Raw genomic sequence first — 72,089 nt, 5'->3', positions numbered from 1 at the left:
TCAGTTGACTTCCATCCCCTAAGAATTAGCCGTCTGCCAATCATCACGCTGTTTAGGACCCAGCTTTTCATGTATTTATCTCCTATATTCAGGACCCCTCCATCACCCAAAATACACAATCTGGGGCAAAATGAAAACTGAGTGTCCAGTATGTCACACACAAAACGCTGGATCCTCAACCAAAATTCCTGAATCTTAATACAACCCCTAAAAACATGGGTTGTGTCACCGTCTTTTGACTGGCATCGCCAGCAGGTGGGTGAGTCTTTAAGACCAAGCCTATACAATCTAGAGGGGGTCAAGTAGAACCGATGCAAAATCTTAAAATGCAGACCTGATGCTTTTCAGTATCCTAGCCCACTCTCCCTCCTCCAATACCAAGTTTAAATCTTTCTCCCATAATCTCTGGAGAGAAGAAGAAGCTCCATCCCCCAGACTCTGAATTAACAGGGAGTAATACACAGAAGCTTCATGACCTTTCCCATAAGCAGTAATCACCATTTCCAAAGTATCTGCCACTTTAGGGGGGTGTACACCACTCCCAAAATCAGTACAGAGCAGGTGGCACAGCTGTAAAAACCTAAAGAACTGGGATCTAGGAATCTTAAAATGTCGAACCAAATTATCAAAAGATCTCAGTACTCCACTCTCATATAGGTCACCGGGTGTAGTTATCCCCCTCCCAATCCACTCTGACCAACAGAAAGGGGACTTATTAATATGTAATTTAGGGTTCAGCCATATGCTTGAGGCAACATTTAAATAAATGTCAGAATTAAACACTCTGGACACTTTAGTCCAAACCATGTGCAAATGCGAAATAACGGGGTGTGACTTAACTTCTCCGGTTAGTTTGATCGAAAGGCTTTGCAATGGCGAAATAGGGGCAAGAACTTCTTGTTCAATAAGAAACCAGGGAGGGGCCCTCTCAGGTGGAAGCAACCAATGAGCCAAATGTCTAAGACTGAACGCATAATAATAAAACAAAATCTTGGGCCTAGCCCACCCTTGTCAATTGGCCTTTGTAACTTATTGAAATGTAACCTGGGATATTTTCCATTCCAAATGAAAGACTTCTCAAATTGCTTGAAATAAGAGAGGGGGACATATATAGGGAGTGACTGTAGCAGGTAGTTGAATTTTGGAATACAGTTCATTTTAATAACATTAACCTTCCCAATCATCGATAAATGTAATGAAGCCCACCTGTCCACATTGCTCGAAAACCTTTTTATTAAAGGGTCAAAATTAACTCTAACTAAATCAGACAAATTTGCTGGGAATAAAATACCGAAATACTTAATGCCCTGTTTGGGCTACTGGAAGGCGCCTGGCTGGAAGGCTGTTACTGGACAGTTCGCTGTCAGAGTCAAAGCTTCAGATTTAGACCATTTGACTTTGTATCCTGAGAACTTCGAAAAGGATTTAATAATTCTGTGGAGGCAAGGCATAGATCTAGTAGGGTCAGAGACAAATAATAAAATATCATCTATGTAAAGCAGAAGCTTATGCGCCACACCTCACACCACCAACCCTGGAAAATCATCCTCCTTTCTTATCGTGGCTGCTAATGGTTCCAGGGCAAGACAGAACAATAATGGTGAAAGAGGGCAACCCTGCTGGTTGCCTATATCCAGAGTAAACTAAACAGAAATTAGTGCATTTGTTTGTACCACTGCTACAGGGTGTCTATAAAGTAACTTAATCCATCCAATAAACGTACTCCCGAACCCATACATTTCCAAAATCTTAAAAAGATAATCCCATTCTACCATATCAAATGCCTTTTTGGCATCAAGTGAGATGGCAGTGACCGGAGTCTGATCATTTGCCACTGACCACATGATATTGATGAAATGCCTAATGTTATCAGAAGAGCTGTGGCCCCAAATAAACCCCACCTGATCTATATGTATAAGAGATGTCATAACTTTGCTTAATCGGTTATCCAGAATTTGTGACAAAATTTTTACATCTAGCTGGATCAGGGAAATTGGATGATAACTCTTATAATCGCTTGGATCTTTGTCCTTTTTAAGAATCAGACTGATCCGGGCTTGTGTCATGGTTGGCAGAAGTTTTCCATTCTTTAATGATTCCGTATAAACTTCTAACAAAAGTTGAGCCAGTTCCGTAAAATAAGATCTAAAAAATTCAGCAGAAAAACCATCTGGCCCCGGAGCCTTGCCTGTAGGTAGGGCCTTAATTATCTCGTTAAGTTCCTCCAAGGTTATCTCAGAATCAAGATAATTTTTTGCTCAGTTGCCAATTTAGGGAGTTCTAATGGTTCCACAAAGTTTCTAATATCTTCATTAGTAGACGAAGATGTGGAACTATAAAGATCAAGATAGAACTCTTTAAAGGCAGTATTAATATCAATAGTCGAGGTAAAAATATCACCACTAGCAGATTTAACTGAGGGAATGGTAGAAAAAGACTCTCTCTGCTTTATATATCTCCCTGCTTTGTCCCCTGACTCAAAGTATGACTGTCTTGCCCTGAATAACCAAAACGTCTTGTTTACTGATGTAACCTCTGTTCCCTGATGGAGGGAATGAGACGTTTTGTCGATGTTGTGACACTAGGGGTTCACTCTTGAGAGCCCCAATCACCTTTGCTTTATTCAGAAAAGGCCAGTGAAAATTGGTGAGTGGAATTTGCATGCCACTCTCCACCCTGGACATACAGGTATAAAAGTAGATGGTGTGCACCACTCATTCAGAGTTGTGCTGAGGAGCCGAGAGAGACACAAAGTCTCGTTCCCTCCATCAGGGAACAGAGGTTACATCAGTAACCAAGACGTTCCCTGTCTGTCACTCACTCGACGTTGTGTCGATGTAGTGACACTAGGGGTTACTATACGAAACGCTGCAGGTGCTGAACCGTGTCATGAGGTACGGAGAAGCAGACACGGGCAGGCTGCTGCGTGCCTCGCAGCGAGCGCTCGACCGCGTCTTGACCTTCCAGCGAGTTAGGTAAGGCTTCTCCCAGGTCCCAGTAAGGGTGAGAGGAGGACTTACCTGAGGCAGCTACAGGCGGTGGCCTTTCCTGATTTTTTTATTAAGCAATTTTCCACCGAGCACCTGTTAGAATAGCGCTGGGGAAGTGCTCTTCCCTCTCCAGGAGGGAGAGCACTATGGAGACCACATCCTACCGGAGGGAGGTTAACATGTACACATACACCTTCAGGGTAGAGGGAGACAGCCGTCTCTCCAGTCCCTCCTGTAGAAAGGACAACACAGACCCGACAGTGCATCTCTGTGGATCTAACCCACGGGAAGAACACAAATTTGCAAAGAGATGCCACTTCAGAGCGTACAGCCACCTCATGGAGGGGGCTCTGGCCTGAGTGATCATGTCTACCACCGCTGGCAGAAGGCCTGCTAGGTCCTCCGCGTCCCATCCAGGAGCCAGACATGGAGATTCCAGAGGTCTGGCCGCGGGTGCCGGAGCATGCCCTGCCCGAGTGAGAAGGTCCTGCCTCAGGGGACTTCGCCAGGGAGGGGCTACAGCCAGGAGCATCAGGTCTGAAAACCGAGTTCGGTTGGGCCAGTATGGCACAACCATCAGGAATGTTGCTTGTCCTCCCTGACTTTGCACATCATCTGTGCAATGAGGCTCACTGGGGAAACACGTACTTGCGCAGCCCCCGAGGCCAGCTGTGCACCAAGGCATCCATGCCATCGGAGAGGGAGTACCAAAGGGGGCAGTGAGAGGACTCTCGGGAGGTGAACAGGTCCACCTGCGCCTCTCTGAATCTCTCCCAAATCAGCTGGACTGCATGGGGGTGGAGCCTCCACTCTCCACGTAGCGTTACCTGCTGTGAGAGTGTGTCCACTGCACGGTTGAGGATGCCCGGGAGGTGAGTGGCTCGCAGAGACTTCAACATCTGCTGACTCCAAAGGAGGAGGCAGCGGGCGAGTTGTGACATGTGATGTGAGCGTACTCTGCCCTGGTGGTTTATTTATTCCACAGTGGCTGTGTTGTCCATCTGGACCAACACGTGCTTGCCCTGAATCAACGGCCAAAGCCTCTGAAGGGCCAGCGATACTGCCAGGAACTCTTGGCAGTTGATGTGCCATTGCAGGTGGGGCCCTGTCCAGAGCCCCGATACTGCCTGTCCATTGCACAAAGCACCCCAGCCCAAATTCGAGGCATCTGTCATGACCACGACATGCCTAGAGACCTGCTCTAAGGGAACTCCTGCCCGTAGAAATGCCAGGTCTGAAAGTTTGACGGCACCAAGGCGTGATAGTTGTGTGCTGGGTGCTGTGGTGCCATGCCCACCTCGGGACTCGAGTCTGTAGCCAGTGCTGGGTCTCATATGCTTCAACCCGTGGGGGAGTACCACCGCCAAGGATGTAATATGCCCCAGGAGCCTCTAAAATTGTTTCATCGGGACAACTACCTTTTACCTGAAGGTTTTCAGGCAGGCCAGCACTGACTGTACATGCTCGTTCATAAGGCGTGCCATCAGGGTGACCGAGTCCAACTCCATACAGAGAAAAGAGATGCTCTGCACTGGGGAGAGCTTGCTCTTTTCCCAGTTGACCTGAAGCCCCAGTCAGTCGAGGTGCCGAAGCACAAGGTCCTTGTGGGCACGCATACAATAGATCTCATGAGTGAGCTAGGATCAGCCAGTCAACGAGATAATTGAGAATGCGAATACCCTTCTCCCTCAGCGGGGCCAGGGCAGCCTCTGCGACCTTGGTAAAGACACGAGGAGACAGGGACAGACCGAAAGGGAGGACCTTGTACTGGTATGCTCATCCCACGAAGGCAAACCGAAGAAAGGGTCTGTGTCGAGGAAGGATCAATATGTGAAAGTATGCGTCCTTCAGGTCGATGGCCACGAACTAATCCTGATGTCGTACAGACGTCAGGATGCACTTCTGCATCAACATCTTACACAGGCTTCCGTTCAAGGCACGCAGATCCAGGATTGGGTGCAAAACCAATCATCTAACCGTGAACGCTTAAGGCAGGGTGGAGGTTTCCACTCAAGCCCGATGTTCACGGCCGCCCGGGCAAGCACAGCTGCCAACCCAGCGTCCACCTCATCCTGAGCTCTACCACCCGAGAGCGGAAGCTCAGAAGATTCGTCCACTTCCGAAAGCAGAAGCCCACCCTCCGATGCTGCAACCGATAATTCATCCTCGTCGTAAGCCTCGAACGAGATATTAAAACTGCCCTGAGGCGGACCACCTACCTTGCTCGTGAACTCTACCAGGCAGAACGAGCATGCTGGGGCTGGGAGATCCGCGGCAATTGAGCTGGCAGAAACACTCCCATATCCACATCCAGATCGCCTGCGGCGCTTGTCGACGCAGCCGCCTGAGTTTCAACCCAGGACGGACCGGGTTGGGAAGCAGCCGCAGTGGCAGGAGGAAGAGAGCCATGACTGCAACGTTCTCATGGGCATGTTCTCGCAGTGAGAACATGACCCCTCCGTGAAAGCTGCCTCGGCGTGCTGGCGACCCAAGCAATCAAGACAGATCTCATGGCCATCTGGTGGGGAGAGATAACGCCCAGTACCACAAAGGTGAAAGGACATCTTTAAAAAGACGGCAATCATTTGTGCGAGCTCTTTTAGAGAAAATATACTCTTTGGAATATACTCTTTTAACACCTGTGGACTCAGCCGCTGAAGCGCCCAGGGGAAGCACAACACTCGACACTCGAAATCAGGATTTTGCAAAAGGGATGCATTAAAGCACCAGCTGTATGATTTCTTTTTCTCCATATGTGGCAACACCTCTAAACTCACCAGGGTGTGATCTGAGACTGAGATGTTTCCAATTGAGCAATTCACAACAGATGAAATGAGGGAATTAGATATATATATAAAAAAAATCTATTCTACAATAAATCTTATGGACTGATGAAAAGAATGTATAGTTCCTACCAGTTGGGTTCAAAAGTCACCAAATATCTGCAAGACCAAGATTTTTACACATCCTGTGAAGCGTCAATGTTGCTCTGGGGGGCTTACACACATTTGCTTCGCTATGATCAAGGACTGAGTCCATCAAAAGATTAAAGTCTCCTCCCAATATTATATCATGAGGGGTGCCAGCGGCTTGCAACATCCCTTCAAGATCTATAAAAAAGCCCTGATCATCAGCGTTAGGTGCATAAATATTAGCTAAAATCAACCTTTAGATTGTTTACTTATCAATATAATGACTCCCCTGCTCTTACTTGAACCAGCACTAAAGAAAACATGTCCACCCCATATCTTCCCAAAATGTTCAACTTCCTGCAAGGAAAGATGAGTTTCTTGAAGAAACACTATTTCATATTTCTTACGCTTAAGAAAAGAAATAACCTTCCTTCTTTTTATGGGGTGCCCCAACCCATTCACATTCCACGTGGAGAGAGACAATCCACTCATATTGACATTTGACATTTTGACATATGAGAAAAAATAGATTGTGTCAAAAATAAAATTATAAAGACCACATTCCAACATTAATGCAACAGTCAAACCCCGAACTTACCCCCAAACCAAACAAACAGAAAAAAGAAAAATGTGTGAATTAACCCCATGCACGACAGCGCCAAAAGGCGTCTATCCCTCTAAACTCAAACAGTCCATGAACGCCTATGAGAGCCCCCGCGACAACTTTGCCATTGGATTGCAGAAGTTTGGTGTTTCTATACACATTTTGTGAAACAGAATTACATAACAGAAGAAAATCTATAAAACAAACTCCAGCCAATAAGCAGAATAAACACAATGTGCATAAATGTCCCAAAGGTGTGTTGCTCCACAAAACAAACTCCAGCCTCTAGCAGAACCAGCACACAAAAAAACCCTTTCAGTTTTCTCGGACAGTCAAACGAATGTTCAGTGTGCCGGCTGTTCATGAGTGCAGCAGATGACCTAATCCTTCCAATGTCCTGCAAAAAATACTCCACAAAGCAAACTACGGCCAATAGGAGGCATAAGCACAAAGAACGTGCAGATTCCTCATACAGTTCTGAAGGAGTGTTATTCCACAAAACAAACTCCAGCTGCTAGGCGGAACCAGCACAAAAAGAAACAAAACAGGCACCCAGTTTCCTCGGACGGTCGAGTGAATGTTCAGTGAGTCAGGTCTACTAGGCTGCAAAGCAAATGCCACACAATGACTAACTAATTCCATTGACTTCATGAAGGACAATGCTTTTTGGGGACAAGTAAATACTTTGCGGCCATCCTTGGCATCTATTCTCAACCTGGCCGGTAATTTCAGTACAAAAGCGACCCTCCGTTGATGCAAAAGCTTCTTGAAGGAGTGTTATTCCACAAAACAAACTAGGCTAGGCGGAACCAAAACAGCCGCTAGGCGGAACCAACACAAAAAGAAACAAAAAAGGCACCTAGCTTCCTCGGACGGTCAAGTGAATGTCCAGTGAGTCAGGCTTACTTGCTGCAAGGTGAAAATCACACAATAGCTTACTCATTCCTTTGACTTTATGAAGGACAATGCTTGCTGTGGGCATGTAAATATTTTGTTGCCATCCAAAAGCGACCTTCCGTTGATGTAAGAGTTTTTTGAATTCCTTGAATCGATCATGTTTTTCTCGTCGAATTTGCAAAGTCTGGGAACAAGAAAATGTTGTGGATCTTCCAAGAAAGCCTTCCTTTACTCCTCGCCTGACGTAATACGAGATCTTTATCGGATGATCTCAAAATTTGGCCAGAATTGATCAGGACCTGTCTCCCTCAGCGGATATCCGAGCCGGGACTCAGTGAGCTCGTTCGATTTCCAGCATATGGCCTGTTATGTCAAGCAGACTTGGGAAGAGCTCGTCTAGGAATTTCACCAAATCTCGGCCTTCTTTGTTCTCAGGAATTCCAACAATTCGGACGTTGTTTCGCCGATTACAATTGTCAAGGTTTTCCAACTTTTCCCAAACGTGTTCCAAATCTATCTTGGTCACTAGCGAGTTAGCAGCTAATTCCCTCTACGATGACTCCAGATAATCGATCCGTTTCTCGACGTCCCCCATTCTTGTAACCAACTCAAAGAATTTAGTCTCCATGGCCATGATTGATCAATGTATTACAGCAAGATCCTCCAAGTCAACTACGACCTTCGCCAGCATTGCCGACATGCTCGACAGTTGACATTAGATCTCTCCCGCCGCACCGTCCAAACCAAGTGCCTGGTCTGCAGCCTTGTCAGGAGTATCAGCTTGAGCACATTATTGTCTTTTAATGTCTCCAGAGCCCGAGGATTTTTAATTCTTTGACATATTGTCTTCATAGAACAGTTATGGAACAAGGTGTATCGAATCTCACCGGTTTATGACACAAAAAGTATTAAAAACTTGCAAAGTGCGCAGAGCTCGCCATTCACACGTCCGACTCTCGCATGGCGTCATGCGACCTCCATCTTAATGACGTTTTAATCTTTTCCTAAAACGTCCATGACCGTGTCCAACATGTCAGGGCGGTGCTCCATTGGCTGCTATAGAACTGACTCTTTGTTAAGTTGGAGAATTGCACTTTTCACGCACGGTCAGTCACATTCCTGGGGTTCATCCTTTCGGCTGATTGCATTCGGATTGACCCAGCCAAGGTCAAGGCTGTCACGGATTGGCCAAAGCCAGACTCTCGCAAATCTGTTTAGAGATTTCAGGGTTCGCCAGTTTTTACCGGCAGATCGCTGCTCCTCTGACTGATCTGACCTACACCAAAACTAAGTTCTGTTGGTCGTCGCAGGCCCAGACGAAGTTCACGAATCTTAAGAACTGCTTTGTTTCGGCCTTTATTCTGGTAACTCCTGATACGATTTGTAAGTTTGTGGTGGAGGTCGATGCATCAGAGGTAGAGGTGGGGGCAGTCCTTTCTCAGAGGTCTCTCTCAGATGGAAGGATGCACCCCTGTGCTTTTTTCTCATCATCTGTCTCCTATGGAACAAAACGACGATGTTGGGAATAGGGAGTTATTGGCTATTCAAGCTGGCACTGAGGGAGTGGCATCATTGGCTGGAAGGTTCAGGGGTGCCTTTTGTGGTTTGAACCAATCATAAGAACCTAGAATACATCCGTTCTGCTAAGCATCTAAATTCAAGACAGGCCCACTGGGCACTATTCTTCGCTCGGTTCGATTTTTCCATTTTGTTTCGTCCGGGGTTCAAGAATGTAAAACCTTTGCTGTGCTGTCTCGTGCTTTTGTGACAGAGGATCACTTGAGCTCCTCAGACACCAAAGTGCCGCCAGAAAGGATGATTGCTGCGGTGTCTTGGGAGTTCAAGTCTAGGGTCCGCTCGGCTCTGCGTTCGGTGAAGATTCCCGTGAGATGCCCAGTGAGCCTGTTATTCATTTCATGAATAACAAGACTTCCAGTTTCCCTCCAGTGGAGCTTCTTCAACCACTGCCAGTCCCTTCAAAACCTGGCTTCATATTGCCATGGATTTTATAACCGGTTTACCCCCAATACTGTCCTTTTGACAGTGGTAGACTGGTTCTTGAAGGTGGCTAATTTTATTCCCCTCCCCAAATTGCCTTCATCAAGGGAGACAGCGGTTGTTGTCGTTGAACATGTCTTCCTCATTCATGGCCTCACAGTGGATGTGGTATCAGACAGAGGGCCCCAATTCATGTCAATGTTTTGGACAGAATTCTGTCAACAGCTGGGGGCGACTGTAAGCCTGTCATCCAGTTACCATCCCCAGACTAACGGACAGGCTGAGCAAGTCAATCAAGATCTTGAGAGGGCCCTGCACAGTGTGGTGTCCCGAGACTCATCCAACTGGATTTCTAATTTAGCCTAGGTTGTGTACGCTCATAATTCTCTGCCTACATTATCTACGGGCCTGTCACCTTTCCAGTGCTGTGTGGGCTATCAGCCCCCTCTGTTCCCCTCCCAAGAGCCGGACATGGTCGTCCCCTCTGCCCACACTTTCATTTAAAGTTGCTAACGCACCTGGAATGTAGCCAGAGAAGCCCTTCTCTGGCCTGGCACTCCTGTCAAGAAATCGGCTGATTGACACCAGTCTTAGCCCCCAGCTTATGTGTGTGGTCAGAAGGTCTGGCTATCTACCCAAGATATCCTACTCAGATTACCCTCACGTAAGCCTGGGCCCAAGTTTATTGGTCCGATTTCCATCTCTAAAATGCTTAGTCCCCCCTTGCTCAATAAGATACATCCGGTTTTTCATATGTCTAAAATCAAACCTGTCATTCGTTCTCCCCTCCACCCTAAGACACCTACTCCTCCATCTCCCCATCTCCTTGATGGGGCTCCCACGTTTACAGTTAGACACCTCCTTGACGTAAGATGGAGGGGCAGGGGTTTTCAATATCTGGTAGACTGGGAGGGTTACGGTCCAGAGGAGAGATGCTGGGTTCCAGCATGGGACATTCTGGACCGAACCCTCATCGACGAATTCCATCAACATCATCAACTGTAACGGTTTCAGTGGCTCTTTTTCCTTTGTGTCGATGTGTTTTCCCCCACCCTCTTGTGTTTACAGGTGCTGCACGGTTGCAAGACCAGCATTTCCATGGAAACGATCCCGCGCTACTCACAAACTGATCACTGGCAACTGTGCCCTATTATCTCTCCCTATATAAGTTCCCTCTTGTGTGTTGTCCATCGCCAGATTGTTTTGTGTGTTTCTTGCTTGTTTTGTCTAGCCTTCCTGTTGGTTCTGTCTGTGTGTTCCCAGTGTTGCTCCAGTTTGTGTTTACCTCTGTTCCCTGTGTATTACACTCATCCTACCTGCCCTTCTGCTGGACTTTATTCCCTCGCCACCTTGGGTGCCCCTTGCCAGCCTGTCACTGACACTACTGCCTCCCGTAGCCATTTTATTTCCTTTGCCTCTTATTGGGTTTTGATTTTCGTTTTTGGGACTATCATAAAGACTTTTTAGATTGTCATCTTCTGCCTTTGGGTCCTCCTTAACAAAGCGTGACAATAATAAGACAAAAAGCCTGTTTACATTTTTTTTTATTTTTCATTTTCTCTGAACACTTAATGAAGTGAGCTAAGACAGTGAACAGCAGAACAAAATCTATAATACAACACTTTAAAAGACATTTACAATGGAGGGGAATCCTATGGCAGGCATTGAACCTGAGAAACAGATAAAAGCAATATTTCAGATAAATATTCTACCACTATTTTAGGCTCAAAACTTCAGGTTAACAAATACATTGGCCAGACCCAGTAACATATTTTATGTCTTTGTCTGAACATAGAAGCATTTGCATGTATAATGTTTGCCCACATCTTTAAGAAGAAATTTTTAGTTGTATTATTTAGTGTGTGCTACAAATTGTTGTTTGTAACATACCTTTGCGGTGACGCTAATGCGGTCGTCTTCTCGATTGTTCTTTTCCACCGGTAAATATTTAATGTCCAGTCATGTCTTAAGTTCCTGGCATGTGTAAGCATTTACAGTGTGCATCAAGTGAGGATATAGATGCACGTGGGTAATATGAGAAACAGAAGATTTTTTCTTACAAGTTATTTTTTACAATCGACCACTTAAGTTTATCTTCATATTTAAATTCTCATAGCACCTTCATGAAATATTATCCAACATTTCTATATAAACTTAAATGTTTTTTTTTTTTTTTGGTCACATTGTTTCAGATTTCTGTACGGTACACTTTTACCAGATTTGTAATGACTCAATAGGAGGTAGTCTAAAGTTATGTTTGTGCTGACTGTCAAACTCACTGAAGCGCTTGTATGTAACTTTACGACAGGCCAAATATTATTTATTTTCTTAACCCTAAAATGGCAAGAACATAAAAATACCTCAGATAATTAATTTAGTTTTATTTTGCAACACATTTTCTTCCTAGTATTGTTTTTTTTTTTTTTTTTTTTTTTTATGAATTAATTATTATCATTATTATTATTATTATTATTATTTATTTATTTTTAATTTTTTTTAAGGCTTGTAGGAAATCTTTAAAATAACACATTATGGAAACATTTGCCCAGGGGCTTTTAAAAAATGCTTAAGTGCAGAGGAACAGTAAGAATATAATGATATTACAAATATATTTTATTTGTAAATAGTGGCAAAAAGCACCAACAAATAAATGGCAACTTAATTATAATTTTTGATTGTTATAAATACTAATTTCTGAAGAAAAAAGCATTGTTTACCTTGTCTGTGTATTTTTTTTTTCAGTATGTAGGCCAATTGTTTAGAATCAAACTAAATTACAAAAACAACCAATGACTAAATCAAATGCACAACTTAACTGTTGCAGAGCAGTATCAAATTCTTTGTTGTTAGTTGTTGCTAATTCTTCGTTGTTTATGTTTTAGTTTAATATTATTTTAAAATAATATTTAGTCATTTTTTTATCAATTAATACTAATAACATTGTAATGCAAATTAATAACGTGATTTTTTTTTCTTCTTTTTTTTTTACAGGTATCACTTTCGCTTTCAGTCTTTATTGTTTTCGAAAGGCATTCAGTATAGACAGCACCCAATAACACAACAACAATTAACACTGAATAATACAAAAATGATGAGCTATTTTAAAAAGTAGGCATTATAACCTACTGCTGGAATAACATCTATAAAATTGGCTACCATGCAAATCTCTTACTGTTACACACCTTATATGGAAAAAAAAATGCAAAAAATAAGATAACAATTACTATGAATTTGACTGATGCCAAGACCCGCTACTCGCCATCTAAGCAGACGATGAAATTAACCCTAAGTTTAGTTGTACCGTACACGATTTATTTTTTTTTAAAAAGATAAAAGGCTTCTTGAGTGAGAAGACGCAGATTATCAGTAAACATTAGACGTCACTTCCTGAAGTAACTTTTGTCTTTATGGGATTTTTTCAGGTTGTGTTTGAATGTGAGCACAGATTAAGGGAAAACTGGAGCAGTGTGAATGAACAAAACCTTGTAGTGCCAGAACAGTCACCAGAATGGGATTCTTTCCGCAAAAGGGGCAAAAGTTTCTATGAGAGTTTTATGTATATTAGTTTGGATTAAAGTACTTACTAAATGAAGATGTCTGAAAAATATCTAAGTTGTGCAATTTGTTAAGCTCAAGCTTGATAAACTTTTCAAGACAGCATTGTGTTGTGACTGATATATAACATCATACACATTTCATTGTAGTATTTTGAATCATGACTCAATTTATTAGCATCATAAACATGTATTGTAGTTTACAATACTATCTTGACAAAGATCAGCAGTCTTATGCAGAAGGCCAGCAAGATCCTCACTTTGTAGGATTGGCGATCTTGCCCATGAAGAGGATGCTCTTGGTGCTGTCATCTACAATTAGCAGCATGAACGGCCGGTTGAGGTTCACAGTGTCTGGCAGGGACATGGGCATTATTTCAATCGTTGTTGTAGATGCTGCCTCAGTGCCTTTCTCATCAACACTAAGGACTGCCTTGTGGACAACCTGGAGATGGGAACAAAAGTGTGAGTATGGCTCTCTAAATATATCACCTCATTCGTGCATATACTGCATATGTGGTCACATCTATAGGTTTATCAACCTTCAATGGTCCCTCAAAAAAAGAAACCTTTTTCACATGTACCTGTGACACCTTGACTTTGATCTCCTCTGTGATTCCAGATAAATCTGCATTGTCACCGAACACATCGACCATTCCCATATCCTGCAGAGTTGTTTTCAACTTGGAAGTTGCAGAGATGGAGAACTTGGGCATAAACAGATCCACAGAGCTAAATGGTAGAAAAGTTAGATAAGGTATAAATGTGCAAATATCACCAAATGTCTATGAATGAATATGCCAACATAGACAGGTGGAGCAAAACAAACAGTGGACCATCCCAGTGCTGTTAAACTAAATATCAACACTCTTGGAGTGTCGCATATCCAATTAGATTAGAAGAACAACATTTGAAAGTTCAGTCAGTGTAAGTCTATGGGATTTTTGATTGTCCTCTGAGCAAAAACTGTAAGTCTGATCAGTTATAAAAGATATAACAAACAAGCCAAAACACTCTGAAGGTCTGTACCAAGTTTGGTGGATGTAGCTTGAAAGCTACAGGAGTTATATCTAATATTATTTTGGTCTTTTTCTTAGGGATTCTGGAAAAACCCTAATAAGCCAACATACAAATCAGTTTTGCACATTAATCATTTCCAAATTTCCCAAGTTTCAGAGCATTAAAAAAATATACTGTTTTAAATTAAATTCACAGAAAAGGTAAGATGTGACACATTATGATCTGAATGTATATCTGGTATTACCTTCTGAAGAGTTTATCGTGCCAGTTCTTAATATGGTGTCTGCAGATGAACTCTTCAACCTCCTTCATCTTGCCTTCATCAGGGAGAATGATCATCATGGAAGTGTTGCCTTTGTAGGGTATCATCATGACTGTAGTGTGGTTGTCGTGGTCTTGATAGATGTCGTAGCGACCAGTTCTCTTCATCATGTCTACTTGCACCTTGGTGTCCTTGTCCACATTGAAATCAGCTTTGTGTGTCAGAGCTACATCAAATGGCTTGTCCCATTTTCCTACCAAGACAAATGAATGATCTGTCACTGCAGCTCAAAGCCAACAACAATCAACCAACAATCTAAGACTTTACAAAGATTAGTACATATATGTGGAGAATATAAAGAGAAAGTACCTCTGAAGAACATATAATTGATCAGCATCATCACCATGCCTGGGTCCAGATCCTTTACCATATTGGTTATCTTGTCATGGGTTTTCTTGGCAATGAACTTGTTAATCTCCTGTGCAGCAATCTCAGGCTTGGAAAAGTCAACACTAAAGGCTTCACTGTTGTAAAAGTGATGAACGTCCTTCAAGAATTTGTCAACCACTTTGAAACCTTCTCTGACAGCCACACCAGCACCTGCCTCCAATTGCATGGCATCCTGACTGTGGCCCAGCATGTGAATCAAGTGCTCATAGCCTTCATTGACCTGCTGTGCCTGCAACCCACTGTAGCCCAGGCTGCTATATATCTGTGAATGAGTGTTACCCTTGGCACCAACAGCAAGCATGCTCAAAGCCATGGCAATACCGACCGGGGAGAAGAAAATGTTCTTGCCCTGAGCTTCGGGATTGAGAGCGAGTTTCTTGTAGAGAGCGAAGGCAAAGTCGGCATTGTGTGGAGCGAGCAGGTGGCATGCATCATCCCCCTCGTGTTTGGGGTGGGGTTCGTCTTTTCCATGGTGGAGATGATGATGGTGGTCAACTGAATGGTCGCCATGGTCGTGGCCGTCATGGCCGTTGTGGGGAGCAGTCCAGGCCGTTGCCACCAGCAGGGCAGAAATCACACAGCAATACATCTTTCCCCACATTTTCTCACCTGTATATTTTATAACAAAATAGCTCAACATTGTAAAAATAGATCTCACTGGAAAAAAAAAAAATAACAAAAAAATTCTTAAGGCCTATTCACAACAAGCCAGAATTTTTGGTGTGAATGTTCGTTGCGAATAAGCTTTTTAATAAGAACAACTGATTCCTTTGACACTATTCAGACAAATCGCCCGCTGACAATCCGAAGGTCCTTTTTACGGAAAGCAGTGTTATTTTCTTTTCTTCGGACTGCAAAGAAAACTGACCGACCAGTGAAATAAGCGCTTTAAGTCACATGTCCCAAGACGCTGCAGCTACAAAATCCAGCGTGTTGGTGGTGCCAATGCACCAAAAGTTACTAAGGAAAGCAACATTAAAATCCTAAAGAAAATAACTAGGAACTGTCATTGAAGATGGATGTGGAGCTGCTCTGTATTTGGTATCTGAGCACAAGGATTTATTTGATAAACTCCGCAGCAGCTACAGAAATGAGGAGAGGAAGGAGTTATTATGGCAAGGAATTGCAGAAAAACTCAGAATCAATAGTGAGTTTTTATTAAACTTGTTTAATTTTAAGTAGTTCTACAATAATGAAATTGTTAGCTGGCTTTTTACTAATGTTTTTATTAACGTTTATGTGTTGTGCCATGGAGGACATGAAATTAAATAAAATGAAGCAACGTGTACTGTACTGAAATAACAGTTCTTTTTGTTAAGCGCCACCTATTGTTAGGGAGTGAATTTGTTTTTCATATAGACTGAGAAAAATCTGTCTCTGTTTTGGTGTGAATAGACATTTTGTCTGCAGTTTGTCTCACAAATTCATCTCGGATTTAGTATGAATAGGCCTTAACTCAGTATTTTTCTTTTTTTCCAGTAAAAAAAAAAAAGATGCATTTACTTGAGAATCAAAATGATGCAAATTGTAGAGAAATATAACAAAATTGCAACACACACACACACACACACACACACACATTTTCTAATGGTGTAAGAAAAACAAACTTGATTCATACCTCATTTGGCACTAACTTTTATTTGATTTACCTGAAACAGTATGTCAACATGTATTTTTTCTTCTCAAGTAAATTCATTTGTCTTGTTTTAAAGTCTAGATATTTTTATTGGAAAACCAGACAAAAGTATAAATTAAGTAAATTATGTTCAGCATTGCTCAAAATGTGAAATTTTCTGCATAAAATGTTGTACTTAGGAATGAAATATCATAGGTTATAGCTATTCACATAAATATATTTTTTTCCATTCTACATATTTTAAGAAACATTGTCCATGTAGAAGAATAGGCAAACTTTGTTAAAAAATTGGCATTTTTCTGTCTTTTAGAGAAATAATTATCGTCACTTACCATCAAAGTCCTCTTGACAGGAGACTGCTCCGATGGAGCTGGGTCAATTTATAGTCTTTCAAGCATCAGCTGAGTAAAATCTTTAAACATTAACCAGTAAATGCCATCCCTTATGATTAACTGTTGCTCTACATGCAGTGATGCAACACAGTTTGTTTTGAACTTTTGTATAAGGGGTTTTCAATAGTTGTGGGTGTGTGTGTGTTGGTTGGTTGATAAAAAACTAGTCAATCAGCAACTTAGGATTGATTTATATCTGTTTATAATATCCACTCAAAGTGCTGATCAAAGAGGTATTCTCATCAAAGAAAAATGGTGTAGCCTGTTACTATATTTCCAAGATAGTGTAATGAAGCAATCAAAATTAATGTGCCTTACTTTGAGGTTATTCTAATTTGGGTGACAATGAGGCATTTAGGGGGAGAAATATAATGAATTACTTAAAGGTGTACGTTTTTGTTCATGTTGTCTTGGATTTAATGATGCCATCATAGAAATGTACAGTTCACAGTCAGTCATGATAAATGTCATCCCTGAGTAAAACTGTCAAATAACAGGGCGGTTACTGAGATTAACGAGTTGTTCGGCTGGTCATGTGATCCTAACATGGTAGCTCCCATGAGGGGACCCTCTCCTAATAGAATAAAAAAGCTTTTATATGGTTACTGATATGACCGGAGTCCTCATCTTTTGTGAGTGCTCATGATTTTATTCACATTTAAAAATGTATTTTAATTTCTTTAGGAGTAAATGTTTTTATTTTTTATTAATCAAGTTTTAACAACATAACAGCAAGCACTACGATGAAATGCAGCTGTTCAAATATGGTGCTCTGAAGGAACATTTGAGTGAGCAAGGACATTTAATTTTGCAAACAGATCTTGCTATGTTTTCTCCGTACTCGTTTCCTTTCATTGCATCCTTTCCTTGTTTTTAAGAGGGTGGCGCAAGGACGCAAAGAAAGAAAATGAGGATGCACAATTTCAGAAACTAGAGGCACCCACTCACTTAACCAGTATTAACCTGTGAGAGAAATGATGAGAGAAAGTCAATTTGCTGACTTCGAGAACACTGAGTGAACACCCATGCTGCTTAAGAGAGTCTCTAAAGTACAGTATGGTTTTTTTTTTTTTTTTTTTTTCACAACAAACTCTGGGAATCAGATCTCTGCTAACCTGTCAAAGGGAGAAAGCAAATCAATGTTTTGGACAGTCCGCAATGTTACATTCTCTCCATTATATTGGCATGTTTACAACCACTGAATTTCGAATTAATCTTGTTGAGCTAGTTGTATACAGAGCTGTATGTGGGCACAAACAAAGATTTTGGCTTCACACAGCTCTGTCTGAACTATAAATATATACTTACATGCACACATATGGAATGAGAGAAAATCCTAAGATTAAGGTTGGAAAGCCAGAATTTTTCATCTTTGCCATAGAGAGACAATTCTCTAGGGACTTCAATGTAGCAGCAATAAAAAGGCTAGTCAGTTACTAACATAATAAAGCAGTTAGTGTTATACAATATCCTCAGCAGAGTTATTTTGAAACATCTTGGGCACCTTACCTTCATGAAAACGCAGCTTGACTATCTCTATAGCTGGAAATATTTTTCAGCATAACAGTGACTGGGTTTGATCTGGGTAACAATTAAAACACCTTCAGCATGTGAATGACATGGTAGTTTGTTCAGCCAAAAGTGGCACAGAATCCAAACACTTTTCTTATTAAACATTATCTGGAGTTGGATTGAATTACTGTACCTTTAAAATGCATTGTAATTGTCAAAAGTAACTTTGCCTGCCCTGTCACTTAAATGAATATACCAGGTTCAATACAAGTTTAGCTCAATCAACAGCATTTTTGACATAATGTTGATTACCGCAGAAATTAATTTCGACTCGTTCCTCCTTTTCTTTAAAAAAATAAATAAATAATCAAAATTGAGGTTACAGTGAGGCACTTACAATGGAAGTGAACAGGACCAATTTTTGGAGGGTTTAAATGCAGAAATGTGAAGCTTACAATTTTATGAAAGCACTTGAACTGATTAATTATTTGAACTGTAAAGTTGTTTACATTGTCGTTTTTGTGGGATTACAGGCAACACAGGATTTGCGGTGTTATGTTGTCATCATGTCAACAAAGTTGTAAAATTGGCTATAACTTTTCACAGAAAAGGTTAGTTATCGATTTTATCAAACCAAAATCATGTTAACGTGCATTTTGTTTTATGTATGGTGTATATACTTTTGAAACGGTAAGTTCCCTATCTGTCACTCACTCGACGTTGTGTCGATGTAGTGACACTAAGGGTCACTCTTGGGAGCCCCAAACACCTCTGCTTTTTTGAAAAAAGGCCAATGAGAATTGGAGAGTGGAATTTGCATGCCACTCCCCCAGACATACAGGTATAAAAGGAGCTGGTATGCAACCACTCATTCAGATTTTCACTTCGGAGCCGAGCGGTTCTATTCATTGAGCTGAATTCATCTGCCGAGTTCATTCACCTCTCTCTGCTGGATCTTACGGCGCATTTCAATGGCTTCTCCCCCTCTGCATCTGTGGTTTGCAGAGAACGCCCCTGGGCGCTTCGGCAGAACATTTAAAAGAGTATATTCTAAAAGAGTATATTTTCTTTCTGAAAGAGCAGCAAACGCGTCTTTTGAAAGATGCCTTTCCGTTTGTGTGTTATTCCTGGTTGCGGTCGTTATCGCTCCGCTTCCGATGTCCTCATTGCGAGAACATGACCATGGCAACGTCGCGGTCGCGGCTTGCTTTCGTAAGAAAATCAAGCCACCCCAGCGGCTCCCCGCACCGGTCCTTCTACCTACGGGTTTGAGGCCGCATCGGTTAGCACTGGGGGTGATTTGGGGACATCAATGGGACCACCTCCGCCGGGTATCCCCCCACAGACCTCCCATTCCCCAGCACGCTCGCTTGCCCTGATCGGGCTCTCGCATGAGACCGGTGGCTCGTCTCAGCGCGAGTTCGACATCTCATTCGGAGTTCCGGAAGACGATGAGTTATCGAGCGCAGCATCAGAGAGCGGGCTCATCCAGTCTGACGCAGAGGCTTCGGCTCGGCTTCCTCCTTTGGGAACAGTCGCTCAGCCTCACGCCGACACGGAAATGACAGACGTGCTTTCCTGGGCAGCCGCGAGCGTCCGGCTAGAGTGGAACCCTCCACTCTCCCCTGAATCCACGCCCCACCCCCGTTCCTTTCTTCCCAGAAGTGCATGAGGAGCTGACAAGATCGTGGGAGGCACCTTTTATTGTCTGTTCCCGGTCTTTCAGCTACCCCGCTCTCGCTACCCTCGATGGTGGAGCAGCCAGGGGGTATTCGGTGATCCCCCAGGTGGACAAGGCACTCGCAGTGCACTTGTGTCCGCAAAGTGCCACCACCTGGCATGGGCGCCCGAGACTCCCATCCAGGGCCTGTAGGTTTACGTCGTCCCTGACGGCTAGAGCGTACGGTACCACTGGACAAGCTGCCTCCGCCCTGCACCCATGGCTCTCCTGCAAGTACACCAAGCCAAGGCGCTAAAAGAACTGCACGAGGGTAGTTCCGACCTGGGATTGATGCAGGAACTGCGCTCGGCGACCAATCTCACTCTCCGGGCGACGAAGGTCATGGCGCGGTCTCTCGGGCAGGTGATGTCCACCCTGGTGGTCCAGGAGCACCACCTTTGGCTCAACTTGGTCGAAATGGGAGAAGCGGACAAGGCACCATTCCTTGACGCCCTCATTTCCCAGTTTGGCCTGTTTGGTGATGCCATCGAGGACTTTGCCCAGCAGTTCTCGGTGGTGAAGAAACAGACATATCCTGCCCCGGCATGCCCAGGAGGCTGGAGCACCCAAAAGCCTGACAAAAGAATGGTTCCCTTGTCTCCTTGGTCACATATCCGGTGCGCACGGCCGTCGTCATGTCCACCGTCCCATTTTGCCAGGTATGGCACTCCAGCGGCAGACACCCCGCCCCTGTGCACCCAGCTGTGGTACAAACACGCCCACAAGGGATTGGTTCCAGTGGACTACAGGGACAAGATTCCTCCTCCCCCCTCCTCGACCAATCTTATGGTGGGCGGCAGGAGTCAGGTAAGTGCTTCAATGTCCCTGGACTCAGCATGGCCATGGGGCTCGAGTCCCCTCGATGTGGCACCTCGAGCTCTGCCCCGCCGCAAGGCCCCACCCGCCGGTACGTCTGACACGATTATCCCCTTGGTCCCCTTGTCCGGAGTTTGGATGAGTGGCTCACGCTTTCCAACCCATCATGATGACTGACCCAGACCGTCCGACTCGGCTACGCGATTCAATTCAGTTCCTCGGTGTAGGGCGAAAATGCCGCTACCTTGCGTGCAGAGACCGTGACCCTCCTGAGCAAGGGCGCGATAGAGCCTGTCCCTCCAGCCAAGATGAGGAAAGGGTTCTACAGCCCTTACTTCATCATACCAAAGAAAGTCGGTGGGTTGCGACCAATCCTGGACCTGCGAGTACTGAACCAGACTCCTGTTCAAGATGCTGACACAAAAACGCATTCTAGCGAGCGTCCGACATTTATATTGGTTCGCGGTGGTAGACCTGAAGGACGCGTACTTCCACGTCTCGGTCCTACCTCGACACAGACCCTTCCTGCGGTTTGCCTTCCAGGACCAGGCGTACAAGTACAAGGTCCTCCCCTTCAGCCTGTCTTTGTCCCCTCGTGTCTTCATGAAGGTCACGGAGGCAGCCCTTGCCCCGCTAAGGGAAGTGGGCATCCACATTCTCAATCTCGAAGACTGGCTGATCTTAGCATTTCCTGGCCTGGCATTTCTACAGGCAGGGGTTCCCCTACAGCAAGGCGGTCTACGCTCCCATTGCATGTCACAACTCACCCGCCGTCTCCTCCTCTGGAGTCAGCAGCGTCTCAAGTCACTACGAGCCACTCACATACCGGGTGACCTCATCACCACCGCAGGTAGACACGATCACTCAGGCTAGGGCTCCCTCTGCGAGGCGCCTGTATGCCTTGAAGTGGTGTATGTTTGCTAAGTGGTGTTCTTCCCGATGGGAAGACCCCCAGAGATGCACAGTCAGATCGGTGCTTTCCTTCCTGCAGGAGAGGTTGGAGGGGTGGCTGTCCCCCTCCACCTTGAAGGTGTATGTAGCCGCTATTTTGGCTCATCACGATGCAGTAGATGGTAAGTACTTGGGGAAGCATGACTAGGAGGTTGAACCCCTCTAGACCACGCCTCGTTCCCCCGTGGGACAACTCTGTAGTCCTTCAGGATCTACGGGGAGCTCCCTTTGAGCCCTTGGAGTCATCTGAGCTTAAGACACTCTCTTTCAAGACTGCCCTCCTGACTGCGCTCACTTCCATCAAGAGGGTAGAGGACCTGCAAGTGTTCTCTGTCAGCGAATTGTGCCTGGATTTCAGTCCGGGTTACTCTCATATGATCCTGAGACCACGACTGGGCTATGTGGCCAAGGTTTCCACGACCCCTTTTAAGGATCAGGTGGTGAACCTGCAAGCACTGCCCCAGGAGGAGGCAGACCCAGCCTTGGCGTTGCTGTGTCCGTTGCGAGCTTTACGCATCTATTTGGATCGCACACAGTGCTTTAGAAGCTCTGAGCAGCTTTTTGTCTGCTTTGGTGGACAGTGGAAAGGAAGCGCTGTCTCCAAACAGAGGATCGCCCACTGGGTCATTGACGCCATCGCTATGGCATATCAAGCTCAGGATGTGCCACCCCCTGCAGGGTTACGAGCCCACTCTGCCCTGGCCAGTGGCACCTCTTTGGCAGACTTCTGCGGAGCAGCGGGCTGGGCAACACCCAACACCTTTGCGAGATTCTACAATCTCCGGGTTGAGTCAGTTTTGTCCCGTGTAGTGGCAGACACAAGCAGGTAAGTTCCAGGACAGCTGGCCAGGTGTACCGCTTGTGCATAGCGCCTTTCTCCTCCCTTGAGGGGAAGACGTGCGCTCTTGATTCCCAGTAGTGTTCACAGACTGTGATCCCTGGATGACTTTCTCCTTAGCCCTGTGGCAATCGAGTTTGCGGAGAAACTCACTGCCGGCTCAGTAAGTGCGCTGGTAAGGCCCTGTACTGAGGTAGGTGCTCCGCATGCGGTGGTTCCCCATAGGCAACCCCATGTATTATATCTTCCGTAAAATCATTTCCCTCTTGGTAAACTACATCTTTCTTGAGCAGAGGGCCCTCTGTTCCGGTCGCCATGCTTGTAGAAACTCCTCCCCCCTTGGGTAGAACCTACCATGTGACTCTCCACATGACATACTTCCGACAAGACTCGGTAAGACCATGTGATGTATTTCCACTTGAAGTACAACACCCCCCCCCCTTCTCTGGGCGGGGTGTGGTCTCCACAGTGTCTTCCCCTTGGGAGTCACTGCCAGTTCATGCAACACAGTTCAGCTAGTTGTGGCAATTTGTATAGGGACCCCTAGTGTCACTACATCGACACAACGTCAAGTGAGTGACAGATAGGGACCGTCCTGGTTAATTTCGTAACCTCCGTTCCCTGATGGAGGGAACGAGATGTTGTGTCCCTCTTGCCACAATGCTCAACTACCCGCTGAAATGGCCGGGACCTGGTCTCAGCTCCTCAGCACAAAACCTGAATGAGTGGTTGCATACCAGCTCCTTTTATACCCGTATGTCCGGGGGAGTGGAATGAAAATTCCACTACATCGACACAACGTCTCGTTCCCTCCATCAGGGTACGGAGGTTACGAAAGTAACCAGGATGTATTTTAACGTTTACGTATTGGCACCATTCACATCCAATGTAAGTGTCTCACTGTAACCCATATTTATTTCATTTTTTTTATTTTTTTGGAAAAAAAAGTGACGTCACAATATTTTTTGTGGTCATCAAAATGATGCCACAAATGCTGTTGATCGAGCTTAACTTGAATACAGAATATTCCTTTAGGGTTATGTTGAGATGCCAAAATGCTCCATGGAACGCAGACTCAGAAGATATTTTCTCTTGGTTTCTCCCTGTTATGAGTCACAAATATACCAAAGTCAAGGTAATCGCAGAACATGTGGTCGTCAGCGCAAGTCGACGCTATACGGCCCCAGTCTGCAGATTTTCGTCCAGTCAGAGTTGACAGATTTCATAGAAAATTGTGTTGTATAAGATGGTTACAGTGTCCAATTTCTTACTCTCAGACTATGATTACATTTAGTTGGAAGATTTTAAACATGTTTGATATTTTAGAACCGACTACACAGGGAATTTTGTAGTGTACAATGCTTCGTGACTCAAATCTAAAGTCATGTGGCAATGAGCCAGTGGAAAAAATGGAGATGGCAACTTTTGATGCCATTCACCTCCACCTCACATTACAGTCTCTAGAGGCCATGCTGGCCATGCTTCTTTCATGGCGTGAATCACAGAGTTGCAGCAACAAAATTGGCAGCCTGCTCCCATATCTATTCATCTGTTTGAGCCAGTTTTTCCTCACAGCTGCCATATTTGTGACCATACATGGGGGAAAGCAATGGTGGTGAATGTAAAAACACAGTCGAAATTATATCAAGAAAAACTTTAATTAATGTCCTATTCAGTTAGGAAACTCTATATGGTGCAGGTCGATATGGCCGATTCCCGACACACCTCTTCTTTAACCAATCAGGAGTGTTAACCCCCTGTCAAATCATTTATAGCAGGCACTCACCTCTACAGCTTCGACTACAGTCCAGCAACACAGTGTAATATGGCTGATTATCCATGTGGTTTTCCACTGTTCTCACAGTCTCTGCCCTCCTTTTATTTCTCCTTTGAGGACAAATGTCTCTCCTAGAATCTTCCAATCCAGAAGAAGCTGTTTCCCTGGTAGATTCTGGGGATGATCAAGCCAATTGCCAGCGATCCAAAAATCCCCACTAGTAGACTCCGGTAGAAATGTCAGTATTCCAAGTAACACTGCCTCGCCCTGAAGCGCGCTTCCATGCCGATTGCACAGTTTCTCAGATCTTGGAAGATCTCTTCATCAGGGGTATATCTCCTCCAACCGGTGTGTCCCATAAAGAGCTATTTGAGTTCTTTGTATCCTCCCAAGACAACACAGCTCAGACTCAACAACAACCCCACAGCAAGCCAAGGCTAAGTGAAAATATCACAACGTTGATGCATCACCTTCACCACCTCCCGCAAAAAAGAAAATCCCCGGCATTTCTTCCAACAATGATCCTGTCATCGCAGCAATTATGGCAATGAAAGATTCCATCGATAAGCTGGATAGTAGGATTGTGGTGCTCAAAAACTCCCAAGCGACCTCCTCAGCTTGCCACGTAACCACTCTGACATCACTCAGTGCTTTTCCCTGGCTTCAGCTCTTCCGGCTTCTGTCAGCAGCACACCTTTCATCCCTCCAACAGCAGCAATTCTATCAAGCCTCTGCAGCCAAATACTTGCAGGTAAAGACATTAATCTTGTAAAAATCTTAATCTGCGCTTCTGGACTGGTGGACAAGCGTATAGTGGACTGTGGTGATATTTCTATAGTCTTGAAAGAATGTGACCCCAGGCTCTTCACAAGTCTAACCTTAGCCAAATTTAATGTTGCCTTCAGAGTATACAGGGACACAATATGTGAGATATTTCTCGAGAGACGTGTTGAACTGGATACCTACTTGGCTATTATTTCAGATTTGGCCCTCACCTATGGCAGTTCTCTTTTCTACAAATATTATAAGTCTTTTTCAGTCAAAGCCACTCTCTATATCCAACGTTTTAATTTGAAGATGATTGGTCCGTGCTTGATCTAGAGCTTATCAGTAGGCACTTCAAAGGTCATCAAGCAATTTCCTGCTCTGTCTGTGGTTCATTCGCTCACTCTGAAAAACTGTGCCCCAGAACAGCATTCCAAGCAACACAGGGTTCCATAGCATCGTCCTCTATTACTGAACCTAGATATAGGTCTTCCTCTCACCCTACAGGGAAGATGGACCCTGCAGATAGCTATATTCCAGTTTGTATTCATTTCAAGGAGTCTGTTTGTCTTTACAGTAAACGCAAATTTGTGCATTGTTGTAGCTTATGTGGCGACAGTCACCCTAGATCTGTTTGTCCCCGCAGGAGCAAGCCCGGACCAACAAGAAAATTAATAAACATCCTTCCACTCCAATCAATGTGCAAGGACTTCCAAAAAATTGATCCAAGCATCCTAATTGCTGTTTCATTCATTTCTAACAACTGGTCTCCTACAAGGTTTTCTAGCTGGTCTTAGCTTCATCCCCTCCTCAACTCAAGTATCAAAATATATTTTGTCAGCACTGAAAGAGCCCAATGTAGTTGATGGCCTAATTCAAAAAGAGGTTAAAAAGGGCTATTTAATCAGTCCCTATATCCATTCTCTAAATTTTGCATTAATCCTCTAGGTCTTGCTACCGGGAAATATTCAGGTAAAAAACGGCTCATTATAGATTGTTTTGCTCTGCATAACAGTCCGGTTCCCAGTATTAACAGTCTAATTTCCTCTGATATTTTTGCCCTATCCTACGCTTCAGTAGATGATGCAATAAATTTTTTAAAAACTGCTGGCAAAGGTGCCTGGCAAGGGAAAGCCGATATCACAGACGACTTCAAAATCATGCCGCGCCATCAATCGCAATGGCACCTTTTCGGAATCAGGTGGAGTTCTAAATTATACTTCACTGTTCGACTAACTTTCGGCTGCGGTCCGCAGATCTTCGTCACTCTATCAGAAGCACTTTAGAAGATTTTCTCGTGGTCAACGCCAGACCGTAGTATTTCCACCTTAAAATCAGTTTCTGAAGAAAAAACTATCGGTCCCGCTACTTCCTTAGAGTTCCTAAGTATTAACCTTGACAGCCAGAGAATGATTGCTTCTCTTCCTCTCGAGAAACTCACTCGAATTCATCAATGTATGTCCTCTTTCGTTTCCACTAAATTCATATCCAAGCATGATCTACTTTCCCTTTTAGGGCACCTAAATTTTGCTATGCACATTATTCCCCAAGGGCATGCATTCATATCTAGACTTCTCAAGCTGTCCAAATCTGTCCCAAACCTTCAAGATATCGTTACTTTCGACCTCGGCTGTCAGTCTGACATGCAATTCTGGGCTTGCCTTTTATAAGATTGGAAAGGTTTATCTTTTTTTAATAATGATTATTTAGAAATTTCAAACTCCCTTCAAATTTACACTGATGCTGCTCCTTCCATAGGCTTCGGTGGGTCATTCAGTAACAAGTGGTTTGCAGAGAGCTGGCCAGCCGAAATTCTTTTTCTTCCATATGAGGCTAAATCTATCACACTTTTTGAAATCTACCCCAGGTGTAATCTACCCCAGGTAAGGCCAGGTGAATTCACATGTAAAACACTCTCGTTCAATCCTTCAATAGATCTCACAATCGCAGATATTTCTATTGATCCCCACCTATTCACAATCTTTCTAAAACATTCTAAAATGTATAAGTGTAACATAGGTTCGCACATTACCATTGGCCAAACTAATACAGTTTTTGTCCTCTCTCTGCCATGTCCCGATACCTGAGAGCACGGAATATCAGCAGGCTCCAGTCTGTTTAGATTTAGTAGCTATTTTTAAAAAAAAGCCTCGAACACACTGGTAATTAGGTCAGGTAGTGTATATCATGTATTACACATAGTCTTTAGGCCATTAGATTTAAACCCAACATTGATATATTTATATATAAAAAAGTAATAATAATTTTTGGGTACACATTTTTAGTGCACACAATAGGGCTACACTGCTGGCTTCACATGTCTGATATCCACCCCATTGCATCCCACATGTCATTTTCAAGAACACTATTTTGGGGGTAACTGTCATGTTCAGCAGCATATCTCAACAGCAGCAGTACATTGACCAAGTCAAGTAGCAGCAGCAGCAGCTGCATGCATAAGCAGATCGAGTCCGCCAAGACCAAATCTACTCTCAATACCAATTTCACAATAAACTATTTTGTTAAAACTACTGAGAGTTGTCCTAACTGAAATGTCCTATTAGTTCAGTTAGGAAACACAATGTGGTGCAGCTCGATATGTCCGGTTCCTGACATGCCTCTTCCTTAACCAATCAGGAGTTCTAACCCTCTGTCAAATCATTTATAGCAGGCACTCACCTCTACAGCTTCGACTACAGTCAAGCAGTGCAGTGTTATATGGCATTCACCCTCTACCTCCCCAGCTCCCACTGTCTAGATCTGCTTACGGGGGGTAACTGTCGTGTTCAGCAGCAGCAGCAGCATATCTCAACAGCAGCAATATATTGACCATGTCAAGCAGCAGCAGCAGAAGCTGCATGCGTAAGCAGATCTAGTCCGCCAAGACCAAACCTACTCTTATTACCATTTACACAATAAACAATTTTGTTAAAACTACTGAGAGTTGTCCTAACTGAATTGCTTTAAATCCATGCCAAGTCTCAGGAAAAAATGTCAGTACAAATATAGCCAAAGTCATATACATTTACATATATTTTATCCATTATTTATCAGTGTATGCTGCCGAATCGGATGTGTGCATCGTTTTTTGTGCAACATCTCTCATTCAGATGTTACAAATGTTTGTGTTGTTTTCTGGTCTGGGGCCTGTACCATGAAGGTCGCTGAATGATCTCAGGGTTTCAGGATTGGTTTCAGGTTGACAAATTCAAACCAATCCAATTAGGCTTAATTGGTACCATGACGCAGCTCATCAACTTTCTCTGTAAACTCAGGCTTAGATCCTGACTTATGATTGGATTACGCGCTCGTGCACATGAATGAGTGACGTTTGCGGCGCACGACCAATCGTGTGAGAGAACGCGATTCACTTCTCGTGAGAGACTCCTTGGGATTTACCTCTGCTGAAAGCTGATGATTATGAAAATAAGAATTTAAATTCATTTAAACTGTGCACAAGACATTGTTTTAAAAATATAAACAAATTAAAATGCATTTACACTGCTCAAGAGTTTAGAATGAATGAATGAAGACTTAAAACACACGATTTACACAGTACAAGGAATGACTGTAAAATTATGAAGCAATTAAAGACATTTACAAAACAAGAAGAAACAGCGGCTGCTACGAGAGCTCAAGAGGACTGCTGCAAACAAATTCTTAATGTGATAAAAAAAATATTTAAAACAACTGGTATATCAATGCGTAAGTGAATTCATATACAGTTGCAATCGAAATTATTCACCCCCCAGGTGATTATTCATGACCCAGAATTTTTAAACTTTACATCTATATCAGTTGAGTGACACATTCAAAGTTATAGTGTGAATATATAACCTAATATTTGTAAATAGTAGGCTTTTTAGAAATACAGCCATGTCATAATTATACAACCCCTACTGCATGTAGCTGTTTCTTAAATATGTTAGTCTACACAAGTAATTGTTTTAAAAAAAAAAAAAAAAAAGTCATAATTCTGCAATGGCACTTATTTAAGTTTTAAAATGTAAGTTCAGAGTTGTAAGCAAAAATGTATTTCTATACAAAAAATGCAATTAAAAATAAGCTGTCTCAAAAGCTAATAGAGGAGATTATTTCATTACACAAGAAAGGTCATGGCTAAAAGTACATTTCCAAGGCACTTCAACTTTCAATAGACAAATTTAGCAGCACCATTCATACATTTTTTTTAAATATGGTATACAGCAACCTTCTTGGGGTGTGGAAGAAAGCAAAACTTTACCAAGGGAAATGTTGACTTAAATATTCAAGAAGTAATTAGGAAAGACCTGTGGAGTCCTGGAAGAAGGTTTTAGAGACATATGACACTAAACTGAAAATGAGTTTTAGACCCATGGGTCAGCAGTATGTCTGGAGTAAGATGACAAGGTGATGACAAGAACGACACCATCCCCACAGTCAAGCATGGAGGTGGGTCAGTCCTGTTATGGGAGTGTTTTGCTATCCTGACTATGTGACTGACACCATGGATTCTTTCAGGTATCAGGCCATTTTGGCATGAAAAATGTGATGCCTTCAGTGTGTAAACTGAAGCTCGGTGATCACTGGACTTTCCAGCAAGACAATAACACCAAGGATACATCCAGGTTGTCCAAAATCTGGTTCAGGGATAGGTCATGGAATGTCCTCAAACGGCCCTTTCAGTCCATCATTAAAATCCCATTGCAAACCTTTGTTGGGATTTCAAGGAAGCAGTGGCAGCACAGAAACCAAAGAATGCCAATGAACTGGAAGCTTTTGCTCATGAGAAATGTGTAACAGTTCTAATAGAGTGGTGTCCGAAGCCTGAGAACACTTACCTGAAACATTTATTTGCTGTTATTAAGGATAAAGGATGCTCCACATGCGATTGACTTTGGGGGTTGAATATTTTTAACATGACATTTGTGGAGAGAATTAGTTATTTTTTATTTTAAAATTTGGGTAAACTGAACTCTTTGTTCTCAAAATCACTCAAATGTGTATTAAAAACTTTGACTGTTTACTGAGGTTTTAGTTGATGTGTTTTAATTCACATCACCAGAATGTATTGCTGGTCAGGGGGGTTGAATAATTTTGATTGCAACTGTAGGCCCACAACAAGAACACACAGGCTTATTAATTTTATAAGCTTAAATGTATTTAAAATATAGAAGCTTTTATATTTATTTGAATTGAAAAATGTATATATCATTCAAAACTATTACAAATAAATATAGACTACTCTTAATTACAAAACGAATAGAGACTATAAAGATGAATATTCTCCCTAAGTTTATTTTCCTTTTTCAAAATCTACCAGTTAGTATAGCAAAAAGTGTTTTTAGACAATGGAATAAACTTTGTAACATTGTAAACATAAATGGGATAATAGGAAACCTAGAATTAGTCTTAAAATTCTTAAGTTGTCAAAAAGGCTTGGAGGACAAGAATTACTAAATGTAATAAATTATTATAAAGCTGCCCAAATTCAACCTATATTGACGAAGAATCTAAAGTGAAATGGAGGAAGATGGAAATTTATCAAATGGGGGAACCTATTAGTATATCCCTGTTCCTACCTAAGCAAAGCAACACATTTAAATCAATAGATAATATTTGTATTAATAGTACTTTTAGAATTTGGTTAGAAAAATTCAGAAAGATATAGTTAATTTACAAGAAATTACTAAAGATTCTGATGTCATGCCAAATAGATTAGATAATACATTTAAGTTTTGGGCAGATAGAGGTCTGAAAAGATATCACCATCTGAATGGATACCTTTTCAAACCTAGCAAAAAAGTATGAGCTTCCAAATTCACAATGTTTTAATTATTTACAGGTAAGAAGATATTTATTAACAGAAGTAAAAGTAAAAGAAATACAAAAAGGAACTGCATCCATTAATAAATTATATAATCGATCCACAACTTGAATACAACTAATCCAATAAAAAATGTTAGGAATTTTAAAGTGTGGTGCGGTGGTGGCGTAGTGGGCTAAAGCACATAACTAGTAATCTGGTAAGGTTGCTGGTTCAATCCCCACAGCCACCACCATTGTGTCCTTGAGCAAGGCACTTAACTCCAGGTTGCTCCAGGGGTATTGTCCTTGTAATAAGTCGCTTTGGATAAAAGCATCTGCTAAATGCATAAATGTAAATGTTAAAGAGTGCACTTGAAAGAGATATACAGGACACTCTGAATAAAATGATATGTAGGTGGAAGGATGAATTAAAAATTAAAAATAGTCAGCAAGACTGGGAAGAAATATCATATAATGCATTCCATACTACTCAATTCAGTGTTTGGAGGAAATATGCTTGGAAGATACAAATGAGATTTTTTTTTATAACACCTGTTATTAAAAGTAAATACAATAGTTTGGTAAAAGGGGATTGTTGGAGAATTTGTGGAGAAACAAAAAGCTCATTACAGTCAAATTCAATATGAGTGCTCTAAATTCACAATTTATTGGAATTAAGTGATTAGAGAGGTTAATTTAATATTTAACTGCACATAAATATATCCAGAAAACCTTATTTTGGGTAAGATGTCATTGTCCTTAAGAAATAAAAGCAATTGCTTATTGCTTATATTATTATAACTTCAAGTAAAATATTGTAGTTCATCTCAAATCCATGAAAGAAAGAAGAGGTTTGGGTGGCATTCACCCCTTTCCATAGCAATTTTGAGCATTTAACATTTAAAAAACAATATTTTTTTGCATGTATCATATTAATCCACCTTACTGTCTGTTTTATAGATAGCCTAATATATTATGTTAATAATTTCAAAGATATGTTTTGCTTTGGCAAAGAGGGTAAATGAAAATCAATTACATTTGAAATAAAAATTTCGATACAAAAATCGATTTTGTGGATTTCTAAGATTTTATTGTAAAGTGTGCTTTAAGAGACATGGTGGAGTGACTTGATTGCTTCAGAGATGTCATTTTACTCACATCTGATTGGTTCAGCATCTGTTAGCGATCTGTAATCCAGAACAAAACCTGCTATGGAGCAGGTTAGTCATGTAGCATAAGTTGCAATGGTGATGAACACCGCTAAAAGCCGTCCAACTTTCATGGTACCTAAAACCTGTGGTTGAAGCAAACTAAACAAAAACTTAGCAAAACCGGCTTCATGGTACAGGCCACTGATGTGGTTGCAATATTACAAAATGTCTGCAATTATCCTGTGTGTATGTAAAGTAAAAGCTGCTATTAGAGCAGCCGAAATGATGGTCAACTCATGAAGAATACACAAAAAGCAACTGAGGTGAGCACACCTATGCAAGTATACCTGATGTCACGTTAATGTGTTCCCTATCAAAAAATATAAATTAGCCGCAAATTTGCCGCAAATTTGCCGCTTGTTATTTTCGCATGCAAATGAGCTTTTGATTTGCTGCAAATGTTTGCCAGAAGTTTGCAGCTCTTCACCCGTAGTGGTGAACCACCTCTGGAAAACCTTTGGCAACAATGGACAATTTGCTAAGTGGACAAGTTTGCAGCAAATTTGCCATGAACTCTCGATTTTCGTTAGGGTTTTGTTCATGTTTTGATTCATGTTCTTTTGTTAATATCTTTTATTTTGAAGTTTAGCTTTCACTCTCTTGTTCCTTGTTCTTGTTCATATCATGTGATTGCCTGTTCCCCTCATGTGATCCTGGGCGAATTTCAAACGGAAGTGAGCATCCCTATGCCCTACTCCCTCCGAAGGGCTGAGCCCTGGAAGTGGGAACTCTGGAGGGAGCAAAGGCACTCGCGTCTCATGTATGGCCGTTTGGAACACCCTTGATGAAGGGAGTAATGAAAGACATACATCACTTTCACTTTATCTTTGCCTAAAACGTTACCATGATGACACAGCGCAGCAGTTCTAACAACAGGAATCTCTTATATATTGCTGTTAATTTGTTGCAAATAAATATACCTTTTGTAATAGTTTTTTTTTCATTACCTTTTGTGTATTATTTAAAATGTCTTACTGTTGCTGTTTTAATAATAATATAATAATAATCATAATTATAGTAATATATCTGTCCATAAATGTATATAAAATACATGAATGAACATTTCCCGCTGAATGTTATTTGGTGCACGAGAGGTCTTAATAATAAATAAATAATAATAAACCACAGGGTTTAGACTAGCCTACAGTAAAAAATGAGCCCTGTTTTTGGAGTATCTTTCTGCTTATGGCTGTCTACTATCTTATGTATGAGGACGAATGTAAACTGCGGAGGAGAAGTGTTTGATATAAAAGGCTATAGCACTTGTCCAAGCGTTTGAACAAGTAATATGTTCTGATAGACAACTTTGCTTTAAAATATATCCAGAGGACATGCCACCCAGAGTTGCGTGATCATAAACGGTAAAATTGACCACTCTCATCAAAGGGCCGTTTCTGTCCGCAGAAGTGCCGCTCACTGGATGTTTTTTGTGTGTGTGTGTGTGTGTGTGTGTGTGTGTGTGTGTGTGTGTGTTTTTGGCACCATTCTGAGTAATCTGTAGAGACTGTTGAAGACTTTAAATATATGTATTTTACCCCATTGTGAAGTCAGAGCCAAACACCAGTTACTTGTCAAGAATTAACACATTTTATTAATTATTTTTAGTTATCAGACATAGGAGAGAAAGTACCATTTTGTGGTGTCATAAAATTGGCTTTCCAATCTTCCTTGTCTCTCTCAGTCTTGCTTGGTTTTTCTTTCAAGAGAATACTCTTACAAGGCAAATTCAAATTCATCCATAGGAAAAAAACAACACATCCTTCCATTGTTTAAAATGAGCCCATATTATTTCCCCTCCCCTCATAATTTGAAACACCTGTCTCTGAAAAGTCCTTCTCAGCAACTTTACATCCAAACAATACAAATGTATGCAACTTATATAAGACTTGCATAAAGGACTTGAATAAAGTTCTACTTGCACTAGGCTTTGGGCATGAATATTAGACAACATAATTGTGGTTATGTGGGCGTGGCCGAGTGACGTCTGTGGACAGCGAGGCCGGGAGAGGAAGTGCAGTAAGGATTGACACCAGTAGGACATCACCTCTAACAGCTGTTTTGTGCTGCAATGAGAGCTGGAGGGGTTAAAAGGGCAGTCCAGACCACCAGAGGAGAGACAGAGAGAGAGAGAGAGAGAGAGAGAGAGAGAGAGAGAAAGACACATCATTGTTTATGTCTGTGCATTTACGTTGTGCTGAAAAACAAACCTTTTGATGTTACACTTTAAAATGTGAAAAATAAAGAATTTACGTTGGACATTTACCCGGCCCTCACTTCCTCCTCCACGAAGAGAGCAGAGATCTGTCACAGTGGTGCTGAAACCCAGGAATTAGAAGGAAGAAAATGCTGTTATGGAGTCCTCGCTGCTGGCCGAAGTATTCAATACCCGCACCAGCATCTACCAAGCTCAACATCATTCTCTGTTAGAGCTGTGTATGGAACAGGAGCAGCGGTTCCAGGTGCTCCTCCAGGCTCAAGTAGAGGACTGGCAGGTGCTATGGAGCTTGGTATACCAGGAGGGGTTGTCAGCCACGATCCCAGACCCACCTATGGCCGTGCCTCACATCACGCTCTGGAAGATGGAACCTCAGGATGACCTGGAGGCTTTCATCAAGCTCTTTGACCAGATGACTGGAGCATGGAACTGGCCAAGTACCCAGTGAGCATCCCGCCTACTGGCGCTGTTGTCTGGGGAAGCCCAGCTTACGGCCCAACAACTCCCTGCGTCCAACCTCCCGGTGTACAAGGACTTGAAGAAAGCCATCCTGCAACGGGTCGGCCACAGCCGAGAACAACATCAGCAACATTTCCGCTCGCTGATGTTTGGCTAGAACGGCCACCCGTTCACATTCGCCCAACAGTTCTGTGACACCTGGCATCGCTGGACGAGGTGATCCAGCTCGCTGAGGACCATATAGCAGCATATTCGGGGGTTGGCGAGCCCTCTTTTTCTCTCTCTCTCTCTCTCCCCTCTCTCTCCTCCCTCCCCCTCTCCTTCCCCTCATCCTGTTCCTATTCCCTGGAAATGGGGAATTCCGACCCCAAAACCCGTTCCCCGGTCCCCTGGGCCGGTCTGCTGGAGCTGTGGGGAACCTGGGAATTTCCAGGGCAGATGCCCCACAATGGAGGTGGAGACACTGGCCCGGATCATCGATGTACCACAGGCTGCCCCCTATCAAGCAGGAGTGTACTGGATGAGTATTAATGGGGGTACATACCAAGGCTTGGTGGATTCAGGTTGTAATAAAACCTCCATTCACCAAAGCTTGGTTCAATCCGAGGCATTGGATACAAGCCAGCAGGTGAAGGTAAGGTGTGAGCATGGGTATATACAGAATTACCCTTTAGTGATGGTCATTATTCAATTTCGGGGACAAAAGCATAGTGTCGAGGCTGCGGTTAATCCCCGTCTCTCCCATACACTAATTCTGGGAACTAATTGGCCGTCATTTACTCAAAGAGAGGAGAGTACAACCTAATTATTAATACCACGGTGCTGTCTGGAAATGTTATTCCAGATGGCTCATTATAATTTGATGTCGGGTCACTTAGGGCAGGAAAAGATACTGAACTATATAATGGCCCATTTCTGTTGGCCAGACATTTGCGGGAATGTTCGCAGGTGGTGTGTGGCATGCCGTGAATATCAGCTGGTGAATCTGCCAGCCACCCCAAGAGCGCCATTGTGCCCCCTTCCATTAATCGAGGCCCCCTTCGAAAGAATTGGTATGGACCTCGTCGGGCCATTAGAGTGGACGGCATGTGGACATTGCTTTGTATTGGTTCTAGTGAAATATGCAACATGATATCTGGAAGCAGTGCCCCTGTGCATCATTTCAGCGTGAAGTGTTGCGGAGGCACTTTTCAGAATTATCTTCTGAGTGGGGATTCCCAAAGAAATCCTCACTGATCAGGGCACTACGTTTATGTCACATACACTATGCAAACTGTATGAATTATTGGGGATAAAATCGATTCAGACCAGCGTTTACCACCCCTAAATGGACGGCTTGGTCGAACAATTTAATCAGACCCTGAAGAATATGATTCGTAAGTTCGTGCATGAAGACGCTCGAAATTGGGACAAGTTGTGGTGCTCGATGTCCTATGGGAAAATTGGAAGGAGGGACCTTCAAACAGCAAAAATGAAATTCAAAACGTTCTTGATCTGAAAGCAAAACTCCACACACTGGGGCAATTAACACAGGAGAATTTGCTCCAGGCTCAAGAATGCCAAAGTCAGCTGTATAATAGGGGTACTTGGCTATGGGAATTTACACTGGGAGATAAAATCCTTGTATTTCTCCACACATCGAGGTCTAAATTACTCGCCAAGTGGCAAGGACCCTTTGAGATCACTTGGCGAGTTGGGGAAATTGATTATGAGGTGAAACGAATGGATAGAGGCAGAGTACATCAGATTTACAACCTCAACCTCCTAAAACCATGGAGAGCGGTGGTCCCCGTGACTTTGGTGACGGTGGTTCCAGAGAGGGAGGAGCTCGGACCGAAGGTGAACTTAAAAGTTAAAAGTGGCCGAGCGACAGGCCTTGCACATACTCCCGTTCAATTTGCCGTCCAACATCAAGATTGGTTTGCGGCGGTAGACCTGAAGGATGTGTACTTCCACATCTCGGTTTTACCTCGGCACAGACCCTTTCTGCAGTTCACCTTTGATGGCCGGGCATATAAGTACAAGTTCCTCTCCTTTGGTATGTCCCTGTCGCCTCACGTCTTTAAGAAAGTCAAAGAGGCAGCCCTTGCCCCGCTAAGGGAAGTGGGCATTCGCATCCTCAATTATCTCGATGACTGGCTGATTCTAGCTCACTCTCGAGACCTGTTGTGTGCGCACAGGGACCTGGTGCTCAGGCACCTCAGCCGGTTGGGGCTTCGGGTCAACTGGGAAAAGAGCAAGCTCTCCCCGGTTCAGAGAATCTCTTTTCTCGGGATGGAGTTAGACTCAGTCTCTATGATAGCGTGCCTCATGGATGAGCACGTGCAGTCGGTGCTGAACTGCCTGAAGTCGTTCAGGTGGAGAATGGCAGAAACAGTTTCAGAGGCTCCTGGGGCATATGGTGTCCTCGGCGGCAGTCACACCGCTCGGGTTTATGCACATTAGACCGCTCCAGCACTGGCTTCAGACTCGAGTCCCGAGATGGGCATGGCGCCACGGCACGCATCACGTGGCCATCATGCCGATCTGCCACCACATGTTAAGCCCTTAGACGGACCTTGCATTTCTGTGGGCAGGGGTCCCCTTAGAGCAAGTGTCCAGGCATGTCGTTGTTACGACAGATGCCTCCGAGTTAGGCTGGGGCACCGTGTGCAACGGGCATGCAGCCATGGGCTCCTGGACAGGGCCGCGACTGCGTTGGCATATCTCAACTCAACTCAAGTTGCTGGCGGTATTGCTGGCCCTGCGGAGGCTTTGGCCGTTGATCCAGGGCAAGCACGTGTTGGTCCGGATGGAAAAAAGAAAAGACCCCCCCCCCCCCCCCCGACAGACGCATATGGCCCCAGCTGAATGATTTTCCATTTTTGTGGGGGAAAAAAGAAGAGAAAAAGTGAAGAGGCCACGTCTGGCACGGCCTGTCCCCACTATGAGTTTGTCTTGTCCCTGGGGTGCGAGGGGCCATACGACACTCGTGGGGCTTTGGGGAAGGTTACGTGGGGGCCAGGACGCAGTGGTCTGCCTGCACCTGCACCACCAGTCCACGTAACACAGTTCAGCTGGTAATGGCGTTTCGTATAGGGACCCCTAGTGTCGCTACATCGACACAATGTCGAGTGAGTGACAGATAGGGAATGTCTTGGTTACTTTCGTGACATCCATTCCCTGATGGAGGGAACCAGACATTGTGTCCCTCTTGCCACAATGCTGAGCTACCCGCTGAAATGGCCGGGACCCTGTCTTGGCTCCTCAGCGTAAAACCTGAATGAGTGGTTGTGAGCCAGCTCCTTTTATACCCGTATGTCCGGGGGAGTGGCATGCAAATTCCACTCACCAATTCCCATTGGCCTTTTCTCAAAGATCAGAGGTGTTTGGGGCTCCCAAGAGCGACCCCTAGTGTCACTACATCGACACAATGTCTCATTCCCTCCATCAGGGAACGGAGGTTACGATAGTAACCAAGACGTTTTACGTCTCCTAGAATAGGAGGGTGTGTGTTTCCACGTGAGGTTGTGATTGAATCAGATCGACTTGGCAGTCGGGTAGTGTGTGATACTTAGTATTTAGGAATCTGTTCAGATTTTAAAAGTTGTGTAGGGTAATCCAGCCTTAAGTTGCTTTGAATAAAAGCATCTGCCAAATTTAAATACAGTATTGTGGCTTTGGTTTCTCAGGCTTGTCCGATTTCCCTCGATAACCAAGGATCAGCAGCCCTTTTGTTAGCAAAATAATACCAAACATAATCTCTCGATAGCTCACACCACAGCTAGGGGTTCATGTAACTGTCCAAACTCCTCGTTAAGTTATTTTCCAAGGGAGATGTTGAAAGATATTGACACTGACTACCGACCCTGAACTTAAAGGCAAACAAACACACTCATAGAAGCTGCTGTAGTGAAGACCAATCTCACCAGCCCACGCTGGGCCCTTATATATTTGGACAGTTTGACCTGTTTTATCTCCCCCAGATCCTGCTTATGTGACACACTCATTTTGTTTGATTACAGGGACAAACTGAAAGATTCTTCATTGCTGCATGAGAATATTTCCTTTTGAATTACAATGTGTTATGCACATTTGATAAAGTGCTAAATGCACAGTACTAAAGCACTGCGTATTTACAATGCTATTCTGATGAGACCATTTAAATTCACATCATATTAACACTTCAATAACATAACATTCTACAATGTGATGACAGAAAACAGTTTTCACTTAACATACAACACCATCCAAATAAGATATTTGAATCTCCTCTTCTTCAATTATATTGCAATCTCATATCAAAAGGTCATATTTATGTTGCTATATGAAACAAAAATAAATGAGCAAAACCATTTTTGTGCATAGTTCAGTGCATGGTAACATTATGCCATCAACAAAAAGGGTCATACTGTATCATGAAAAATTTTATTTCACTTGATAAAAATAGTAGTTTAATAAAAGTGTAATAAAACTGTTGTAGAAGGATGTGTCAGTCCCAACTACACTCAAAAAAGAATATAAATTGCACTATTGTTAGGTTTACAGAATCCTCCCTTGTTCATATTACTCAAAAAAGTATGTAACCAAGTGAACTTAATTGTTTCAATGTTTTCTTTCATTGAGCGGTTGCTGAGCTAACCATAGCATTAGTCACCAAACTGCACTCTGTGTTATTTTACATTTAACAAGCTGTCACTATCTAGTACATAAAAAATATATACATTTTGTTGGGTTTACCCAATTTAATTAGGTTAAGTATTTGAGTTAAGATTACATCGTAATTTTAAGGTAAGAAAACGAATTACAAACATGTGGAACCACTGTCCATGATTGAAACAAGTTCACCCAAACAGTTACATTTTTGACTGTCTGGACCCCATAGAGAACCCATGAGTAACGCCACAGGCATACAACACTCCCATTCAAACGCATAAAGGCCCTTACACATGGGACACAGCAAGCGCAAGTGTCTAGTTCATTTTCAATAAGAGGCATGCGAAAAGCAGCAAAACGCAGGCGGGGCACAAGCAGTGCTCATATACCCAAAATCCTGCCGCTTTCCCGTGCACTGCTCTTTGCGACAGGTGCCGCGAGAGATAAAAATATTTTATCTTTTTCTGAGCAGCTGCGGCAGCTGCATCTGGCTTAGCCAATAATTTAAATGCTTTATTCACAGCCAATCATACTAAATTTTACTGAGCTCATAGCTGCTGAAAACATGGAATAATATAGTAATATTATGCCTCAAATCTCGTATTGATTTAAAAAATCCACAAAAAAGCCAGCGCTTGGGAGCTTGTGAGTGCGCAAGTTGGTTTGCCAGGTTAAATAAAGTGCTAAATTAAATTTAACTATATATCAAACAAGGAAGTTAACATAACTCAGTGGGTGTCATGAAGTCTTTGCTAGTTATAAACCATACACAAAGTATTTTACTAAATTCTAATGAAATTATAAATAACAAATAATATGATTATTATGCGCAAAATAATGCATCAGATTCTCTTTTAAGCAGATCACAGACATACACAAATCAACAATAAACACAAATGCCATTTTTACTTTATCCTTCGTCTATCTCTTGTTGTATCTCATGTTTCATATGTTCTAAACTGATTATGACTTAACTGAACAAGTACTTATTTGATTTAACAACTATATGAACTCTATAAACAGTTAAGAAACAACGTGAGCCCAGTTTAAAATGTGTTTGTTCCAACTGTATCTTAAAGGGATTAGTTTACACAAAAATGAGAATTTAGTAATTGTTTACTCATCCCTGTGTTGTCATAACCCCATATGGCTTTCTTTCTTTTTCTTAACACAAAAGGAGAAATTGTGAGAAAATGTAGTTCTCAGTGATGTCATACAATGGCAGTTTATAGTGACCACCTCTTCAAGCTTCAAAAGTATAATTCAGAAGTCTAATAAACTATTCCATGAGACTCATGATTGTTATGAAAGCATCCAGTAAGGTTTGGTAAGAAACAAACTGAAATCTAATGTATTATTTAGTAAGAATGTTCACTGACCATTGGTCTCCTGTGCACGTTCATGAGTCTGCATGTGAGCTTTAGAGCTCTTTGCATGAGAGCAACAGTAGTTACGCAGCACGCACGAGATGGGGCGTTCAAGCAAAAATTGTTTCACTTCAACAGGACCATCAGCGATATTAACAACAGAAAACACACCATAGCTGCACACAAACCAGAGAACATAACTTACAAACATGTCTGAAGTGTTTGTAGTGGAAGAATATATACATTTCAGTGTCCAGCCTTATTTGTTTGAACCGAAGTCCTCCATCAAACAGAGAGATGGGGCTGAAGGTAGCTACCAGTACTGCCACACCCTATACCTATATTACACAGTCTGCGTAGGGCATCAACCCCCTAGAGGGCACCATCTTACCTGAGGTGGGCACTAGAAACTCCACCGGCTGCCCTTACTGGCACATTATACCTAATTTAACAACCCGACAGCAGTCGCGGAATCCCTCGCGCTCGCACCACGTATCGCATTTTGGACCAGTGCCAATTCATAGTAGATGGGGTTACCAGACGCGACAGCGAATATAGAAACCAAGTGATCGACAGAATGTCCCGTTGCTCATCGCAGCTGCTTAGGATAAAAAAAAACTCTGATTAACATAGAAAAGATAACTTTTATTGCATGTCGTTTGCCGTCTGAGTAGGATGTGGTGTGACTACCTTCAGCCCCATCTCTCTGTTTGATGGAGGACCCAAGTGAAATGCATCTATTCTTCCACTACAAACTCTTCAGACATGTTTGCAAGTTCTGTTCTCTGGTTTGTGTGTAGCTATGGTGCATTTTCTGTTTTTAATATCGCTGGTGGTCTTGTTGAAGCGAAACAAAACTAGTTTTTGCTTGAATGCCCTATCTTGCGCGTGCTGCGTAACTACTGTTGCTCTCGTGCAAAGAACTCTAAAGCTTGCGTGCAGACTCATGAACATGCAGAGGAGACCAACGGTCAGTGAAAGTTTTTACTAAATAATACATAAGATTTCAGTTTATTTCTCACCAAACCTTATCGTATGCTTTCATAACAATCATGAGTCTCATGGAATAATTTATTAGACTTCTGAATTATACTTTTGTGTCCTTTTGAAACTTGAAGATGTAGTCACCATAAACTGCCATTGTATATCATCACTGATCACAACATATCTCCCTTTGTGTTAAGAAAAAGAAAGAAAGTCATATAGGGTTATAACAACACAGGGGTGAGTAAACAATTACTGAATTTTCTTTTTTTGAGTGAGAGAATGCAGGAAACCGGAAACACAAGCTCATGCGAATACATTTCACATTTCTGCTGCATGCAAAATTTCAAGTTTGGGGACCTGCAAATGACAAGTAGACATGTAACCAATACAAGATTGAAATGTCACACACTGACAAGTTTGAAAACTGCATCTTTTTAGTGTTGCTGAAAAGTTAGTGGAATATTTAAATATAATGTTTTTGTTATATGTGATATATATTTTATTTAAACTAGAAGCTCACGAGCATAACATAACATCCTGTCCGTTTCGTTGTCTTAAGTAATTTTGCATGCTCTAAGCCTAGTGTTGCCACGGCTTAGTTGTTGTTGTTTTGTTTTTCACATGTGAAGATGTTTCAAAAAGCTTGTTTAGTTCCAAGGGTCAAAGAGAGGGTAGAAATTGGTCATGTAAAACTATTGCTGAATTGTTGGTTTTGTTGCATTATTAGTGGAAATCAGAGGGGGGGAAAAATTGAGAAAAAAAAGGTTATGATCCCTTTAAAGATATAAACGGCAATACTTATGGCCCGAGTATCTTGTGGTGAAAAAAAACATTCATAAAAAAAGAAATCCACATACTCCACTGTAAATCCTAACCCATCATCACCTGTAAATCCAATAAGTCACCACACTTACTTCAGATGACAGTTTTTCGCATTAATCCTAAACTTGTTTAGAAACAGAAAGGGGATAAATCTCTCTCTCTCTCTCTCTCTCTCTCTCTCTCTCTCACCCTGTGTGTAAGTGTGCGCATCCAATAAATTATATTTTGCAACTATTCTTGTAATTGTAAATGTCTTTTTGATTACTAGTTTGGGTTCAGGAGACTGAATATGTCCAGTTGAGGACACATAAAGATGCAATAGGTGATCATCCACAGGAACAGAAGCATGTGTAGCCCTTCCACCTCCCTGAAACACATATAAAAAAGAAGGTAGAATGACACATACTGTCGGATACGTTAAAATGAACAACAGAAATAAGAGGGCTTTAATAGTACAGAATGCAAATAAATGGTTGATTGATGTATAGCCTGCTGAAAAGGCCAGCTAAGACCATTATGAATAAACATGCTGGTAAGTACTGGATTGGGGCTGATGAACCTGGTCAAAAAGCATGACTTTTCTGGTAATGCTGTTTTACCAAAGAGATTTTGCTGATTAGGCTAGTTAAAAAGCCTGGTGGGGTCACCAGCTTACTAGCATCCCATCCCTGCTGAAAAATATGGGCTGGATGGCTGGTTTTAGCTGGTTGCCCAGCCATGTCAGGCTGGAAAGTTGACTGATTTTAGAGGGGCTTGGGACAATTTTAGCTGATCAGGCTGGGAGACCAGCTGGCCTCCCAGATAAACCAGCTGAGCACCAAGCTTTAACCAGCTTTAACCAGCTGTTTCTGCAGGGATACATGGGACCAACATAAAAAACACCAAAATATGCTGGTGACCAGCACTGCTGGTCTTTTCAACAGGGAAATATGTGAAAATGTACAGTAGAATATAGTATGTAGCCTAACCTTGGTGTTTGTGATACTGTGTGTTCTCCAGTCTTCCTATCCACCAAACTTTGATTTGAAACACTGATTTGCTCATATGGGTCATTATCCAATAGGCTATTTAATATAGAATCTTTCACTACACAGGGGCAGTGGTCATCTACAACAGTAGCCTTATCTAGACCGTTTTCGACCTGAACAGATGCACCATCACTGAAATTGTCAGAGTGAATATTATTCATTTTGGAAGAAAGGTCAAAATCCATATGTTCATCACTAGATAATATGACAGTCTTATCTGGGTTGTTTGTACCAATCTGATTTATCACCAAAGAGTGGGAAGCATTGATGTTCACTCCATAGTCATGCTGCTCTGGATCTGGAGGTGAAGTCTCTTCAGAGTCACATTTCCTCTGGGATACAAGGATGTTGTTCTCATTACTTGACCTCATCAATATATCCATTTCCACTAAATGTCTCTGTGTCTCGCAAAAATGACAAAAAGAGTTGTTTATTCCATTTCCTTGAGAGTCACATGTACTAGCAACATTTAAATCAAAGTCTATTCCATGTGCATCCATAATTGCACTAAATTCAATGTCTGCATTTGATGCAGAATCTAGTCCAGCTTCTTTATGGTCCAGATCTAAGATGTAGCTGTATGCATCCTCCTCATCTGAATCCAGCACTGACATAGTAAAAACGCCCTGGCCTGATATCTCTGAACAGTTCCTGTAATCCACCCGGCTCTTCATGCACTCTAAGAAGTCACAACATTGCCCCCTTGTGGAGTCAGAGAGGGATTGTCCATGTATCCTGTTTGAACTCTTCATGGGGTGGAAATGTTCAGACACTGAATCTAAACCCATAGGTGTGATAGGAAGTGACTGTGAGCAGGGCTGTGGAGTATGGTAAGTTTTTTCCTGAGATCTGAAACATGTAGAGGTCAGATACTGTGAATCTTCTTGGTTGGTCTCAGAAATATTATGGAGGCCTGTCAAAGCCTCAAGAGATATTTTGGATGATAACACACAGCTGGCTGAAACAGCCCAAGAGCTGTCCCATCTTTCAATGGAGTTTGGTGTATCTCTTGAGGAATCTGTGGACGCATCATCCTGTGTATGAGTGAATGTCATAAAATTAGCAATATTTTACTCTCTAACATGTTTATTTTAATATAATTTTTTATTTTGCTGTTTGTTCGAGAATAGACAGAACCTTTAAATATTTTGTCTATAAAATGCTGGTACTCTAGGTAACATGTAAACAGATTTTTTTTAATGTTAATTCATGACTCAAGAACAGTTCACACCAGTCCTTTGTGATTGAATGCTACAAAAATTTCAAATATTCTTTTGAATCAAAATTGTTGGGGATCTGAAACATTTCTATAAATATAGACTTAGCCTCGGAGTTTAAAAAAAAACAAAAAAACAACAACAACAACAAAAAACAGAGTGACTGTTTGCACCAACGCAGGTGTAACACAGGTCACACAGAGCAGCTCTTTGCACCCCAGTAGTCTATTGGAAACATAGAAATTTACAACAAACTGCACTGTGAGTATTTCACACACACTGGCATGTAATTTTGCTCATTTACCCACCACTGTGGCAGAGGACCTGTAGTCGTCTTGGAGTGACATATGACAAGAAATGCTGTTAGACACAAAGACGTGTGTATTGAAGAAGCACACTTGATTACACTTTGAAGAACAGAACATAGAAAAGCCGTCAATGCGCATGTCTGATTCGCTGTGTTCAGAGGTTATTGGCGCTTTGGTGCTCATGCGCACAGCGCAAGCGTGTCTTGCAGAACATGCATATGATGAGTTCTTACTATTTCTTCTGTCAGTCATCTGGGAACAATTTGCAAGAATAGTGTCATCAATGAGAATGCTGCATAATATATTAGACCATCTCAGGATGCAACAACACTGGGACTACAGGTGAATTGTCATATGTCATCATAATTCAGTACAACCTCAGAAATGGTTATTGAACAAGAAGTTTCTCTTCTGTGCTTGTCTAATCTTCAACCTCCATTTGTATGTTATAAATTTGTATCATCATTATGATAATAAAAAATAATAGCCTAGTATTATGTTATATTTTATATCCTAAAATAACATTGAAAAAAATATACATAAATTATATTATAATTTATAACACCATAATTATTAATAATTATCTAAGTATATTATATATATAATAAATATATAAGTATATTATATATAAATTCTCTCTCTCTCTCTCTCTCTCTCTCTCTCTCTCTCTCTCTCTCTATATACGGGGTACTCAATGTCAGAAATGCAGTTGCAATCGAGTATTATTCTTTTGATGAACTTTTTCATGCACAATACATGTAGTGGACTTTTTATCTGACCTGTTACTCATCTGAGGTAACGGCACTTCGATGTTCCGGGGCAAATTCAAAACTGCAGTTTTTGCTTCACTGAAGGGCACTGCTGCAGGAGAGGATGCCACTCGAAAGCTCATTCAAAACAAAAGTGGGAAATGTATCTTTTCTCGGAGGGCCCTTCCACAAGACGGTTAGTGAAGGGTACATCCATACAGTAATGCCATGTTTTCTTTAGAGTACCCACTTTAAGGGCTCTTCACCTTGGAGTGAGTTAAGGGCATAGGGAGGATCACCTTTGATTGGAATCTGCCCCCGATCTGCTGTAGCTTGTGCTCTTAAAGGCACCTCCGCTTAATTTCTATTAACATGCCCACGATTTACAAAAAATATAATTATAACACATTATTATTGTTATTGTGAGATTATGACGACATTTTAATTTTGATTTATTTAACTATTTTAATTTAATTGTTAAAATTTCTCCCTTTTTTCTGGACGACCAAAAGGGCACCTTTAGATTTGTGAGCGAAAGGGGCACCTGCTGCCCCCCTTCTGTGCACGTCAGTGCTAGAGACTGTTGTGTGTGAAAATCACAGGAGATCAACAGTTACAGAAATACTCAAACCAGCCTGTCTGGCACCAACAATCATGCCATGGTAAAAATCACTGAGATCAAATTTTTTTCCCCATTCTGATGGTTGATGTGAAAATTAACTGAAGCTCCTGACCCATATCTGCCTGATTTTATGCACTGCACTGCTGCAACACGATTGGCTGATTAGATAATCACATTAATATGTAGATGAACAGGTGTACCTGATAATGTGCCCAGTGAGTGTGTGTGTGTATATATATATATATATATATATATATATATATATAAACTAGTGGCTGGTAAAAAAATCAAAGTGGCTGATAAAATTGTGCATTCACCTGCCACTGTGGCTGGTGGGCAAAAAAGTTAATTTCAAACCCTGTGTGGGGCGTAACGCCGGTGAGATGGTGCCTTTTTGACGCCGATTTGATTCCGCGATTGTCGCACTCTTTCCCATTCTGTTTCCTGTCTCCTCTCTTAATATTTTCTTTAATACTACTTATAATAATACATAAAAATGAATATAAATGTAGTTTTACTATAGTAATATTGTAGTAACCATGTTTTTTTGTCAGAAACCATAGATTTTATGCAATTAACAATGGTGTTACTATAGTAATATGGTATACCAGTATACCATGTTTAATTTTGTGGTTATTATGATTTTACTACAAAATACCATGGTGATACTATGGTTAGTGTAGTGAAACCATAGATAATTTTTATTAAGGTAGGTTAGGTTAGGTTTAGCGGTTGGTGTAGTGTCTCTGTGGGACTCTAAATAAACACATTAAACATGCTGCAGTGATGCCCCTATACTGTATGTTGGTACAGTATTTAATTAGGGGTGCAAATAGTATCTGCCTCTATTTGTATCAGGGATGGGGTGCAAATAAAATTTGTCATTATTTGCACCAGGGTGCAAATAGCATCTGCAAAAAAAATAAAAAATAAAAATAATAATAATTATAATTATAAAAATAATTATAATAATAATCATAGCAGTAGGGTATTTCCATGTGAAGTTCATTTCCACTCATATTTTGCTGTGAAGGAGTTCATAGAAATGCATTGTTTATTTTTAAAAGTTATTATGCATGTTCTTTCTTGTTGAAAATTCTTGGAGTGAACAGGCCTTGAAACTTGTTGTTCTTGAGTTCTCTGGTTACAGTAATGCAGTCATCGGGTCTTTTTTTATTTTATTTATTTTTTTACTTTTTTGAATATTCATTTAAGATTTTGACTATGCATATGAATATTCAAAGAATACATTTTGACATATATATATATATATTGATATATATATAGACACACACACACACACACACACACACACAAGCACATCCTTACCATGTCATGGCCTGGACAACACTCAAGAAACTGGGCCACATAGGTGATGACACACTGCTCATCTGGTGAATGCACTGCTATATCTATACCAAAATAACAGCAAGTCAACCAACCAAATACAGCCACTTACAGCTATGATCAGGCTTGTTTTGAAAAACAATTCTGCTTATTTCCCACCACTTACAATCACAAAACCGATAAAATACTTTAGCTGTACAATTCACAGCCAATTTAACTGGTAGAATTTGTAATGCAATTCTGCAGTAAAATGCTGTCAACTGTTTTCATTCCTGTTAATTCCTGAAGAGTGAATGCAGCTCATACAGCAAATTTGTATGTTCCTCTAGAAGGTAAAAACAATACACAACCAATCTTTAAAATAAACTAAAGGAAACAGTTTGATTTGCAAATGAAATATGTATGTTGAGTTACCATCTAGAGCCAGAAGTGGAGGAATCCCCAGCTGCTCATGTGCCACTGTGAAGGCTGTCTCCATATTTAGTCGGGGCTCAGAGGACAAACCTTTCCGAATGTCCACAAACTCAGGACAGAATGATTTAACCAGTGCCAGAAATGCCAAACCGCTTCTCCAGCTTTTACCAAAATCATGAATTTCCACACCATATCTGAGTAAAAACATTGAAATGGCATTTACCATCAATTACAAAAATTCATACAGTTCATTTCAAACCCCTTGAAAACAAAATTGCAGTTTTGTAGCTTTTCTATGTCTAATACACCTGTTGAAACAATCTATATGCTAGTGTAACATTTAGTATTTCAAAAGATCTTTAACTAGATAGTTTGCATTGAAAAGTCTCTATAGTGGATTAGTAAACTAATGCACTTACTTTGCTGTGCAGTTCTGTGTCCAGCTAAGCAGAGTCTTTATGGCTGTACCACGGTACTTGAGATTTTGAGATGACCTTTTGCCTTTTGAGGCTAATGGAGAGCCAAAAGTGTCATCTCCAGGTGGTGTTGGGGAACTACAACAGGAAGAGTCACTGCCACAAGGTAAAGACAGAAGACTTACGGTAGAAGAAAAATTCCTCTCCAGGTTACCTGTGACCTGCTTAACCTTAAAATGGGGAAAAATAGATTAAATGTTCGGACATGGAAATTATGATTAAAAAAATTTTATTCGACAAATTCCACATTTAAATTTCCTGACTTGTCCCCAAATTGGGTTTAATGCACACTTTTGTATAATTTCTCCATAACCTTAAAATCGGGCAGTTATTGTCAAAAAATTCAAAAAATGAAAATTCTCTCATCATTTACTCACTCTTATGCCATCCCAGATGTGTATGACTTTCGTTCTGCTGCTGCACATAAACAAAGATTTTTAGAAGAATATTTCAGCTCTGTTGGTCCAAACAATGCAAGCGAATGGTTACCAGACCTTTCAAGCTCCAAAAATTCAGCATAAAAGTAATCCTTATGACTCCAGTGGTTTAATATGTCTTCAGAAGCGATATGATAGATGTGGGTGAGAAACAGATCAGTATTTAAGTCCTTTTTACTATAAATCTTGACTTTCACTTTCACTTTCTGAAAGTGAAAGTGGAGATTTATATTAAAAAAAAAAAGGATTGAAATATTGGTATGTTTCTCACCCATAGTGACTGAATCACTTCAGAAGACTAAACTACTGGAGTAAAATGGATTACTTTTATGCTGCCTTTATGTGGTTTCGGAGCTTCAAAGATCTGGCCGCCATTCACTTGCATTGAAAGGACCAACAGAGTTAAGATATTCTTCTAAAAATCTATGTTTGTGTTCAGCAGAAAAAGAAAGTCATATACATCTGGGATGGCATGAAAGTAAGTAAATGATGAGTACATTTTCATTTTTGGGTGAACTATTCCTTTAAACTATCCCTTTTATAGTATTTTAATTTACTGACTCACAATTTCACAATTTTTCACGATTATACTTTACCTGATAGTACACAATGATGTTCCATATTAGCCTGAGAACAACTGAAGGATTACCATCCGCAATATCATTAGCGTCAATATTTATAAGACTCACCTATGGTGTGAAAATAACATATTGTAAAATATGTCATTCTGAGGCAAATACTTTTTGGACAACACATTTCCTATAAAAAAAATAAATAAAAAAATAAATAAAAGAAAAACGACTTACATTTCTATCCTCGAGGAAATTCAGCACCTTTGAAATATTGTTTAGTCTGAAAATGCGATGTGGAAACGGCCTGAATCTATCAAGCTAAAGAACATTGATATGATCAACAAAGGGATTCACTGGTTTATTTTAGTTCAGTGTAATATGCCTACAGAATGTGATGATAAAACAAGCCCATAGTCTCACCATATTACAGCCTGATAGTTCCTCAAGGAGAATCATGAGAATCTTTCCATCCTGAACGTCAGTGAATAAATCATGAACCTGCAAAGGTGGGTCACACTACAACACAGAAAGACACCTAAATGAAATACCAAGTGACATACTTTTGTTGCAGTAACATGCCTACTCCTTGTATATATTTAATGCAAAAAAAAAATTATAATTTTGTGCAACAGATCAAATTGTCTAGGCCTTCTGTTACTTATTAAAAGGAATAGTTCACCCAAAAGTTCAAATTCTATCATCATTTACTCATCCTCATGCCATCCCAGATGTGTGACTTTTTTTCTTCTGCAGAACACAAAATAAGATTTTTAAAAGAATATCTTAGCTCAGTAGGTCCTCACAATGCAAGTGAATTAGGTGGAAAAATGTTGAAGCTCCAAAAAGCACATAAAGGCAGCATAAAAGTAATCCGTAAGACTCCAGTGGTTAAATCCATGTATTCAGAAGCGATTTGATAGGTGTAGGTGAGAAACATATACATACTTAAGTCAATTTTTGCTATAAATTCTTCTCCCTGCCCAAATCATCTGTTTCTCACCCACACCTATCATATCACTTCTGAAGACATTGATTTAACCACTGGAGTCATATGGATTACTTTTATGCTGATTTATGTGATTTTTGGAGCTTCAACATTTTGGCACCCATTCACTTGCATTGTGTGGATCAAAAGAGCGGAGATATTTTTAAATAAAATCTTCTTTTGTGTTCTGCTAAAGAGAGAAAGCCATACACATCTGGGATGGCATAAGGGTGAGTAAATTATGAGAGAATTTTCTTTTTTTCGGTGAGCTATCCTTTTAATTGTGCATATGTTAATGCAAAGTGTAATTTTGTCAAATGTTTAAAGAGAAAAGTTTGCCCAAAAATAATATTTCTGTCATAATTTACTCATGTTATAGACTACTTTTATGACACATTTGAGATTACTTTTTTAAATGTAATATCAACTGCCATTGTATTGAAAAGATGGATAGTCATTAAAACATCTCCATATGTGGAAGGTTAAAAAAATAGTCATATGGGTTTGGAATGAAGGTGAGTAATTTATGACAGAAGTTTCATTTTTGAGTGAACTATTCCTTTAAAATTTCAGTAGAATGAAAGAAATACCCACTCTCTTCAAATGCATGTTTATCCATTTGGTAAAAGTTCTCTCTTGAACTGCTTCCTTCTTATCTGTGACAGAGAAATCAAATTCAGCCTTTTGTTTCAAAGCATGTTTACAGAAAACAGTCCCTTAAAACTCCTTAATATGATGAAGAAGAAACCTTGGAAGGAACCAAGATTCAGCAGGGGGGCTAAAGTTCAAATATTCTCAAGCACTGTAATTAACATGCTGTCATTTCAGTGGAACATTATAATGAGAGTCAGAGCAGGTGAGAACAAGTATTAGCAGGTTCACTTTCATTTGAGGGATTTATTGAGTGATGAACAGACTGAAAGGAAGTTTGTGCTTAAACACTATCACCCTCTTTTAACAGTTAAAGTGTTGACTGTTCACAATTACATTTTCATTTTCTAAATGTGTGAAAATCTATTTATGATCTGCTTATGTGGTAAACCTTTACTATAAGGTACCATTTGTTAACATAAGTTAACAGCATTAGTTAACACGAACTAACAATGAACAATACTTTTACAGCATTTATAAATAATTTATTAATCAGTTAATTTCAACATATACTAATAAATGTTTCAAATAAAAAATTATATGTGTTAACATTAGTTGATGCACTATGAGCTAACATGATCTAACAATGAACAATTTAATTTTTATTAACTAACATTAACAAAGACTGATAAATGCTGTAAAAAATGTATCATTCATTCATCATATATGTTAACGAATGGAACCTTATTGTCAAGTATTACTACTTATTTTATTTATTTTTTTTTTAAAGCATAACCAAAATGAAATTATTAAATTAAATATTGTACACTTCTTATAAGGTATTTTTCAAATGTATTTAAATTATAAAGATGTAGAGGGCTATAGTATAGCACATTTATTGAATGTTTGTGCGCCTCTTAATCTTGACATTTCATCTGAATATGTGAAATTGTGAAAATAGATAATTACATAGAATATCCCCAGACAGATTTCACAGTGAGCCTGCTCTTGATCTCCCAGAATGCAACATTTTTACAGCAAACTATTGTATTTAAGAATCACAGTAAATTGCTGTAGGAATTTGGCCATATATTTACAGTAATTTTTTACAGTGTTGACATCATAGGAAAATCAAAAAGAAATCAGTTAAGAAAAATTCTGTCTGGCTCATTCTTGGGAGCAATTTCCAAATGCCTGAAGGTACCACGTTCATCTGTACAAACAATAGTATGCAAGTATAAACACCATGGGACCACGCATGTCTCCTAGAGATTAATGTAGTTTGGTGTCCTATATGGACACAACCTGAAAGGCTGCTCAGCAAGGAAGAAGCCACTGCTCCAAAACTGCCATAAAATAGCCAGACTACAGTTTGCAAGTAAACATGGGGACAAAGATCTTGTCCTCAGGTCCAATGCAACAAAAATTGAACTGTTTGTCCATAATGACCATCGTTATACAAGCCGAAGAACATCATCCCAACCGTGAAGCATGGGGGTGGCAGCATCATGTTGTGGGGGTGCTTTGCTGCGGGAGGGACTTGTGCACTTCATAAAATAGATGGCATCATGAGGAAGGAAAATTATGTGGATATATTGAAGCAACATCAAGATATCAGCCAGGAAGTTAAAGCTCGGTCGCAAATGGGACTTCCAAATGGACAATGACCCCAAGCATACCTCCAAAGTTGTGGCAAAATGGCTTAAGGACAACAAAGTCAAGGTACTGGAGTGGCCATTACAAAGCCCTGACCTCAATCCGATAGAAAATTTGTGGGCAGAGCAGAAAAAGCATATGCGAGCAAGGAGGCCTACAAACCTGACTCATTTACACCAGTTCTGTCTGGAGGAATGGGCCAAAATTCCAGCAACTTATTGTGAGAAGCTTGTGGAAGGCTACCCAAAAAGTTTGACCCAAGTTAATCAATTTAAAGGCAATGCTACCAAATACTAACAAAGTGTATGTAAACTTCTGACCCACTGGGAATGTAATGAAAGTAATAAAAGCTGAAATAAATAATTTCCTCTACTATTATTCTGACATTTCACATTCTTAAAATAAAGTAGTGATCCTAACTGACCTAAGACAGGGAATGTTTTCTACGATTAAATGTCAGGAATTGTGAAAAACTGAGTTTAAATGTATCTGGCTAAGGTGTATGTAAACTTTTGACTTCAACTTTATATTGGGTGATGCATCAAAATCCTGTACATGTTCAATGTATATCTAAATATGTTATAATTTAAAAGTAAATGCACATTGTTCTTAAAGGTGCATCTCCTCTATTTGTGGAACAAACTTCCAGTTGAGACATGCTGAATTTCGTTGTAATCATTGCACAATCCCAAATATTAGGCTATCTGCTCCGAATTGTTTAGTGCGTAAAGACGATACATTATAATAAATCTCAATTCAATTCCTCTTGCATGCAGCTGACAAAACGTGATTCATGGAACTGTCAAGTTTAGCTTTCCTACCACAATACAGAGCTTTGTTGAATCTCGTACCTTGTAATCTTCGTGTGTGCTTCCCAAGGTCTGTAACAATACGTCCATCTCTCTTACTCCACTTGCCCTTTCGATGATTAAAAGTTGAGGACATCCTGAACAGGACAATGCAGTCTCCTGTCCAGAGAAATGGTTGCTAGTGTGCCCCAGTGCAACAGAGAATATCATAGAACTGAGGAGGATATGCACACATAAGTTTAAGTGTATGTGTGTGTGTTCTTGAGCGTCCTGCTTGCCAGCACATGCCCATCTCTTCAACATGTACACCTGCGTTTACCTGCAATAGCTCCTCAGAACCATTCAGAGCCTGAAGCTAATAGTATTTTGGTACATTAAACTATTTATTCATTCATAGACATGATTCAGGATGAATGAATGTTGCATTTATATAGCGCTTTTCTGATACTACACTCAAAAGCACTTTACACAGTGAACAGGGGACCCTCCTCAATCACCACCAGTGTGCAGCATCCACCTGGATGATGTAACAGCAGCCATAGTGCACTAGTATGCTCACCACACACCAACTGTTGGTGGAAAGAGTAGACTGATACAGCCAATTAATGGATGGGGATTATTAGGAGGCCATGATGGATAAGGGCCAACGGGGGAAATTTGCCCATGACACTCTTTACGAGACATGCCCTGGGATTTTTAATGACCACTGAGAGTCAGGAACTCTGTTTAAAATCTCATCCAAAAGATAATGTCCTTTTACAGGACAGTGTCCCCATCACTATACTGGAGCATTAGGACCAACACAAATCACAGGGTAAGCAGGAGGTCTCCCATCCAGGTACTGACCAGGCTCAACCCTGCTTAGCATCAGTGGGTAACCAGTCTAGAGCTACAGGGTGATATGGCTGCTGGCTGGTTTAACAGTTTACTTATTAACATTTAAATAAAACAAGTTGCTTAACTGTTTGTTTGTTCATTGACTATAGTTTGAAACGTGTTAAAATTTTCTTTACTAGGTAAAACATTTAATATATATATATCTAAGAATATACAAAGCAATACATATCAATTAAAAAAAGAAGAGAAATTGCACAATGCCAAATAATCATGCACAAAGAGAGATGAATTATCACACAGAGAAGCCATTACACACTCTGCCCAGAAGAGTCTCACAAATGCAATGTTTTTAGCAACAGTGAGACTAGGCTGGAAATTTCTGAGACTAAAAATAATAGAAAACACGAGTTTGGGTGCAATATTTGATACATAGGTGGCAACAGGCCCACAACCAATTCAGATACTCTAAAACTTGCAGCTTTTTGAGGTTAATGAAAACAAAAAATGACTATTTGCACTCAACCATGTGGTAGCGAAAAGTTGCCTATTTATGTAATATTTAGTATTGATGCACATTGAACAGATATTACTATGTTTGCACTTGTGTACATTCTGCAATAAACTATATGGCAGGGTTCCCCAATTAGTTTTCACCAAGGGCCAAATTCTGTCAACAATACAAAGTCAAGGGCCATGGCCCTCGATGTAATGATAAAGTGTTTGTGCTGCTGCTATTATTATTATTATTATTATCATCATTATTACTACTACTACTATTGTTGTTTTTATTATTAAAAAATTTTAATAATTATTTTATTATTTATTTTTCTCAGTATTACAAGCCTGTTTTATTTATTCAAACAAATATGAACATTTTGTTTGTATACAGATACAAAAAACTACACAACTTTACCCGCTGGGAAAAGAAAATATATATTTTTTTTTTTAATGAACAATCTGGATCTCCATGTCAACTGTTCCTGCTCATCTCCAAACGGGATCTACTCCCTGCACTAATTCTCTAATTACAGATTCAACTAGATAAAAGTTTGTAGACAAACTTTAGGTTGGCTAGAAAAAGCCTGGTCTGATAGTTTAAGATAGATAGATAGACAGATAGATAGATTACTCGGTTGCTAGGGTGATCCCATTTGGTTGCAAGGCAGTTACCAGGGTGATACTAAAAAGGCTCCTTACTACCCTGAGTCAAATTAATGAAACCGGAGGTCTCTACGATGTTCTGGTGCAGAGATATGTGATTTGTTACTTGGTTGCTAGGCAGTTTCCAAGGTGATACTCAAAAGGCTCCTTGCTACCCTGAGTCAAATTAAATAAACCGGAAGTCTCTATGATATTCTGGTGCAGAGATTTGTGATTTGTTACTTGGTTGCTAGGGTAACCCCATCTGGTTGCTAGGCAGTTACCAGGGTGATACTCAAAAGGCTCCTTGCTACCCTGAGTCAAATGAACAAAACCGGATGTCTCTTCAATTTTCTGTTGCAGAGATATGTAATTTGCATCTTGGCTGCTAGGCAGTTACCAATGTGATACTCAAAAGGCTCCTTGCTACCCTGAGTCAAATGAATGAAAACGGAAGTCTCTATGATGTTCTGGTGCAGAGATATGTGATTTGTTACTTGGCTGCTAGGCAGATACCAGTGTGATACTCAAAAGGCTCCTTGCTATCCTGAGTCAAATTAAATAAACCAGAAGTCTCTACAATGTTCTGGTGCAGAAATATGTGATTTGTTACTTGGCTGCTAGGCAGTTACCAAGGTGACACTCAAAAGGCTCCTTGCTACCCTGAGTCAAATGAACGAAACTGGAAGTCTCTACGATGTTCTGATGCTGAGATACAGTACTGTGCAAAAGTTTTAGGCACTTGTGAAAAATGTTGCATAGTGAGGATGTCTTCAAAAATAATGCCATCGGCCTGGGCAGCTCAGTGGTAAAATACGCTGACTACCAACCTTGGAGTTTGCTAGTTTACTAGTTTGAATCCCAGGGCATGCTGAGTGACTCCAGCCAGGTCTCTTAAGTAATTAGGGGGAGTGGTAGCTCAGCGGTTAAGGCTCTGGGTTACTGATCAGAAGGTCGGGGGTTCAAGCCCCAGCACCGCCAAGATGCCACTGTTGGGCCCTTGAGCAAGGCCCTTAACCCTATCTGCTCCAGGGGCGCCGTATCATGGCTGACCTTGCACTCTGACCCCAGCCTAGCTGGGATATGTGAAAAAAAAAGAAGAATTTCACCGTATATGTGCAAATGTATAATGTGTGATAAATAAAGAAAATTATTATAAAAAAATTATTATAAAAAATTATAATTATAAATTATAAAATTATAAGTAACCAAATTGGCCCGGTTGCTAGGGAGGGTAGAGTCACATGGGGTAAACTCCTTGTGGTCACTATAATGTGGTTCATTCTCAGTGAGGCATGTGGTGAGTTGAGCATGGTTGCCGCGGCAGATGGCGTGAAGCCTCCACATGCACTATGTCTCCATGGCAACGTGCTCAACAAGCCATGTGATAAGATGCACGGATTGACGTCTCAGACGCAGAGGCAACTGGGATTCATCCTCCGCCACCCAGACTGAGGCGAATCACTACGTGACCACGAGGACCCAAAAAGCAATAAAAAAATAATAAATAAATAAAATAATGCCATCAGTATTTTTCATTTAGCAATTAATGTCACACAAAGTCCAGTAAACATGAGCTACATCAATATTTGGTGTGACGACCTTTGCCTTCAAAACAGCACCAATTCTCCTAAGTACACCTGGACACAGTTTTTCTTGGTTGTTGGCAGATATGTTTCAAGCTTCTTGGATAATTCGCTACAGTTATTCTATCTATTTAGGCTGTCTCAACTGCTTGTGTCTCTTCATGTATCCCAGACTGACTCGATGTTCAGTGGGGGGCACTGTGGGGGCCATGCCATCTGTTGCAGGGCTCCTTGTTCTTCTATTCTATTCACAAAAGGAATGTTTGGGAGTGTAAAATGTATATTCCCTGTTGACACACTAAAGCTGAAGATATAAATAACCATCTTAAGACTGATGCTTTGGTAAAACATCTTTTATGCCTAAGACTTTTGCACAGTACTGTATGTGATTTGTTACTTGGTTTCTAGGGTAACCCCATCTGGTTGCTAGGTAGTTACCAAGGTGATACTCAAAAGGCTCCTTGCTACCCTGAGTCAAATGACCGAAACTGGAAGTGTCCACAATGTTCTGGTGCAGAGATATGTGATTTGTTACTTGGTTGCTAGGGTAACCCCATCTTGTTGCTAGGCAGTTACCAAGGTGAAACTCAAAAGGCTCCTTGCTACCCTGAGTCAAATGAACGAAACTGGAAGTGTCTATGATGTTCTGGTGCAGAAATGTGTGATTTGTTACTTAGTTGCTAGGGTAAACCCATCTGGTTGCTAGGCAGTTACCAAGGTGATGCTCAAAAGGCTCCTTGCTACCCTGAGTCAAATGAACGAAACTGGAAGTGTCTACGATGTTCTGGTGCAGAGATGTGTGATTTGTTACTTGGTTGCTAGGGTAACCCCATCTGGTTGCTAGGAAGTTGCTACAGTGATACTAATAAGGCTCCTTGCTAGCCTGAGTCCAATGAACGTAACCAAAGTCTCTACGATGTTCTGGTGCAGAGATATGTGATTTGTTACTTGGTTGCTAGGGTAAACCCATCTGGTTGCTAGGCAGTTACCAAGGTGATGCTCAAAAGGCTCTTTGCTACCCTGAGTCGAAGTGTCTACAATATTCTGGTGCAGAGATGTGTGATTTGTTACTTGGTTGCTAGGAAGTTGCTAGTGTGATACTAATAAGGCTCCTTGCTAGCCCGAGTCCAATGAACGAAACCGAAGTCTCTACGATGTTCTGGTGCAGAGATATGTGATTTGTTACTTGGTTGCTAGGGTAAACCCATCTGGTTGCTAGGCAGTTACCAAGGTGATGCTCAAAAGGCTCCTTGCTATCCTGAGTCAAATGAATGAAACCGAAAGTGTCTACGATGTTCTGGTGCAGAGATATGTGATTTGTTACTTGGTTGCTAGGGTAAACTTATCTGGTTGCTAGGCAGTTACCAACGTGACTCTCTAAAGGCTCCTTGCTACCCTGACTCAAATGAACAAAACAAGAAGTCTCCGGAGGACACAGCCTTCTAAACGAGACACAGCCTATGTGTATAGACCATAGACTGTATATAAAGATGGACGAAGCTAAAATGTACAAAAATGAAGCTATAATATCCCGGAAACGGGCACTGCCATCTTGCACTGATGACGTCATTTGGAGCTAGAGTCTGCACAGTAGTGAATGTGGCATGCCGCGGTATCTTTAGACAGAGTATAATTCAGATTTTTACCATATTATTTTCTGAAATAAACAATTATTAGTAACTGCTAGCTACCGATCACCTGCTTTTTTCCACATAGCTAACTGCAAAATAAAACTGCAATGATCCCTCAGAACCCTTAGGTCGGTTAGTACAGTTCAGAACAACTTATTTTATCGGTTTGAAACAGACAATCACAGTTATGGAAAGTTAAAAGTTAAAGTTAACGCTTCTCCTCCCGACGTTCTGAAAAGAAGTCTGCAGGTGCCTCCACGTCTACTTCACTCAGAGAAGCTGTCAATCATGACGTCACATCCCCTTTTTATAGCATCAAATAACTAATTAAAATCAAACTTATCAGAAAATGAACACTTGAACATACATCAATGTGATAAGAACTACCAAAAATGACAGAAACCATCTTTGGGAAAAATTTATTTGAGGTGTACTTTGATTTTTTTGTTTGGCTCATGTCCCATCTGCTAAAATGGAGGGGGCAGGGTTTATGACCTATATTGCAGCCAGCCACCAGAGGGCGATCGAGATGTTTTGGCTTGACTTTTGGGGAGCTGTCATATCGTCCATCTTTATATACAGTCTATGGTATAGACCTTTCATCGGAAGTTTGTCTCGCAAAATCGTAACGGATTTGGTGTGAACAGGCCTTTAGCGCGGGCCAGAAATTTGTCTCTCGCAGGCCAGATGTGGCCCGCGGGTCACCTATTGAGGAACCATGCTATATGGTCTGCTGTTTTTGCCCAACTATGTCCGATTTTTATTGTGTAATGTAAATGATTACACTGTTGTTATGAGCTGAAGGGCATTTTGAACACTGTAGGGTTCACAGATAAAGTCACCAACAATGTTTTTGTTGCCTTATATATTACATTATATTTTTAAGCTTGAGGTTAGACTACCTACAGTGCAACCCCAAAAATGTAGTTGGACACTTATGTATGAATATCATTGCATGATATAACAAAATATCAAACCAAGTGGCATTTGTTTTTAATTAAGAAAAATAGTGAAAGCAAACATTTCACAACAAAAAAATTATCCATATTTTATGAGACAAGCACTCTGCTAGGACACCTGTGTGAACTTGATGGGAACTGACTTATCCACTTACATAGATTGTGTAATGGCCCCAAAGCTAACCAAGCACATTCTTTTCAAAACACACCTGGTAGAACTGACTTAGCTCTAAGGTGTAAAAAGTCTTGTGGCACAGATAGTATGTTTTGGCTCATCAATTTAGAATGAGGATATACAGTAATTTAAGTATTCCTAATAAATGTTGCTTAATTATTTGTATTTCACCAAGTCACTTAAGAACACAATTTTTATTTACAATAACAGCTTGGCAATATATGATTACCAATGGACTACTTGCACTGAGCCTCATGATGTACTTCCACTTTGAAATAATCCAGCTCGCTAGTTTCCGTTTATACGCGTTTACAATGTACCGCAGTTGCCTAGTTCCCGAAACTCCACTTAAAATGAGTGTTCAGAAAAAGATTTTAAAGTCCGGACATTTTCAGAAACAGAAGAAGAAATATTCAGAACATTACTCAGTGCAACGTCTTCAAAATTCAGTGGAATAACGTCTTTACATATTGTGGTTATACTTTTGAAACGGTGAGTATGTTTACGTTTACGGATTGGCCCCATTCACTTCTATTGTAAGGGCCTCACTGGAACCCAGATTTTTGCTTTTTTTAAAGAAAAGGACAGACGGGTCTAAATTCAATTTTGTGGTAATCAATATTATGCCACAAATGCTGTTGATTGAGCTTTGTATTGAACCCGGTATATTCCTTTAAGCAATGTTTAAAGGTGCACTCAGTAATATTTTGAATATGTCATCTTGGACTTACACTGACACCTAGGGGCGTGGCAGCAGCATCATTCAAACGCAATAATATTTAGTTACAGATGCCATTGTTGAAATTCACTATTCACAGTCAGCCAGAATTCATTTAATCCCTGGGTTAAAGTGTCCAATAACAGTGCGGTTACTGTGTAGTATTCAGCTGGTCATGTGATTCTAACATGACCCTCTCCATGTAGAATAAAACAGCTTTTATAAGGTTAATGATATGACTGGGGTCTTAATTTTTATGTGAATGGTCATGATTTTATACATAAGTTTCAAAATTACAAATCGTTTCATTAGAAGTAAAACTTCTTAAATGAGGAAAAAAAATACTTGTGCACCTTTACATATGTTAATGTTTATATTTAGTAAGAAAATAATTAGCAAGAATTTATTTGGCAGAAGCTTTTGCAATAGTGGCTTACAGAATATGTGCATATTGTAGTGACAGCCACACTACTTTAGTAAATAGCATGCATTTAATTGTAGTGTATACAAGTATACACTGTAAAGGCAAAAGTATACTTCGGGTGTGCGCATTGCTGATCGCTCCGCGCGCAGTATGTGTGATGCAAATTGCAGCTTGACTGCGTGCCGCCTAGGTTTTCTTGACTCGCGCACATGGTTTTTGTGCGCGTCGTCTGCGCATGCGCTGGCTATTGACTGTACTAAAAGAGTATCACAAAGCAGCTGTAGTGTGCATTCGTCGAACGCGTTCGCACGCGATCAAAAAAAAAAGTATTCTCACAAAGGCAACGCGGTCTGCCGGGCGCAATCCGATTCGGAAGTATACCTGGACCTTAAAGAAATAGTTCACACAAAAATGAAACTCTGCTGATAATTTACTCTCCCTCAGGCCATCCAAGAAGTATCTGAGTTTATTTCTTTATCAAAACAGAATTTAAGATTTTTAGGATTTCATTTCAGGCCTCCTCCTTCAAACAATGCAAGTGAATGTCCTCCATTTTTTGACAGTCCAAAATGCATATTTAGAGTGCATCAAAGTAATCCACATGACTCCAAACGACAAATAAAGTTCTTCTGAACCCAATCGATTATTTTGAGAAACAAAACAATACTTATATACTTTTTAACAAATGTTCGTTCCGTAAATCTCTGTGACGTGCGCTCATGAGAGGGATGACGTAAGCTCGTTGGTAAGGTCACGCGTCACGTGGAGGAGTCAGGAAGCACGTCATTGTTAACAAGAGAAACTTGCACAGAGCACAGACCAAGCGCCATTCACAAACCAAAACAGTCCAAAACAATATAAAATAAAATACAATTTCCAAATGACACGCTTCCTGACTCCTCCTCCACGTGACGCGTGACCTTACCAACGATCTTATGTCATCCCTCTCATGAGCGCACCTCACAGAGATGTACGGAAGCGAACATTTGTAGGTAAAAAGTATAAGTATTGTTTTGTTTCTCAAAATAATCGATTGGGTTCAGAAGAACTTTATTTGTCGATTGGAGTCATGTGGATTACTTTGATGCACTCTAAATATGTATTTTGGACCGGCAAAAAAATGGAGTACATTCACTTGCATTGTTTAAAGGAGGCCTGAAATGAAATCCTGAAAGTCTTAAATTCAGTTTTGATGAAGAAAGAAACTCAAGATACATCTTGGATGACCTGAGGGTGAGTAAATTATTAGCAAATTTTCATTTTTGGGTGAACTATTCCTTAAAGGGGTATAATTAGCTATGTATTTTGGGGGAATTTAAGAGAAAAAAAAAACAAAAAAACACCACACTACTAGTAAAAATACAGTTTTAATTGTAAATTTTATTGAACAACAGATCTGGTATGCAAAAGCCAAATATATGGCGTTTGTACATTTTGAAATACCATGGGCTAGGGAAAAACGTTATTATCCCATTGCGGAGGCTTTCCCGATTCATTCAGCAAATGTAATCACGCATCCATTTGAATCAGGAGGAACCTATGGATGAAAAGAAAATGTGTTATTGTTAGTTAGGTACCCAGTGTGCTTTTTTATCCACTACAAAAGATGAAACTGTGGCAACTCGAAGTGTCTGAAAGGTTCGCTTCTCCTGCCAGACAATATCTGATTGCCGCTGCTTTGCTCTGCCTGTTTTTAGATGGGTAAAGGTACACAGCAAACCATCACCGCCGTGGTCACAGAACACGGTGTGTTGAAAGAATATCGCACGTAAACTTCGGAGCCTGGGGAAGTCACGCCTTTTGCTTCTTCTGTTTAATCTGTGCAGCGCCGCAGAGTCTCCAGCCACTGCAGACACAAGAGACCAGACAGCGGGACTGCACTACTTTTAAATGCGTATAAAAAAAAAAAAAAAGTATTGTAGACAGTACTTACACACTGCTAATACTTTATGAAAAACATATGGTGTAAGACTCCACCACGCTGAAACAGATTCTTCCACCTCAAACATGAACTACAGCAGCATGTACACCGAGTACGTACCGGAAGAAAAATCTTAGCATGCGTACTCTAACCGGATGTAAACGCCTCCACTATTTACGTCATATAACGAAAAACGAACCATTTGACGATATATGTAATAGTTGTATTTTTTTTATTTATTTTTTTACATGATTTATAGAACCAAAATTAGACATAAAATTACGATAAAAGATTACGCTAAAAACAATGCGTGTAACAGTCATGACTGACACAATACTTGACCAATCACAGAGGTTGAAAAAAAAATACGAGACCCAATAGATTTCAGCATTGTGTGTTTATACTCGAGGGGGTGGAGCTTATTGTCACAGCGTTACAACAGCGAGGCTTACTGGCGTCTGTAAAAGGAAGTGACAAACGTACTTAAAGCTCTCTGAATCTTCACCAAGTCATTCAAACGTGTACAATGAATACCATTATTACATCGACAGCTCGGTGTCTTCGATTGGGGTCGTGGCATTACCGAGCAGCGCAGAATAATGGAGAGTTGCTGTCCGGTTGGGCCCGACTCATGTGCTCTGAAGCGGCCCAGAAGAACCTGGCGGAGATGGTGAAGAAGGACAAAGTGGTGGTGTTCATGAAAGGCACCCCTGCACAGCCCATGTGCGGCTTCAGCAACGCCGTGGTGCAGATCCTCAGGATGCACGGAGTCGATAATTATGCTGCTTATAACGTGCTTGATGATCAGGATATTAGACAAGGTCAGTGGAGATCCGAACGGTCATTGCTCAAGTTGATGATTTTAATGTAAAGAGTTAATGGGAGAGGCATTCAAAGCTTAATTGACCTTACAAAGTATCTACTCACGTGGAAAGTGAGCTGTAAACTGTACTGTATTATGCAGATGTGGTTTTGGGTCTGTAATAGGGTCACTGACAAATAAGGTGGTCCGAGGTGATAAAAATAATAAGAAATATTTGAAAAGTCTTGTTTAAAGCATGTTAAATTCGTAAAAATGCCATATTTAACATGACATGTGGTGTAACTATAAAGTGAAATATATTACAATATTTTCTTTGCACGTTAAATATATTAGTTTACGCAGCTTAGTCATTAATTTCAAAGAATTTTTCCTGTTTTTTAAGTTTTTGTTTTATTTTATTTATTTTACAAGTATTGTAATTTTTGGAGCCAGGAATATCAAGAAGTTTTGGCAGGGTTACACAAAGCCTAAAAAAAAAAAAAAAAGTCAAAATATTGATATTTAAATTTAACAAAATAACGACATTTTTTCCAATTTTTTAATTTTTTTGTCACATTGCAGTAAAATGGCAACCTACATGTTAGTTACGGCACATGACTTAGATATGATGGACAATAGTTTTTCAATTATTAATAAAAGTTTTAATAATATTGTTTCACTGCTAATAAAAACAGAATAAATTAAAGGTTATTCTGCACTACACATGCCAACATCTCTAATCTGTTTTGTTTTTATTCAGCTTTTAATGAGATCGTTTTATTTTAGCCGATTTTATTTTTGTTTCACCACATGCCTTTTTTTTTTTTACTTTAAGCCCCAGAAACAAATATCAAAATTATTTTGAACACAGTAATTGAAACATGTTCATTATATAAGAAATGTATTCAAATATTTGTTTTGTGTGAATTGCCTCTTTAATGTATTTTTAAAAAAGTTAAATGTGCACTTGGTAATTTTTTACACGTCCTCTTGGGCCTGAGTTCAGCATCATTCAAACGCAATAATTTTCAGTTACCAATGTCACTGTAGAAAATCACTATTTACAGTCAGACATGATTAATTTACTCCATGAGTGTAATTGTCCAATTACAGGGCGGTTACTGAGATTAAGTGAGTAGTATTCGGCTGTTCATGTGATTCTAACATAGCTGGCCCCATGGGGGGGGGGCCCTCTTCCATGTAAAATAAAACCACTTTTATAAGATTACTGATATGACTGGAGTCCTCATCTCATGTGAGTGCTCATAATTGTATACACATATTTCAGAGTTGAACTTTTTTTAATGAGGGAAAAAAAATACTGAGTGCACCTTAATAGATCATGACAAAAAAAAAAGAAAAAAAAATGATCGTCACATCATTGACACAATAGGAGAAACTTGGTTATAGGCTGTGTTAGTTGGTGAGTGGCCATTACTTTAAATGTAGGTTAACGGCAGCAGCAGGTTTGTCCACTCTGATAGCTTTTATCAGTCTTTTGCAGCAGTAAAAAAAAAAGGGGGTGTTAACCTCATATCACTGAGTTTGGTAGTTTCCAACAGTATTGTTTAGATTCCAAAGAGCTTAAGTGGAGTTAAAAGAGAAGTAGTCTTGGCACAAAAATGTATTACCAGAGCTGTGTAATAGTTAATCATCCACAAATATTTTTTATTTGTTACTAACATCAACTGACTTTCTTTCCCCTTAAAAGGAATAAAGACTTTCTCCAACTGGCCGACAATTCCACAAGTGTTCTTCAATGGCGAGTTTGTTGGGGGCTGTGACATTTTTCTTCAGATGCATCAGAGTGGCGACCTGGTAGAGGAACTTCAGAAGTTGGGCATCAGATCAGCTCTGCTGGATCAAGAAAAAGAGTCCAAGTAGGAGTGTAGTTGGAAAGACGGGTCTTCAAGATGGGTCTTTGGGGAAATTCTCCATTGACATAAACCTCAAAAAGGTTGACTTGTGAGGGTGATGACCTGCGGAATAAACTGCCCTCAGATAACTGAAGGAAGTGTTGGCAAACCACCCGAATCCTGAGAAATCACTGTAAAACACTTGACATAGAATCACACCACATTTCTTCTGCAGCATATGTTTGTCTTGATTTAAGATATGCTAATGTTAGACGACTGCTTATTTAAAATGTTGTATTTTTAAATATATTATGAAATGTATTGTAGATGTCGAAATGTTTTTTTTTTTTTTCTTTTTTTTTCTGCAATAAAATATTTTAAAGCACCTGTAGTTTGAAACTAAAGCTATTGGGTGTGTCTCACAAGATTATGAATTCTGTGCATCTGAAGTCATTTACAAAAAATGTAGTTGATTTTCTCTTCCTCATTCTGTAATTACTGGCACATGTGTAATGACACAACATCTGTCACCTGACATTTGCTGTCTAAAGCAAATGTTTAGAATTTGCTGTGGCAGTTAGGGTTAGGGTAATACTTTATCAACACACCTTTGTACAATTTACTCATGTAAGAATGTCTAATCGTTTGGGTAAAAAGTATCTACTTTTCAAAAATAAGGTTTGTCTTTAAAATATATAGAGAGAGAGAGAGGTTTTGTTATTTTGACTTTTAAACCTCTTGTATATTTAACGTAATTACTTAAGAGTGATGTCATTGACAAGATTATGAAGGTGATGGTTAATCATAATGCGAGGTCATCAAAGATTTGGTTTAAAATAATATATTGGGTAATGTATACAATTTGACAAAAGACAAATTATTTAAAATATTCGGTATTTAGTTGGTGCAGTTTCACAAGTGTCCACAAAAGGGTGCTACTGCATTTTAAAACTGGTTCTCAACGGGTGGGTCACAGGCCCAAAACGGTTGCAGGTCTGATTTGATGGGGTCACAGACAGAAGGGATCGTATGGTGTCATTTTTATATCACCAGAACTTGAATTTGAAAAAGCCTCCGAATTCATGATCTTGAAAAAAGAATGGGTGCAATTTGATGTTATCGAACATTTTTGCTGTTAACTTTAAATATTTGAAAATATTTTGTTTGAATTAAAAAAAAAAAAAAAAATATCGGGTTGTGAAATTGAAGTTTTTTTATTTTTTTTTATTCAAGTGGTGGATTTCAGGTCGTAAAACTCAGGTCTCAATATTCAGGTTATTGAATACGGGTTGAAAAATTCAGGTGGCAAAATCTGAGGATGACATCCGGGAATGCAAGGAAGAGCAAACGAGCGTCGATGTAATCTATCTCAAAGCGATTCAGCGAAGGATGCGATTATAGGCCTTTAGAAAAAAATCTCATATCTTTTTTTTTTTTTTTTTTTTTTTCGTTTTTTGGACCAGAGATACAGTATTATAAGTACTCAGGTATTTTGTTAGAAATTCATCTATCACATGGTAATTTGGCTAATACTACTGCATCGTTTATCCATGTGTGATGCAGATCACCCTTCTGCCATTGTTTATGAGTTTACAAATGTGTCAGTTTTGTTATTCAGCCTATTTCATGTTCATAATTTCGAAAATTGTTGGCCATATGCAGTTAAAAGTAACATTGATAAATGTTATGCTTGAAGGTCAGTTCATTTTGGTAGGCCTACTTGGTCATTCCCAGAAATCTGTGCTTTTTGTGTCCCTTATTAACATGCATAAACAATGAATAGCTGATGCCAACTTACGATGTCTTATTGGCAATTTTTTGCAAAAATCCAGTAACATTTAATTTTTAAGTGTTGTTTATGTATTTATTTTTTATTAATTTTTTTTTTAATCATTTTTTTACTTTAAACGCTTTTTTTTTTTTTTTTTTTTTTTTTTGCTTTAAAAAATTCACGTTTTTTAAATTGAAAAGGCATTGATTTCGACACGATGTTAAATGAAAAATTTGGGTCAAGAAGCAAAACTATTTCAGGACCACTGTTTTAAGGTTCATTATTTCCTGATATACAGTATAGTATATTTGTATTGTCTTCAAGATAACTGTGCTAAGAGTTTTTACAGTTGATTGTCACAGAGTGATAAGACTTTTAATGTGGAAGATCTCATCAACATCTGAAAAGTTCAAAGATTTCTTCACGAAGACAAAGTTAATGTCATTAACTAGATTAAGATCTGTATCCATGGTACAATCCAGATTGGTGGATTTGGGATGGTGAAACAATGGTTACAGGTTTGTTTCCAGGTAATCAAGAATTCTGAACTGAAGAGAAACCAATATTCCCCTCCTAGACTTAATATTGTAATAGCAAGACACTAAACACCAGTTTTCTCCAGGTTAACTGCCATAATAAGGTGTATGCAACTCTACATAAAAAGTATGTGCTGAAATGACAAGTAAGCAGTTTTGCTTTTTGCATTGGGAATGATTTAGATATTTCTGAAGATAGATGCCCTGACAGTAAATGGATGAGATTTGGGAAATGGTCAGAGCTCTTTTTTGGCTCATCTAATTAATTAGTTAATTAATACCTGATTCACCAGATCCATACATTTTCTGTTCATAGCACTTAAATGCTATTGCTTCACAATTTTTTTATTTTTTATTTTTTATTTATTTATTTATTTTTGTGGCTCTGACATGTAATTATTTTTATTATTTACATAATCCATTAAGCCCCTCCCAACAATTTATTTATAAACTTCCAATTTACATTCATCATTTCCTGGTATACGTCACTATATATGTAGAATGCATATCATAGTGTCTACATTCGTTTTTTTATTTTTTATTATTTTTTTTTTTTATAGGGTTTGATCACAAAATTTGTAAATCAAAGACTTTAAACATCTATTTTCGTGAGTGCGCAAACGCAGTGCTACGCGCTAAGACCGTGCGCAATGTCTTATCCAGTTTTTGGGAGATCATTAATTCTATGCACAATTTCCATACCAGCGCAAAGTGCAAGTGGGCGTGGGTGGGAGTACTTGTGCTATCTGAGGGTGTATGCATGCAAACTTTGGGTGTATTGTATGTAAACGAAGTGGTGCAAATCACAATTTGCTATTTTCCTGAGAATTCGTTCATAGTGTTAAGACTTTATAAAAGCAGGTCTTATCTCAGCACAAAGTCTAAAGTCTGTTCCTGTATTTGCAGTTTGGAGATTCCCCCAGCAGATGGTAATACAGTTAATGTCCAAGCTCTGAAAATATAGTGGAACACCATATTATGTCCATAAATATCACTGTTGTAGAATTTTATGAAACCAAAATGTATTAGATTTGTGTAAAACTATCTATAGGTCATGGTTTATTTTCCAATTATTATTTTTTTTTTAGGGGTGTAATAGAAATTGTAATGCTATATACTAAGTAATGTGTAATCACAATCATACATTAAGTCTTAAGTGAATATATTCAAATACTATGTGTTTTCTGTGTTTCTCTGTGTGCATGACTGAACTCTCCAACCCTGCATTTCTGAAGACAAGAGTGGCCTTGCACCCCCGCCTCCTGTTGCTTATCTAACAAGTAACTCAAACAGACAGTGTTGAGTAGGTTTGAGCTGTCACAATGGAGGGGGCAGCTAACCCCAGAGAGAAACAAATGATACTGTGTGCATCTGCATGTCAGAGGTGCAGAATGATTGAGCCCAGCTGATTTTGGGGCCCATATAGGCTGAGGAGGTTGGGGGCTCATTGCTCATTACCTGAGAGAATTCTCTGTATGGTTTTGAGTCCACTTGCAAGTGTGTTCATTAAATACTTATTAGAAAGGCACCACAGTCTTTGAGTCTTTTATTACAGAATTTCCACCACAAGGGGCCAAGCCTCAAAGAGGCTGTAGCCCCTATTGCATCCATTAGATAGGGGCCAAGCCTCGAAGATGCTGTGCCACCTATGGGTCAAAAGATGTGAAAAAATGGCTATTTTTGCCCGTAACATTTGAATCGCCTGTCCTAAAATCATGGAGTTGGTGTCTGTGGATTCTGTGGATCATGAGGATTTCAACTATACCAATTATCCCCATATCAGCTATATTGTCTCTCCACCATACTGAATTTTAAATAAAAAAGTGATATATCTTTTAAATACATTGTCTGATTTCAAAGAAAATTGGTACACTGAATTTTTATTTTTTAGTTATTTTTTTTTTTTTAATTGTTTTTCTGGCTTCAGCAAATATTGCTCAATAAAAAGAAACAGATTTTACTGAGAACATAATGTTGTCAACTTTCCTTAATTAAATGCTATATTTGTTACACGAGATATTAAGATTAGGCTGTACTCATAATAATGAAGAAACATTCTTGTTAATTATTTAAAGTGAAGCGAATTTAATCTGGAGTTTAGTAAACTCAACCAAATTTTTTAAGATTCCATGGGAAACCACATGATCAGTGAATGAATTGCAAACATATTTGGGACTGGCTGCCATTTTGGATGAGGAGAGCTTGTGGACAATGCAAAGTTTTTGCCAAAAAGTTCAGTATGAAAAATAGTTTTTTAAAGAGTTGTTTTGCTATCAATTTTCTGTGGATTCAAGTTTCTGTACACTTAAAGAAGTTACATAAAATTTCGTTACGTTTAGTTTGCAAATCTACAGTATACTGAATGTGTGTCTGCATGAGGCTAAGTAGATGTACACATGTAAGCTGCATATTCATCTGTAACCGCTGCTCAGGGCCCTTACTCTCATGGCAACTGCAACTCCTCACTCGCATCGCAGAAACTCAGCAAGCAACAGGTAATTCCTGCAAGTTAATCGCTTTTCTATACCCATTTTAAATAATATAATAAATGCAAACATCTCATTGTATATCATGAAGGGAAACCAACTAACATTTGCAGAGTGTTTGGTTTATATTCAGCTTCATCAGTTTCATCTACAGTTTTAATGCTGTATGTTATTTTTTCCTGTTAAAGCTGCTTTATGAACTGTATGAGCAGTATATATCAGTTATTGTTTGAGACCATATGAATAAATAGGCCTACATACATCAATATCATGTGCAGCATAAATGTCGGTCTCTGTAATGAGTTTCACTGTTGTGGTTGCAGCTTGCCTCAAACTGATGGCATTGACATTGACATTGTCAATGACAATAATTAATATTCTGCATGTGGTGCTTACACCATGCTTTTCTCGTGGGAAAATACTGTTTTCTCATTGTCGGGAAGTGGTGAAGAATTCCCGCGTTTTTTTCACCAGAGAGACAGTTAATCTTCAACCGTTGGTCAGGCGTCACTCATACTGCAGAAACTAAAAGCAGGAAACAGGTAACTCCAACAAGTAAATCGCTTTTCTACATGTTTTAATGCAAATGTCCAAATGTCTCACTGAACCCCTTCTTCTTAAAGGGAGTGTTGGTTTATGTTCACTGTTCAGCTTCATCAAATGATTTTAATAGTTCACCCAAAAATGCTATTTCTCTTATAATTTGGCCTTCACACCCCTTATGCCTTCTCAAACTCGTACGACTTTCTGTCTTCTGTGGAACACAAACCAAAATTTCCACTCAAGTTATATGGATTACATTGATGCTGCCTTTATGGATCTTGAAAGCTTTTAATTTCACTGACTTGCATTGTATGGACAAACACACATCATATATCCTTTAAAAATCTTTGTTTGTGTTCCCCTGAAGAAAGTCAAATGAGTATGACATGGCATAAGAGTGCTTAAATGATGAGAGAATTATCATTTTTGGTTTGCCCCAAGGAGACACCCTGATATCAACGTGTAAGCTGGTTTGTAAAAAAGCGTCCCATTATAAGTATAATACTGTTGCAATATGTAGCAGGGTTTGCAGTGGTTGAAAATTGTCTCGTCATGAATCTTAAATGTAAACTAGCCATACATGTAGCTTATCTTTTCAGTTACAATTATCCAAATACTTTTTAATTTTTGTATTTTTTTTTTTTTTTTTTTTTTTTTGTCTAACAGGATAAAGTCATTTAAATCATAGTCCTGGCAGGCAGTGTTTGAAGTGGGTTGGTACGCAGCGGTATGCAGTACCTGCACTTTTATAATTTACTCTACAGAGTACCGGCAGTTTTTCTTGCGTACCACCACTTCTCAGAGTCTCCCTGTATGATGTATTGTCTTTATTTAATGTAAGTCAGTGATTTGATGCAGCCCGCCAATCACTTTTATCTGACCTTCCGAATGATTTTAATAAAATTGTGGTAACCAT

General features: G+C 40.3%; 3 protein-coding genes, 1 long non-coding RNA gene and 1 other non-coding gene across 6 annotated transcripts; 1 reads left to right on the top strand and 4 right to left on the bottom strand.

Moving 5' to 3' along the window:
* Positions 1-13,105: 13,105 nt before the first annotated feature.
* On the bottom strand, positions 13,106-16,785 carry LOC127410115 (alpha-1-antitrypsin homolog). The gene is made up of 5 exons (XM_051645176.1): positions 16,656-16,785; positions 14,607-15,296; positions 14,220-14,490; positions 13,540-13,687; positions 13,106-13,400 (listed from the first exon to the last, which is right to left on the bottom strand). The coding sequence occupies exons 2-5, from the start codon at positions 15,286-15,288 to the stop codon at positions 13,212-13,214; spliced, it is 1,290 nt and encodes a 429-aa protein (XP_051501136.1). The 5' UTR covers positions 15,289-15,296; positions 16,656-16,785; the 3' UTR covers positions 13,106-13,211.
* A 16,888-nt stretch (positions 16,786-33,673) lies between these two features.
* Positions 33,674-54,001, bottom strand: LOC127410110 (uncharacterized). 2 transcript variants are annotated; one of them, XM_051645170.1, is made up of 11 exons: positions 53,831-54,001; positions 51,327-51,388; positions 50,168-50,263; positions 49,982-50,065; positions 49,772-49,864; positions 48,682-48,908; positions 48,263-48,456; positions 47,831-47,913; positions 43,546-44,639; positions 42,843-42,944; positions 33,674-34,167 (listed from the first exon to the last, which is right to left on the bottom strand). In XM_051645170.1, the coding sequence occupies exons 1-11, from the start codon at positions 53,922-53,924 to the stop codon at positions 33,825-33,827; spliced, it is 2,472 nt and encodes an 823-aa protein (XP_051501130.1). In that variant the 5' UTR covers positions 53,925-54,001; the 3' UTR covers positions 33,674-33,824. The 2 variants fall into 2 exon arrangements, with proteins under 2 accessions (XP_051501130.1, XP_051501131.1); XM_051645171.1 differs by lacking the exon at positions 33,674-34,167 and having other exon boundaries at positions 41,948-42,944.
* An 8,617-nt stretch (positions 54,002-62,618) lies between these two features.
* Positions 62,619-63,445, bottom strand: LOC127410135 (uncharacterized). The gene is made up of 2 exons (XR_007892085.1): positions 63,192-63,445; positions 62,619-62,795 (listed from the first exon to the last, which is right to left on the bottom strand). It is a non-coding gene; the product is annotated as an uncharacterized LOC127410135 (long non-coding RNA).
* LOC127410492 (small Cajal body-specific RNA 13) lies at positions 62,869-63,095 on the bottom strand. The gene has a single exon (XR_007892136.1). It is a non-coding gene; the product is annotated as a small Cajal body-specific RNA 13 (non-coding RNA).
* Positions 63,446-63,659: 214 nt separating the features above from the next.
* On the top strand, positions 63,660-66,271 carry LOC127410132 (glutaredoxin-related protein 5, mitochondrial). The gene is made up of 2 exons (XM_051645206.1): positions 63,660-64,000; positions 65,693-66,271. Exons 1-2 carry the CDS (start codon positions 63,706-63,708, stop codon positions 65,863-65,865), a joined length of 468 nt encoding a protein of 155 aa, XP_051501166.1. The 5' UTR covers positions 63,660-63,705; the 3' UTR covers positions 65,866-66,271.
* The last annotated feature ends 5,818 nt before the right edge of the window (positions 66,272-72,089 follow it).

The sequence above is a fragment of the Myxocyprinus asiaticus genome, chromosome 19, assembly GCF_019703515.2.
Source record: "Myxocyprinus asiaticus isolate MX2 ecotype Aquarium Trade chromosome 19, UBuf_Myxa_2, whole genome shotgun sequence".
Classification (NCBI taxonomy): Eukaryota; Metazoa; Chordata; class Actinopteri; order Cypriniformes; family Catostomidae; genus Myxocyprinus; species Myxocyprinus asiaticus.
Note: the sequence above shows the minus strand (reverse complement) of the source record. Positions and strands in the feature narration are given on the sequence as shown.

Coding starts and splice junctions, on each gene's coding strand:
- LOC127410132 (XM_051645206.1), top strand. CDS start 63,706: ATGAATACCATTATTACATCGACAGCTCGGTGTCTTCGATTGGGGTCG. Junction 64,001..65,692: donor TGATCAGGATATTAGACAAG/GTCAGTGGAGAT, acceptor TCCCCTTAAAAG/GAATAAAGACTTTCTCCAAC.
- LOC127410110 (XM_051645170.1), bottom strand. CDS start 53,924: ATGTCCTCAACTTTTAATCATCGAAAGGGCAAGTGGAGTAAGAGAGAT. Junction 51,389..53,830: donor GCACACACGAAGATTACAAG/GTACGAGATTCA, acceptor TCTCTGTCACAG/ATAAGAAGGAAGCAGTTCAA. Junction 42,945..43,545: donor ACAGTATCACAAACACCAAG/GTTAGGCTACAT, acceptor TATGTGTTTCAG/GGAGGTGGAAGGGCTACACA.
- LOC127410115 (XM_051645176.1), bottom strand. CDS start 15,288: ATGTGGGGAAAGATGTATTGCTGTGTGATTTCTGCCCTGCTGGTGGCA. Junction 14,491..14,606: donor CAATTATATGTTCTTCAGAG/GTACTTTCTCTT, acceptor TTGTCTTGGTAG/GAAAATGGGACAAGCCATTT. Junction 13,401..13,539: donor TCAAAGTCAAGGTGTCACAG/GTACATGTGAAA, acceptor TCCCATCTCCAG/GTTGTCCACAAGGCAGTCCT.